The following is a 56960-nucleotide window of genomic DNA, read 5'->3' as shown; positions in this document are numbered from 1 at the left end:
CATCCGTCGCATTAGTTGTTTTATTTTAAATGAAAGCTTGAACTGAAGAGAGTCATGACTCGGCTTTCATGGCGCTCTTGTCCCTCCTGTGTTTGTTGGTCGCCATAAAAGTGACAAGCTGATTAAAAGGAAGGAGGATCTCTGCTGTCAGGAGTCACAGCTTCTCATTAAACACAGTTTGCTTCTCCAGCAGAGCATAGACGTCACATCATGGGACTTAACTTTGCATCTGAATGTGATCTGCATCATCAGATGGACGAGATAAATCAGGATCAGATCAGAGAAGATAAGACGGAAATGTTTTTTTCCTAAATCAAAGCTTACTCACCATCTACTTTATCAGATACACAAGCTTAGTCTCTTGTTAAGACAAATATCTCGTTGGCCAATCACATGGCAGGAAGTCAACACATCTGGACATATAGGGACAGATCTACTGAGATCCCACTTTAATTTGTGGTGAAATCTAGAATTGTGCATGTGGAGCTGAACCACGGTTTGCAGGTGAGTTACTAAGAGTAATTGGGTAAATGCATGCTAGGTGTAAACATGTTGGAGAGACTTTAATGAGGGTTTAGCGTGTGACATGGTCTGCAGCAGGGTAAGTTTAGGCAGAAAACATGACCTATAGCAAGGAAATCTGACTGCTACACAGATAAACGCTGTATGAGTTAATTAAGTTAATGCTGTTGGTAAAATGATTCAAACAGGGGATGAAATAAAAGACGTATAAAGACATTAGAAGGTTAATTAAAGATAAATTGGCATATAATAAAACATCAGAAAATAAAACAGGTGCGGGTGTTGGGTGTATGTACTGTCACTTTAAAAAAAGAAAACATGATTGAATATGACAAAGTCTCTCATTTCTAATACAGGCATTTTTTTTTTTTTTTTTACCAAGGATTTCATAAACTGAACACCTACAAGACAGCTGTCTAAACACTCGCCAGCTCACAATGTGGAGAACAGAAGAAAATAAAAAGAATCACAACCTGACTAGAGATATTTTGCACAGGGGCACAATCGTTTGCTCCTATGACTCAAAACAATAAAAAAAAGGCTTTTTTGGGTCTCAGTTAATGACTGCAGAGTGTGCTGAAGAAACCTGATAACCGTGACCATCCGGTGACTCATGACATTTAGGACTTGAACAGCACATTTGGGGGATCCCAGCTGTGACACAAATATCTGTCATTTGACTCCTCTCCAAATCCATCCTGTGTTCCTCCAATGGCTTCCAAAATGCTGGACAAGCCATATTATTTGATGACTGTTTCCTCTTTCATTCAAAAATATTCACACGATGGTGAAAAAAAACAAAAAAAACACGTTCTCTGCCTCTCCTTGCTTTGCTTCGATGTCTCCTTCATGTGACAATAACCGCAACCATGTGTGCACACACAGACTGTTTGCATGTCCTTTTGAAACGTGTAGGTGTAATTTCTATCAGCAACATTCTTGTCAGGTTTGATAGATCAAATTGTGGGTGTTACATTAATATATTTACAGTTTCTCCTCCCAACAAAGGCGAAAAAGGGTGTGAACTCTCCATATTGTATATTCATTGTGGCAGATGCACTAACTTGATGAAGATGGGTTATGTTCCACCCATAGACCGTATATGAAAGGTGAACGGTGCCTCTGGCGGTTAAAAGTGAAGCCTATGTGAAAGTGCATAAAACTGCAGTTCCCCCTTCATCCACTAGGGGCTGCAAAACAGAGCAAATCCCCATAGACTCCCATGTTAAAAAGACCAACTTCACAGCAGAAATAAACATGTTTACAGCCTGGTTCAAAAATCCATTTTAGGTGTAATAGGTCAGGTTTACCTTCATGACAACTGTGGGGGGAGTGAATCTTTTTCTAACTCGCCCACTTTAAAGTAGTTTAATCTTAAAATTTGGCATATTTATGGGCGTGTCCTTACCCGATCTCCTGCTTAAAGTAAGAAGAACGTAGAACAACCACGGTTTTTACCACAGTTAACAACGTGACTTAGCTTTAGCTTTACCTCCATTAGCTGGTTAGCTCCTGTTTTCTCAGGGTTAGCTCTTAGCTACAGAAAGCTCGGAGTTCACTCAATGTCAATCATCCACCGTGACGCTCACTGCTCCCCTCTCAGCTCCACCTCTTTGCCCATATTTATATTTCCTGGACGAGATGACACGCATGCCCCTGCCAAGATGGCGATGGTAGGAACCGCCCACCGAACTTCAATTCAGCTCTTTAGAAACCTATGGGTGACGTCACGGAGGCTCCGTCCATCTCTTTATATACAGCCTATGGTTCCACCTTTTGAAAGAGAAAACCCTCAGTGCGCACTGATAGTAAATCAATTTGTACTTTTTTTTTTTAGCATGTGCAGTGAGTTTCAGACATTTTAGTACACGCAAACCTTTCGTAGATCCAGGCCATAGACTAAAAGCCTAAGTGATGCAGCTGGATCAAGGTAGGATTTTTTGCTCTATGATGCTGGTTAATAAATCACCATGGTAATTTATGCTAAATGGCTAAACTGCTCTGGAGGAGGTTATGTTCTGAAGACAAGACAAACGAGTATAAACCTTCTGACCAATCAGTTCTTTTGGAAAATGGATGCCCATTCAGATAACATTGGTGCAAAACTTGAGGGGGACACTTAGAAGAGAAGGAGCTTTTAGGGAAAGATTCATCCTTTTGGTGATGAAATAAATAGACTTGTTGATGAGCAGTTTAAGAAATGTTTTTGTAATTGTTCTTGACTTGTTCCCAAATCTGCTTAGTCTGGGTTGCATCTGGAATAACGAGGTTAATTATGATGCTCACTCATGGCAGAAACGCAGCTCCATGAAGTTATGGAACACACAGCTACATTTTCTTTGTAGTTTTCCTTGTATTTTCTGCTTTGCTTTGTTTTCTGTTTGTTAGTCCACCTCGTTTCATTCAGCTCATCCATTCCACCTGTGTCTCTATGTGATCTGTGTGTGTGTTCTCTCTCTGTGTGTGTCGAAAACTATTGGTTTCAGTTCTCCTTTGCTGGTTCATTCCAGTTGTCTTTCCTGCGTTAGTTTTCCCAGTTATTTGTTGCAGCAATCCCTGTTTAGTTGTCCTTCTGTTCCAATAAATCACCATTATCTACATCCTGCCTGCCTCCTGTCCACATTGGGGTCCTCACCATCCATCTTGTGACAGCAACAAGATTGAGGAGGGTTTAGAAGGAAAAAAATTCACTGTTAACTGTAATTGAATTACTTTATTGTAACTCTGGTTTCTTGTTGGGCATGTCTACTCCAGTCTCTCAGACTTTTAGAAAACATCTTTATTTGTCTCCAAAAAGGCACAAGAACTCATTGCATCTGACTATCTGTCACACAAAACAATGGTGGAATAAGCCAAAATAAAACACAGTAGTAAAACATTAACTGAATTATCATACAGTAATATCTCAAAGTGCTACATATGATGATTAAATAATAACCCAATCATATGAAGTCCTGAAATAAAATTCTATAAAAGAACAAGGATGCTAACTGCAATAATGAAAATAAACCAAGGCTATGTGAGCTATGACTTAAGGCTACATGATGCTGACTGACTGATGCTGAGGTGTTGTATTGTGAAGACATTGATGGGGACATACTGAACCTGAACTTGGACCCAAACAAACAAACTGCAGACAGATGTTAATTGGTTGAGACGTCTCATTAGGATGCCTCTTTGGTCTGCAGGGAGAGCCCCCCCCCCCCCCCCACCCCGTGGGATCACAAAGTTAATGGAAAATCTGTATGAAACAGGCTAATATTTTGTGGAGCAATGCCTCAGGAGCATCCTGACCTACAATGAAAGATGACATGGCTCTTTTTCTAGCTTTTTTATGTATCATATAATTAATATGATATAAATCATAAACTTTCTCTGCTGTTTTGTAACAAAAATCACCATCTTAGCTGTGAGAGAATAACTTCAGACTATCACCTTACTTAGTGCTGCCTCTGAGACGGACAGGAGCAGCAGCCCGAAGATTTAAAAACAAGAAAAAAAGACATGTTGGATCCATTTCAGCAGTTTTCACATTGGCTGGCAGCTTCTCTCCAGTCCTGCTGCGAGGAGCCAAGCACGGACACCTGCTGTCATGGTCGACATGGTAGAAATACAGAGATACCTGCTCACTGAAGGAAACCACACCGTGCGCTCACTGGGACGTCCTCCTCGGTTTTTATGAGACTCTATTAACACCGACATCTAAAACCAAAACCTTTAGTGTGTGTACGTGTCATAACAACAGCGGTTTGGACCCCATTTGCTTTCAGAACTGGCAGGGATTTAGCTCCATGTTGACATGAAGCATCACACAATTTCTGCAGAGTTGTCGGATGCACATCTCCTGTTCCACCACATCGCAAACCGGCTCTGTTGCGGTGCTTCTCCAATGGTTTTTTTTAACCATGTTGTAACTGCACAATGTTGTTCAGGCAGTTTGTTCTGCTTTAGTAAAGTGCAGTGTGGCAATAAAAGCTTGATTACGCATAATATGAGACGGAAATGCGGGTGGAAAGGCAGTTTTATCCGTCTCCTGCATCGGTTTTGCTTGAAATTTGACCCTTTGGCTTAACTATCCGTCATTTGATGCAGAAAAAGGAGCAATACCACCGGAAATTGTAGGGGCACTGCTGAGCTGAATAGCTGAAACACACTCAGCGAACAGAACAAAGAGAAGAAGAAGAACGGGCAGAAGAAGACAAAAGCACCAGAAGACGTAAAAGAACATGAGAAAAGCAAAAGTTTTCTTCTTCTACTTCTTGTCATGTGTTCAGACAGTTTTAAACAAGTTTAATTTTTTTCCCCCCAATTTTTATTAAACAATGGAACAAAAAATACAGAACATAAACTAATAAGTCAGGCAGTCAAGAATTAAATAAAAAGAGGTACAAAGAGAATATGAAAGCTATGGAAAATACATGTAAAACTGAGTATCTTCACTTGTGCATACGCCCGTACATATACACATCAGACAAAGTGATCAGTAGGAGAACTATATCAGTGAAATAAGAATTTATCCAAAATGCACGTAGTTTTTAAGGCCCAGTTTTCATGATCTCTAATGATGGTGCTGGATTGAAAAAGTTCTTGTAAAAACAAAGCAAAGCTCGGCTTGCCGTCAGCCAACTTCCTTTTATGAATGTGAAACTTTCCCAAGAGCAGTTTTAAACAAGTTTATAGCGGTACACTGCCGCGACCAACCAATGTCAAAACACAGAAGTAACTCTGAACTCAGCGCTGCCCACTAGTGGATGAACCGATTGAACGACGATGGCAACGTATGAGTCACATGGAAGTATAAGGATGGAGACACATGGCCTTAAAGCTGGGGTGGGTAATCTTACTGAGACATTTTTCCTCTGGGTGAAGTGGTTCCTCGTCCTGATAGTAGTCCATACATTCTGCCATCATGAACAATAAGAGATATAGTTAGACCCCTCAGTTTACTGTAAATCTGTAAAAACTGGCCAATCCAAACGTTCGGACCGAATTTTAGTTGTTCATTTCTTATATTTCGTAAGCTTCTTCACGGCTGAGAAAATGCAGGAAGGATTTCCCGACCCGGCTCGGTTTATTTGTCTCCTCCCGCTAAACAGAAAGAGAAAGAGAAAATCTTTGGTGGAAAAGCTGCGATCTAGAAAAACACTCGGAGAGCGCTAACCTCCGCTTTTAAAAAATTCCTGGATCCAAACGGTGATCCGGATCCCCACCAAATTTAAATGGGTTCTTCCTTTTCACATTTCCAATAACTCCTGAATATTTAATTAAAATCTGTCTGTCACTTTTTGAGTTAACTTGAACACAAACAGATAAACGCCTGGACGAAACATGACCTCCTTGGTGGAGGTAAGAAAAAAGCCTTGGATCAGGCAAGGAGCAAAACCAGAGGGGGAGGAGCCAAGACAGGGCGCCATTTTCAGATCTTGCTAGCTCCCCAACATGACCTACCCCAGCTCTAAGATGGAAACAAATCAAGGGTGTAAAATTTAATGGGATTCCTCATGCAATCAAACTGACCTCCCCCAACTTTCCTGGTGTGAAGGCACCTTAAATGATGCCTAATTAGTAATAAGAGGTCCAAAGTGGGCCAAGAAAATATTCCCCACACTATTTCACCACCAGCAGCCTGAAGCATTGACGCAAGATAGGATGGAGTCATGGTTTAATGTTGCCTAAAGCAGATTCTGATCCTACCGTCTGAACATGGAGCTGAACTGGAGACTCACCAGACCAGTTTCTCCATCTTCTACTGTCCAGTTCTGGTGAGTCTGTGTGAATTGTAGCCTCAGTTTCCTGTTCTTACTGACAGGAGGGAACCCGCTGTGGTCTTCTGCTGCTGGAGACCATCTGCTTCCAGGCTGGACGTGTTGTCTGTTCAGAGATTATGTTCTGCATATGGAACCAGTGATTATTTGACTTCTTGTTGTCTTTCCAGTATCTCCAACCAGTCTACCAACAACCATGTCAATTTCAAAGTAACTGAAACTCCTCTCTTCCTCATTCTAATGCTCAACTCTTCATGAATAACTGCAGCTATTTGCTGCCATGTGATTGGATGATTACCTATTTGTGTTAAAAGCAATCAATTGGACAGACATAATGAAGTAGCTGCTAACTGCATATTTATAATAAACATCTTAATTTTGGATTAATGACCCATAACACTCGGGTCTCTGCAGGAGAGGGAGCTTTTGGAGCAGAGTAAAGCAAATGCAGTTGCCCTGTATGTTTGCAGACTGATCGATTGGATCATTATCAGCTCACGTTATTGATCTGAACAGTGCCGACTCACATCTCTGTACTATTAATGTACTTTTTGAGGGCCTTGTGTCTAGAAGCAAATGCACTTATTACGCTCTAAGTACTTGATAGTTTTTACTGATTTAAATTATTCCATTAAGATCCTTTCCTAAATGAAATCGACCAAATTTTGGTTTTTAATGAAAATATTATGTTGAATTGTACTTTTCCGTTTTAACATGGAGTAGATTGTTGTTTGAGTTTTAATGCTTACCTGAATCACACATGAAACAGGGATTATTTCTGTTCCTGAATCTTGACCCTGCCACGCTCTAAATGCCCCTTGGGATTATTTAACAACGCTGCTCTCTGCTGGTGAGAAAGCAGCCTCCTTTGTTGCACCTCCATTATCTCCTGTCCTACAACTGAAACTAGAAAACGAGTTTAAAATGAGATCAGACAAAAAGATATTCAAAATGAAATTTAAAATGGAACAAAGAGATTTTTTTAAAATCAAAGCAAAGTTATTCCACCTACATTCTTACTCTTTAAAGCTTTGCTTGCATACAAACCATGTTTTAGTGGAGTAACCCTGCAGGAGGTTTGTTTGGTTTGTTCTGATAGTGATAGAGGGTGAAAAATAGAGAAAAATGGAATTCATCATAAAAACAAATAAGACAGAAGAGTCGGTAAGAGATTTATGAAGAGCAGGCGATGCAGAAACCTGCAGGGATGAACCTACCAGTCTGCAAAACGATGCTAAAAGGTGTAATCAGTTCTGTACTGTATGGTGTTTGTGATCCCCACAAGCAATGAGGTGGTCAGTGTTGCTAATGTGGACTGAGATGAGAAACAGAAGCAGACACGAATAGGAAGCAGTGAATATGATGAACTGGATGTTGTTCTTTTGGATTTTTGCATGTCTCTCTATGATACCATTTTCTGATAAATTTGACCAAAAGTTTTGAGAACCTTTTCAATCTCCAACCATCCATTTTCTTGTCACTTATCCGAGGTTGGGCCTGAAGGGCAGCTGGCTGAGAAGGAAAGCTCAGACTTCCCTCTCTTTGACCACTTCTACCAGCTCGTCAGTGGTGATCCTGAGACAATCCAATGGCCAGCCAAAAGACATGGTTCCTCCAGTGTGTCAGGTGTCTTCTCCCAGTGGGGCACGCCTGGAATATCTCACCAAAGAGGCATCTAGGAGGCAGAGTTGCATGATGCCTCCTGGACTTCTCAGAATGTCCAGTTTATTACCAGATAACAGATATTTACACTTTCTTTTACTTTCATTACGCATTGGGATTCCTCTACCGTGAGGGTAACCAGAATAAGATAGTTTCATACTGTACATTTAACATAAATTTAACCAAATAATTTTTTATAGGTGGAAAGATGACAATGAAATCAATGAGTCTACCTCTGAGGAGAATCTAAGCAGAATCCAATTAGTCAAAACATGTTTTATTAAACAGAATGACCCAAAAGGATCCATACTTTTTCTATTACATGTGTCATGTTTTTGTATTATATATATTTAAAAAATATTAAGGTGCGATATTTCATAACACTATAAAGTGTTTTTATCTCACCCGAACAATCGGTTTTCTTGTCTTTTTCCTTGTTCTTAGATCTATGGTTTTATATTGGGCAAATAAATAATAAAAATAAATAAATAAATAAAACTGTACATGTCTAATAGCTGGGAAATCTATTAGTAAATCTTTGTTTTTTGTTTTTTTGTTTTTTTGTTTTTACCAATAGAACATACCATATCAGATGTTGTGTTGAAACTGAGACATTTTACAACTTTTATTAGAATTTAATAGAAAAACAATTGTTTGGTAACCTGTGTCTGTTTTTCTTAAAATTTTATGTTGTGTTTTTTAAGTGAAAATATTGATTAAAATTAAGAAAGAAAAAAAAAAAAAGCGTGAAGTTTTACTTTGAAATTAGTAACCGGAAGTTACTTAGTGAACGTTTAAAAGTCGACCTATCACAACATTTCCGCTTCAAGCAGCTTTATCGGTGAGAATAAGGTCATGAAGTCTGTGTTTTAGTTGGTAAACTAGAATAAATAATCAATTTGTTTTCACATGGTAACGAGGATTGTTGCAGAACTTCAATCAGACCTGCTGCTGGATCATTTCTTGTCATGAAGAGTGTCTTACTATCGGGGATTGATTGATGACTGATCAGCTTTCATTTCTATTGTAAGGTATATTAAAGCATATGAACCGCAAGGGATTACAAATTAAGTGAGGTTATATGTATCTAATTAAGACAAATAGGCGGAGTCGCTCCTGAGTGTGAAAGTGAAAGCAGTCTGCACGCGGTGAGGCGTTCTGACATTTTATCTGAATAAAACAAACAAACAAAACAATAGAAAACAACTAAAGGTGGTGTTCACATGCGGCGTTTTTGTATGAACTGATTAATTTGATTTTTATTTTTTTATTTTATTTGTAATAAAAAAGTACCAACAGAATCAGCTACAAAATGAATGACAACTATTTTATTCAGTACAGATAACTATTGGATATAAAACGCACCTCTTAAAATCAAAATTCAGCATATTTCTAAGTACATATGATCACATTTGATATGGAAATGTCTAATTATATTAACAACTAAGCCTGTCACGGTAACAAATTTTACCATGCGATTAATTATCTCAGAAATGATTGCGATAGACGATAATATTATAGCATGAAGCGATGATGTCATTTTGAGACCATTTTCAACTTAAGTAACAATAAAGCCATAAAAATGCAGGTACACCCTTTCAAAGATTAACATACTTTAGTTTCTAAAGAACATTTAGCTGGATGTGCAGACTAGATTCATCCAGTCCTCAGCCTGCTAAAACACATCAGGATTTCTCCTGCGGTTTTGGTAACATGGTTATCTGGAACATATGGTCTCGAAACACCACGTAACACAGTTCCATAGTCTATGGTCAGCTCATATAAGTGGACATGTTTGGACTTGACCAGAGGTGGAATGGTAAAATGTCATTTTTCATGTCATTGTGAAGTTGTGGAAATGCCGTTTGTAACATGTACAGTATGTTCATCCAGGCGATTCATACTGGCTGTGAAATGTTTGCAACATTTTTCAAAATGTTGCTTTTTTAACAATATTAAAGGGCAGCATCACTTTACCAACCATGCTGTCTGAGTGCACACCATGTTGCACTGTCCTGTTTGTGATTAATCTGTTGGTTAAACACCCCAGTGATCGTAGACTGTTGAGAAGATGGAGCTAGCCTGGTTGGTAAGCTCTTAAGTGTAAATGGAAGCTTGTTGTATTGCCACGTTTAGTTAAAATTGTCTCAAAAACAAATGCGACAAATGCGTCCAGCAAACTTATTGCATGCATTTTTTCTTAAAGGTGGAGTATGTAAGATTTTCAATATTTTCAAAATAAATTAACTAATAAAATAACCACAATCACAATTAGATAGTTTTTTGAACATGTAGGTTCCAGTCTGTCCATATTTGATTCGTTATTAAATTACTAGTTTAATTAATGACAAATGACAAAAAGCACTTCTTTTTTTTTTTTTACTGGTAGGCAAACATTTAAGAAGGGTCTTTGTCATTAATTAAACTTGTAATAACACATCAAATATGGACAGACTGAAACCTACATGTTTAAAAAAAACTATCTAATTATGATTGTAGTTATTTTTTTAGTTAATGTTTTTGAAAATATTGAAACTCTTACATACTCTACCTTTAATATGCGATTAATTGACTTATTGCTTATTGCGACAGGCCTATTAACAACTAAAATAAAATTCTGATTGAGAATAAGCTAGTTGTTTTGTTTTTCAAAATACGGTTTTTAGTATCCTTAAAAAAGTCCTCGTTTAAAAATAAATTGGAGTTGAAGTTCTAAAAATCTTTAGGTTTTCTTTTGTTATGGTTTGAAATTGTCATCTCTATTATATAGTGATCGCTTAAGGGGCTGCCAGAAATCTTGGGTTTCATGACACATCTTTGTAATAAATTGGATATTAGACAATAATCCATCCTAGATCTAGTTTGCCCATTAGCTTCAAACAAAGTAAAACTGTGTAGGATTTCTATTTAAAGTTCTCCAGACACCTGTCAGGCAATTTTCAGTCATGAAATTTTCAATGATTTGGTTTTGGTGAACCTCTTCTGGTGTCAGATTAAAATCACCTCCCACCGCTGTAGGTTCTCCCAGGAATTTAGTTTGAAGCTGTTTAATAATAATTGTTAATCTGTGGTATGGTCTTCTATTTTTCTATTAATTGTTGTAACCATTAGGGCTGTGACAATATGCTTTTGTTCCGCTTCGATTCTGATTTTTTGGGTGCCGATTCTATTTAAATTGCGATTCTCACATTTCTTCGATATTGCCGATTTTTTAAAAAATCTATAAACTTTTTTTTTTTTTTCCTGGTTATATTTCTTGATTTCAACTAGGAAAAAAAACGACCCAGTAGCCAGACCATCATTCTGGTGCTATAATGCCCAAGAAGACAAGTAAAGAGATCAATAAAAACAATAAAAATGACAAAAATTTTATAATGAATTGTTTTTATTTATTTAAAAAAAAAAAAAGATTTTTTTTAACCAAAATTAAAAAAAAAGAAAAAAAAGAAATCTACTTTAAAATTGTGAAGCAAAACATCACGATATTCGATTTTTCAATCGATTTTCCCATCCCTAGTAACAGAAGCAGTGCTACTTTTAAGAACACATGCTATGCAATGACTATCACATCTTGAATGCGTTTCTTGAAGAAATATGCAGTTTGACTTTTGACCTTTCAGAAATAAAATACAGCTTAACATTTTATAGACTCTTTGATACCCCTCACGTTAAAAGAAGAAAAGGAAATATTCATTTGAAGTTGAAAACAACAAATATAGAACACAAACTGTGGGAAAAAAAAGTTGTCTCCACTGCATTGCTTTAAACACGTCTCAGCCTCCAACCTACTTTTTCAGTTTTTCAGCGTTAAGCCGGCCTCTGATGCAGCAGCATAGACACCTGAAGCACGTCACCTTGCTTTGCTTCCTCGGCTGTTTGATCCGTGGCCACATCGTCTCTCTCTCCAGCCAGTCCTCCGTCCTTGTCAGATCTTCTGCAAAAGACAAAAACAAACACAAAATAAACAATGGACATTAAATATACAAAAAAGGAGAAATTAAATAAATAAATAAATAATTCACTAAATTTATATAATCCAGCTATCAACAGAAATATTAAAGAGAGTCCATATTTCCTTAAACTGGTCCAGTCTGTTCTTAGTTGTGTAGTTCCTTCTGTTTTACACACAATCGCTGACTTTGAAAATGTTTGATCTTTGAAAATGCATAAAACTGCAGTTCCCCCCTCATCCACTAGGAGCTCCAAAACACAGCAAATCCCCATAGACTCCAATGATGAAAAGACCAATATCACAGCAGAAATAAACATGTTTACAGCCTGGTTCAAAAATCCATTTTAGGTTTAATAGGTCAGGTTTACCTTCATGACAACTGTGGGGGGAGTGAATTTTTTTTCTAGCTCACCTGTTTAAAAGTAATTTAATCTAGAAATTCAGCATATTTAGGGGCGTGTCCTTTTGATTGACATGTGCGCGATCTCCCACTTCAAGTCAGAAAAACGTAGAACAACCGCGATTTTTAGCCAGTTAACAACGTGACTTAGCTTTAGCCCGCTTACCTCCGTTAACTGGTTAGCTCCTGTTATCTCCGGGTTAGCTCGGTTAGCTTTTAGCTACAGAAAGCTCGGAGTTCGCTCGATGTCAATCATCCACCATGACGCTCACAGCCCCCATCTCAGCTCCACCTCTTTGCCCAAAGTTGTATTTTCTGGACGAGACGACATGTATGTCCCTGCCAAGATGGCGATGGTAGGAACTGCCCACCGAGCTTCAATTCAGCTCTTCAGAAACCTATGGGTGACGTCACGGAGGCTCTGTCCATTTTTCCAAATACACTCTATGTTTTGGAGAAAAGATTGATGATTTGTTGACGTTCTTTGTCAGGCATCCTCCCCACTCTGTGCACCACATCTCCTGCTTCAGGCAATTTGACACAAGAGTTTAAAGCCCCAGTCTGTGAGAATTACTCCCATCTAGTGGTGCGCTAACTGAAAGCAAACAACCGAGCAGTGCTCTCTGCCGTTTCGCCTTTAAAGCATGTTATTACAACTACTGACGCCGTGGACAGTCACAATTGTAAAAATATCTTTCCCAAGTTGGAGTATCCCATCAGGTGTAACTGATGCTGATAAGTTACAAGCATGTCCTCCGTATATTTGGTACCAAGCTACTGCTAAAAACCAAAGTCATCCTGTGAAATCATGTGAATTTCCAGATGTTATTGGCTGCAATAAGAACATCCTGTGTGTATGTTTGTATCTTCTTCAGGGTTTGTGTCCACCACCATGAAGTCCTCTTGGATGTCACCATGTGTGTTGCTGCTGCTGTTGGAGGTGAGCAGTGTGTTTCTTCAGGAAAACGACAAACCCAACTTTCTTCTGATGATGGTGGATGATCTGGGAATCGGAGATCTTGGCTGTTACGACAATAAAACACTGAGGTAAAAATGCAATGCTTTTGTTCAATTCTAAAACATTTTTTGATGCATCATATTGGGATTTTCTTCAAAAAATCTTTGTTAATGTGCTTTGGAAAAACAAATTATTTGGCATCATGCGTAATTGCTTTACTGCCTGTAATTTATGCTAGATAAATGAATAGTACATGATGAGCTCCACATGACTGGACTGTGGTTTAAAAATGTAGGCCTCCACCTAAGCTCTACTGCAATCTAAAAATCTAAAATGAATTCTGGTCTGATACAGCAAGATTGAAATTTTTTGACCTTAAAAAAGATGATGATGCAGATCCAGATTTATTGAATTCTCTGATAAAGAGTAAACTGCTGCATCAATGTTTATGGTGTGGTGGAAAGTTAAATAAATAAGCAATCTTATAAAGTTTTTTACTCCTGTATTGTTCACAAACGCCTCCAAGGAAGGTGCTTGTAACACAGTTTTACCCTAAAGTTTCTGACTATCAACACACAACAAAATAACAAAATAACAAAAATAAAGAAATCTGCTGACTCATTGTTATGTTGATGTTCACTTTCAAGAAGATAATTTAGTTCAGTAAGATATAAAAACAGCCGAACTTAAGATCTTTTAACAAGTGAACACAGATAACCAGTTGTACTCTTGCCGGGAACTGGTGTCCTCAACAAATTTCATGAACATAAAGAGACTAAGGTGGAAATAAAACATGTTTTAGGGACTTGTTTTCATCACTTCATCATAACTTTGTAAACAGCTAGCATGTTCAGCACTAGCTGTGAGCATGTTTACCCCAACTGATAGTATGTTTACCGCTAACTGTTAGCATGTTCACTGCTAACTGTTAGCCTGTCACCCGCTAACTGTTAGCATGTCCACTGCTAATGGGGTCCTGAATACCTCCTATCCTCCTGACTACCAGTAGTTCAAATTTGTCCTCTGTGGAGGACCTTTGTAAACCTAAATATTTTCATCTCCCTGAATGCTACTGAACTAACACCTTTTGGTCTTTAAAGAGGACATTTAGTGCTTTTAAATGGTACCTCATTTGTGGAGGTGGAGCTTTGTGAACTTTCTTTCTCTCTTCAAGAAAAATGGCCTCCATAACAACAAGTATGTTTTATAGGAAAAGCAAAAGTGCATAATACTTTTCTTTGTGCTGACTTTTACTTGAAATTTTGTAGTTATATTTTCATTTCTTAGATAAATATAACTATATTTTACCACAGTATTTAAAAGTTTAAGCAATGTCCTCCGTAGTGGACATTTATAGTTACACATTTATTTTCCTGGTAGTCAGGAGGATATAAATCAGATTTACTGGGTTTAATGGGTCTTGCTCATCATCATCTGTCGTCATCAGTTTTGGCAAACATGTCAGTCATCTGTGCACATTGGCAGGGTCTTTTTTTATTTTTTTCTCTTTACCAAATCTGAATTTTTAATACAGCTTGACGAATAACTTTGTTGTTTATGTGTTTTAAAAAATGTATATATATCTAGTACATGTACACATGTATAGTTTTGGAACGATATCAAATACTGGTATTTGTATCAGTGATTCCCTGATGATAATAATATTATTTAAAAATAAATAATATAATACTTAAAAACTCCTTATAAAAGTAATAAAAGGTAATAAAATGTTCTTCAATATTATTATATATTATATTATCATTAACCTTATTTCTGTAAAATAAATAAAATGAAGATTTATTGCATAATTGATGTCATTAATTTTGATATCTATGTTAGATTAACTGAAGCAGAAATAATGAATTCTGGTGTTTTTTTCAGCTAAATGTCGATGCAAAATCTTTGTCCAATGAATGTGTCTCTTGGAGCGTGATGATGCTGTACCCTGAAACTCATATAAGCAATTAGATTTTTACAATTTTCGGAGCTTTCTAGAATGAAATACTGAGTTATATAATAATGTATTTCCTGCAGTCTTTAATTGAGTTATTAAATATTCAAAATGCAATACTCTCACTTGATTTCCCATCCATCTCGTTAAAGTCAGGGGATCTCACTAGTCATGTCAGCTGTAAAGGTAAAAAGTTTTTATCTGCAGAATTACTTCAGAGAACAGATTTTATTTATTTCAATTGTTTTTTAAAGTCTTATTCACCTTAAGTGTAGAATTGCATTCATAAAAAACAACTCAATTTTTTTAAAGATCATTTGAATATCTCCGAGTTATGGTATCTGCTTCTTTTTTACTGAAACATATCAAGAAATGCATAAAAATGTCTCCAACACCTGGAATTTCAGTGTAAGCCACATATACCATCAATCATAACTTTGGTAATTGAAGTGTGATACACTGATATTGTGATGTTGTGTGCCTTCATTTAATTTCTATGTAACTGCCTACGTGCAGTGGTGCACGGCTGCATCCTGTTATTCGGCTATGCACAGCTGCATTCTGTAAAACAACTGTGTTTGCTTTATGAAAGGTCATGAGAATGTTGAGAGGACTCAATAACAGCTGAGTCTTGCGCAGCCACTGTGTGTGTGTATTGTGGGGAAGTTTGGCCACTTCTCTACCTGCTCGCGCGCAGTGTTGTTTGTGCATGGGTATAAAGTGGAGAAGTCCCAGACTTCGGTGGAGTCTGCTGCGGGTCTGTCTGATCAGGACGCCCAGCTGGTTTTGGCACTCTCTACCGGGGTTGTGGGCTCCCCAACCGATCGCGTTACGGTAAGAGCTGGAAACTGCAAGTGCTTTAACCAATGATGTATTGCTTGCTCTTGTGCTGCCTGATTAATAAAACGCTGATTTAATCATTGGGGCAAAGAGTTTGCGTGTGTTCATTATTTGCCGACTTCCTACGATCCTGCAAGATAAATAAAAGTGTTTCATTACAGTAATAAATATCCACAATGAAATATTTCATGGAAATGAAATGATAATTTGATGTTTAGGACTCCAAACATTGACACGTTGGCCCAGGAGGGAGTGAAGCTGACCCAACACATTGCTGCAGCGAGCCTCTGCACCCCGAGCCGGGCGGCGTTTCTAACAGGACGATACCCAATAAGATCAGGTGAGCTCAAGGAGACTGGTGCAGGAACCTGTACAGATCTCAACCTTGTTCAGAAAGGCCTTTTTTTTATCTGACTGGATAATGGTGAAGGAAAAGCAAACTGGGGGCTGTTGCCACTAAAGGAGATCTGATAACCTCTCATTCTGCTTTTAGATCCTGTAGGAACCAAAAGTAAGCATGCAGTCTGTGGCTGTAGCTCAGGGGTGTCCAAAGTCGGTCCTCGAGGGCCGCTGTCCTGCAGGTTTCCCATGTATTCCTGTTCCAACACATCTAGCTTCCACTAAATGGATCAAACGGCCAATGACGTGCACAACTGATTAAGCTCTACTACTAATTAATTTGAATCAGGTGTGTCTGAGCAGAGATACATAGAAAACCTGCAGGATTCTGGCCCTCGAGGACAGGAGCTGGACACCTCTGCTGTAGCTGATAGTTGGAACCACCATTAAATTTATTTGTCAAGTTTGAGTTCTCAAAACAAATATGACCCCTGAACTTGAGGTATGCTTCCGAGACATAAAAAACAAGGACTCCAAAGTGCTACCGACTGCTTTGGAGAGTATGTACCAACAAATAACAATAACCCCTAGCTGCAGCCCAAAGAATGGGGCAGGGCTGGATATTGGGCGGGGTTGGACATCCAATGGGCGTGGTTGGATGTCAAATGGGCGGAGTTGGATGTCAAATGGGCGGAGTTGGATGCCAAATGGGTGTGGTTAGGGTTAGGGTTAGAGTTGGGGTTAGGGTTAATCCAATCAAAATGTTGAGGTGGCGGTGTTGGACGTCCAATTTTGTTTCAATATCCAGCACCGCCTGATTCTCCAGGCTGCAGCCAAGACCCTCTCACCTGAATAAGTGCAGTTGTACATGTTGATCTGTCTTTCCTGTCCTCTCCACCCCAACCAGTCGAGGCAGATGGCTGCCCTCCCTGAGCCGGGTTCTGCTGGAGGTTTTCTTCCTGTTAAAGGGGAGTTTTTTCCTTTCCACTGTCGCCGCGTGCAGCTCAGGATGGGGGATTGGATCGAAGTCATGACTCGATGCAGTCAGTTGGTTTCTATTATAGGATATGTATGAATTGGCTCGAAATGACGTGTATGTAAAGTGCCCTGTGACAACATTGTTGTGAAGTGGTGCTGTACGAAAAAAGTTGAACCACTTACTGCCACTCTATTGCAAGAAAAATCTCTGATCTTATTGGAGAAAGTCCTGTCAGACAAGGTGTCATAAAGTTTTTGTTTTCTCATTTTTCATTCCTCCAGGTGTAGCTGGGGATTTGAGACCTGGAGTTTTTATATTTAACGCAGCATCTGGAGGCCTTCCCAGTCATGAAGTGACCTTTGCTAAGATTGCTAAGCAGCAGGGTTACGAGACAGCTCTTATAGGTACGTTGAAGATGTTCACACCCTGTTTACAGGTGAGAGGGCTCATTTTATATTGTTTATTATGTTGTAATAATTTTCATTGCATTTTTTGTAAGTCATTTATACTCTCAAGTCATGCCACCACTTTATTACCCTTGCTCAGACTAAGTACAATACAGATTATACAGATTGGACAAGTTGTTTTCCTGTTTGACTCTGCTGATAAATTGAGACAAACTTTCAATAACTCCTTAAGGAGTAATCTTAAACTCTTCCATTTTTATTTCTTTTTCTTTTTCTGTCCAGGAAAATGGCATCTAGGTCTTAACTGTAAGAGCAGTGACGACCACTGTCACCACCCAAGCATCCATGGCTTTAACTACTTCTTTGGCATCCCTTTGACCAACTTACGAGACTGCCAGTTGGGACATGGCACCGTTTTCCAGTTCCAGAAATATTTACCGTACAGGACACTTGGAATTGTGTTGGTCTCTGCAGTTGTGCTCCACTTCAGTGGGCTCATCAGGGTCCGCAGAGGGCTGATCCTGGGTCTGCTGTCGCTGGCAGTCATAGGAACAGGAATGATGGAGGAATTCTTCAGGATCATCCCGTACTTCAACTGTGTTCTCTTCAGGGATCACAGTATTGTGGAGCAGCCCTTCACATCTGAAAACCTGACGCAGAGGATGACTCGCGAAGCCGTGGACTTCATAGAGAGGTCTGTGTCTGCTTTCCAGACTCACATGGCTCAGAATATCTCTCACAGATTGCCTTGTGTGATGCTCAGTGTTGTCATTGATTCAAAGTGATTTAAAATGCTGCAGATGGGATGTGAGAGGGAATTAAAGATGAAATGAAACCAAGAAAATAGCTTTTGCTGTAACTGGACTGTATTTGCTGTTCCTGCAGGAATTCAGCCAGACCTTTCCTGCTGTTTTTCTCTTTTCTGCAAGTGCACACGGCCATGTTTGCTTCTGCAGCGTTTAGAGGAACCAGCCGCCATGGCATCTATGGGGACGCTGTCCATGAAGTGGACTGGAGTGTAGGTGAGTCAGCAGAGCTTTCAGTTTGATGTCATCATGGGTTTCAAGGAGGGACTCAAAGAACATATTCTCATCAGAATAACTCCAAAGTTCCCCACTGTTGTACTGGAAGCCAAGGAAATACCGTTTAGCATAATTCCAGTTCAACAGTTCCTTTGGAACTCGGGTCCAAAGCCAACAATCTCAGTCTGTCTGAATTTAGTTAGAAAAAGTTTGGTCGTCAAGGCCTTTAGGTTTCTAAGATATCTTTGGAATTGCAGTTCCGCTGACGAGATTTTATGAGAATTGCGGCTCATGCAACTCAGCTACGTAGCATTACTTCGGAGCTTTCTAGTTCATGCGGAAGATTTGACACGACCTTCCGAACCCTTCTCCCTCATTTCCCTTTCTAACTGTAAAACTCAGCATTTTGCAGTTGTTTGATCCATACTATGCTTACCAGAAATGAACTGATCACATGACCCCATACGTCACATCCGGGTCCGACACGACATAGGCAGCGACGGTTCCATTAATGCACATGCTAGTGCATACTGTACATAAAAAAATGTATGTACGTATGTATGTACATACAATGTATGTACATACATACGTACATAAAAAAATACATACTGTGCCATCGAACAAGTCTGGAACGCAGAGTTTTAGGTCTGAAAGTTACGTAATATGTAATATGTCTTATAAACAAACAAAAAAACTGCAGTTACACCTGTTAAAAACGAACAAACAAACAAAAACAAAAACTAGTTACACCTGTTAAAAACAAACAAAAAAACTACAGTTATACCTGTTAAAAACAAACAAAAAAACTACAGTTACACCTGTTACAAACAAACAAAAAAAACCTAGTTGTTAAAAACATACAAAAAAACTAGTTACACCTGTTAAAAACGAACAAACAAACAAAAACAAAAACTAGTTACACCTGTTAAAAACAAACAAAAAAACTACAGTTACACCTGTTAAAAACAAACAAAAAAACTACAGTTATACCTGTTAAAACAAACAAAAAAACTACAGTTACACCTGTTAAAAACAAACAAAAAAACTACAGTTACACCTGTTAAAAACAAACAAAAAAACTACAGTTATACCTGTAAAAAACAAACAAAAAAACTACAGTTACACCTGTTAAAAACAAACAAAAAAAACCTAGTTACACCTGTTAAAAACATACAAAAAAAACTACAGTTACACCTGTTAAAAACAAACAAAAAAACTACAGTTACACCTGTTAAAAACATACAAAAAAAACTACAGTTACACCCGTTAAAAACATACCAAAAAAACTACAGTTACACCTGTTAAAAACATACAAAATAACTACAGTTACACCTGTTACAAACAAACAAAAAAAACCTAGTTGTTAAAAACATACAAAAAAACTACAGTTACACCTGTTAAAAACGAACAAACAAACAAAAACAAAAACTAGTTACACCTGTTAAAAACAAACAAAAAAACTACAGTTACACCTGTTAAAAACAAACAAAAAAACTACAGTTATACCTGTTAAAAACAAACAAAAAAACTACAGTTACACCTGTTAAAAACAAACAAAAAAACTACAGTTACACCTGTTAAAAACAAACAAAAAAACTACAGTTATACCTGTAAAAAACAAACAAAAAAACTACAGTTACACCTGTTAAAAACAAACAAAAAAAACCTAGTTACACCTGTTAAAAACATACAAAAAAAACTACAGTTACACCTGTTAAAAACAAACAAAAAAACTACAGTTACACCTGTTAAAAACATACAAAAAAAACTACAGTTACACCCGTTAAAAACATACCAAAAAAACTACAGTTACACCTGTTAAAAACATACAAAATAACTACAGTTACACCTGTTAAAAACATACAAAAAAAACTACAGTTACACCTGTTAAAAACAAACAAAAAAACTACAGTTACACCTGTTAAAAACATACAAAAAAAACTACAGTTACACCCGTTAAAAACATACCAAAAAAACTACAGTTACACCTGTTAAAAACATACAAAATAACTACAGTTACACCTGTTACAAACAAACAAAAAAAACCTAGTTGTTAAAAACATACAAAAAAACTACAGTTACACCTGTTAAAAACGAACAAACAAACAAAAACAAAAACTAGTTACACCTGTTAAAAACAAACAAAAAAACTACAGTTACACCTGTTAAAAACAAACAAAAAAACTACAGTTATACCTGTTAAAAACAAACAAAAAAACTACAGTTACACCTGTTAAAAACAAACAAAAAAACTACAGTTACACCTGTTAAAAACAAACAAAAAAAACTACAGTTATACCTGTTAAAAACAAACAAAAAAACTACAGTTACACCTGTTAAAAACAAACAAAAAAAACCTAGTTACACCTGTTAAAAACATACAAAAAAAACTACAGTTACACCTGTTAAAAACAAACAAAAAAACTACAGTTACACCTGTTAAAAACATACAAAAAAAACTAGTTACACCCGTTAAAAACATACCAAAAAAACTACAGTTACACCTGTTAAAAACATACAAAATAACTACAGTTACACCTGTTAAAAACATACAAAAAAAACTACAGTTACACCCGTTAAAAACATACAAAATAACTACAGTTACACCTGTTAAAAACATACAAAAAAACTACAGTTAACACCTGTTAAAAACATACAAAAAAAACTACAGTTACACCTGTTAAAAACAAACAAAAAAACTACAGTTAACACCTGTTAAAAACATACAAAAAAAACCACAGTTACACCTGTTAAAAACAAACAAAAAAACTACAGTTAACACCTGTTAAAAACATACAAAAAAAACTACAGTTACACCTGTTAAAAACAAACAAAAAAACTACAGTTAACACCTGTTAAAAACAAACAAAAAAACTACAGTTACACCTGTTAAAAACAAACAAAAAAACTACAGTTACACCTGTTATAAACATACAAAAAAGCTACAGTTAACACCTGTTAAAAACAAACAAACAAAAAAAAACTACAGTTACACCTGTTAAAAACAAACAAAAAAACTACAGTTACACCTGTTAAAAACATACAAAAAAACTACAGTTACACCTGTTAAAAACATACAAAAAAACTACAGTTACACCTGTTAAAAACAAACAAAAAAACTACAGTTACACCTGTTAAAAACATACAAAAAAACTACAGTTACACCTGTTAAAAACATACAAAAAAACTACAGTTACACCTGTTAAAAACATACAAAAAAACTACAGTTACACCTGTTAAAAACATACAAAAAAACTACAGTTACACCTGTTAAAAACATACAAAAAACTACAGTTAACACCTGTTAAAAACATACAAAAAAACTACAGTTAACACCTGTTAAAAACATACAAAAAAACTACAGTTACACCTGTTAAAAACATACAAAAAAAACTACAGTTACACCTGTTAAAAACATACAAAAAAAAACTAGTTACACCTGTTAAAAACAAACAAAAAAACTACAGTTAACACCTGTTAAAAACATACAAAAAAAACTACAGTTACACCTGTTAAAAACATACAAAAAAAAACTAGTTACACCTGTTAAAAACAAACAAAAAAACTACAGTTACACCTGTTAAAAACAAACAAAAAAACTACAGTTATACCTGTTAAAACAAACAAAAAAACTACAGTTACACCTGTTAAAAACAAACAAAAAAACTACAGTTACACCTGTTAAAAACAAACAAAAAAACTACAGTTATACCTGTAAAAAACAAACAAAAAAACTACAGTTACACCTGTTAAAAACAAACAAAAAAAACCTAGTTACACCTGTTAAAAACATACAAAAAAAACTACAGTTACACCTGTTAAAAACAAACAAAAAAACTACAGTTACACCTGTTAAAAACATACAAAAAAAACTACAGTTACACCCGTTAAAAACATACCAAAAAAACTACAGTTACACCTGTTAAAAACATACAAAATAACTACAGTTACACCTGTTACAAACAAACAAAAAAAACCTAGTTGTTAAAAACATACAAAAAAACTACAGTTACACCTGTTAAAAACGAACAAACAAACAAAAACAAAAACTAGTTACACCTGTTAAAAACAAACAAAAAAACTACAGTTACACCTGTTAAAAACAAACAAAAAAACTACAGTTATACCTGTTAAAAACAAACAAAAAAACTACAGTTACACCTGTTAAAAACAAACAAAAAAACTACAGTTACACCTGTTAAAAACAAACAAAAAAACTACAGTTATACCTGTAAAAAACAAACAAAAAAACTACAGTTACACCTGTTAAAAACAAACAAAAAAAACCTAGTTACACCTGTTAAAAACATACAAAAAAAACTACAGTTACACCTGTTAAAAACAAACAAAAAAACTACAGTTACACCTGTTAAAAACATACAAAAAAAACTACAGTTACACCCGTTAAAAACATACCAAAAAAACTACAGTTACACCTGTTAAAAACATACAAAATAACTAGTTACACCTGTTAAAAACATACAAAAAAAACTACAGTTACACCTGTTAAAAACAAACAAAAAAACTACAGTTACACCTGTTAAAAACATACAAAAAAAACTACAGTTACACCCGTTAAAAACATACCAAAAAAACTACAGTTACACCTGTTAAAAACATACAAAATAACTACAGTTACACCTGTTACAAACAAACAAAAAAAACCTAGTTGTTAAAAACATACAAAAAAACTACAGTTACACCTGTTAAAAACGAACAAACAAACAAAAACAAAAACTAGTTACACCTGTTAAAAACAAACAAAAAAACTACAGTTACACCTGTTAAAAACAAACAAAAAAACTACAGTTATACCTGTTAAAAACAAACAAAAAAACTACAGTTACACCTGTTAAAAACAAACAAAAAAACTACAGTTACACCTGTTAAAAACAAACAAAAAAAACTACAGTTATACCTGTTAAAAACAAACAAAAAAACTACAGTTACACCTGTTAAAAACAAACAAAAAAAACCTAGTTACACCTGTTAAAAACATACAAAAAAAACTACAGTTACACCTGTTAAAAACAAACAAAAAAACTACAGTTACACCTGTTAAAAACATACAAAAAAAACTAGTTACACCCGTTAAAAACATACCAAAAAAACTACAGTTACACCTGTTAAAAACATACAAAATAACTACAGTTACACCTGTTAAAAACATACAAAAAAAACTACAGTTACACCCGTTAAAAACATACAAAATAACTACAGTTACACCTGTTAAAAACATACAAAAAAACTACAGTTAACACCTGTTAAAAACATACAAAAAAAACTACAGTTACACCTGTTAAAAACAAACAAAAAAACTACAGTTAACACCTGTTAAAAACATACAAAAAAAACCACAGTTACACCTGTTAAAAACAAACAAAAAAACTACAGTTAACACCTGTTAAAAACATACAAAAAAAACTACAGTTACACCTGTTAAAAACAAACAAAAAAACTACAGTTAACACCTGTTAAAAACAAACAAAAAAACTACAGTTACACCTGTTAAAAACAAACAAAAAAACTACAGTTACACCTGTTATAAACATACAAAAAAGCTACAGTTAACACCTGTTAAAAACAAACAAACAAAAAAAAACTACAGTTACACCTGTTAAAAACAAACAAAAAAACTACAGTTACACCTGTTAAAAACATACAAAAAAACTACAGTTACACCTGTTAAAAACATACAAAAAAACTACAGTTACACCTGTTAAAAACAAACAAAAAAACTACAGTTACACCTGTTAAAAACATACAAAAAAACTACAGTTACACCTGTTAAAAACATACAAAAAAACTACAGTTACACCTGTTAAAAACATACAAAAAAACTACAGTTACACCTGTTAAAAACATACAAAAAAACTACAGTTACACCTGTTAAAAACATACAAAAAACTACAGTTAACACCTGTTAAAAACATACAAAAAAACTACAGTTAACACCTGTTAAAAACATACAAAAAAACTACAGTTACACCTGTTAAAAACATACAAAAAAAACTACAGTTACACCTGTTAAAAACATACAAAAAAAAACTAGTTACACCTGTTAAAAACAAACAAAAAAACTACAGTTAACACCTGTTAAAAACATACAAAAAAAACTACAGTTACACCTGTTAAAAACATACAAAAAAAAACTAGTTACACCTGTTAAAAACAAACAAAAAAACTACAGTTAACACCTGTTAAAAACAAACAAACAAAAATCTACAGTTACACCTGTTAAAAACAAACAAAAAAACTACAGTTACACCTGTTAAAAACATACAAAAAAACTACAGTTACACCTGTTAAAAACATACAAAAAAACTACAGTTACACCTGTTAAAAACATACAAAAAAAACTACAGTTACACCTGTTAAAAACATACAAAAAACTACAGTTAACACCTGTTAAAAACATACAAAAAAACTACAGTTACACCTGTTAAAAACAAACAAACAAAAAAAACTACAGTTACACCTGTTAAAAACAAACAAAAAAACTACAGTTAACACCTGTTAAAAACATACAAAAAAAACTACAGTTACACCTGTTAAAAACAAACAAAAAAACTACAGTTAACACCTGTTAAAAACATACAAAAAAAACTACAGTTACACCTGTTAAAAACAAACAAAAAAACTACAGTTAACACCTGTTAAAAACAAACAAAAAAACTACAGTTACACCTGTTAAAAACAAACAAAAAAACTACAGTTACACCTGTTAAAAACATACAAAAAAACTACAGTTACACCTGTTAAAAACATACAAAAAAACTACAGTTACACCTGTTAAAAACAAACAAAAAAACTACAGTTACACCTGTTAAAAACATACAAAAAAACTACAGTTACACCTGTTAAAAACATACAAAAAAACTACAGTTACACCTGTTAAAAACATACAAAAAAAACTACAGTTACACCTGTTAAAAACATACAAAAAAAAACTAGTTACACCTGTTAAAAACAAACAAAAAAACTACAGTTAACACCTGTTAAAAACAAACAAACAAAAATCTACAGTTACACCTGTTAAAAACAAACAAAAAAACTACAGTTACACCTGTTAAAAACATACAAAAAAACTACAGTTACACCTGTTAAAAACATACAAAAAAACTACAGTTACACCTGTTAAAAACATACAAAAAAAACTACAGTTACACCTGTTAAAAACATACAAAAAACTACAGTTAACACCTGTTAAAAACATACAAAAAAACTACAGTTACACCTGTTAAAAACAAACAAACAAAAAAAACTACAGTTACACCTGTTAAAAACAAACAAAAAAACTACAGTTACACCTGTTAAAAACATACAAAAAACTACAGTTAACACCTGTTAAAAACATACAAAAAAACTAGTTACACCTGTTAAAAACATACAAAAAAACTACAGTTACACATGAAAAAAAAAAAAAAGGAAATATCCTGAGACCAAAGCGGATAACCATAAGGAGCACCTACAGGAAGACAAATAGAGAAAAAAGAACACCACTAGCCTGTACGTCACAACATAATAGCAGGTAATGGTGATCAAACCTGCAGCTGAAGACAGCGACGGTACATGTCTGCATGCTAGTGAATAAGTGTGTGTCTGAACTGGAATCCTGAGATTTTTCAGTGCTGCAGTGGCGGAGCACTGATTGAGATGCAAATATCTGCAGTTTTTATTTCCGCATTAATCAGAAGATTGCAGCGTGAAAGTAAATATTAATGTATTTAGTTTCCTAGAGTGTTTTCTGACAGTGACTGTGTGTGCTGGTAAGAAGCTAAATCTGGACTGAATGTTGCCTTTTACTCATGTTGTGTTGATATTAACACCAAAGCATGCATCTTATCCTGCTCCTCCCAGACCCTCACATGCTTTCATTCCAGCTGTGAGAACATATTTCCAGCACTAAATCTCCTGCTGTGTGGAAAACTCTCCAACGATAATGTGTTATGTGCTCTTCCTCACCTCTGATCGCTTACCACAACCTTACGATTCCTCTACTCAAACTGAATTTTATGGTTTCCGTTTGGGCTCTTGGACAGATCATCTGATCGGTATCATGTGGTGATTTTAAGATTATCAATAGCAAACGGCAGACAGTACGAAATCTAGCTGTTTACAGACAAATCATTGTTCTCAGCAGCATAAAGGACAACAAAATGCTTCTGAACGCTAATAGATGGTTAATCTTCTCTTAGGTCAGATCCTGCAGACGCTGGATCGACTCGGTCTGAGAGAAAACACTCTGGTTTATCTGACCTCAGATCAGGGGGCTCACCTGGAGGAAATTTCTGCAGCAGGCGAAGTTCACAGAGGATGGAACGGAATATTTAAAGGTATCCTATGTTTGGTTTTAGTTATTTTCTGTTAGGTGATGAGGAAAATTGCTTCGTGCAAACAGTTTGTCATCATTTTTGTGAAACCCGCACAAGGTTAAAGCATTCTGAATGAGTTCTACTTTATCTAAACTCATCATATTTGGTGTTGCTGAGAATGTGTGCAGCTTTGTACACAATATCTGTGTTTGCTCCGTTAATCTGCTTCAACAATGTAAGCCAAGAATGGAAAAGCTCAACTTTAAAGTTTATACAAGAAAAACTCCAAAAAAAGGCAGAGAAGCTGTTTAAAATGTAAATAAAAACAGATTGCAATGATTTGCAAATCTCACAAACCCCTATTTTATTCCATATAGAACAAACATGTCAGATGTTGAAACGGGTTCAGAGAAGACAATAGTTTTCTGGATATGTTCACATACGGCTTCTTCTTGACATGACAGAGCTTTAACCTGCAATGGTGGATTTAAAGGTGACCTTCAGCCTTTCTAGCCCTATGCATACAGAGATTCCCTCATTATATGAACCCTCTGGTGATTTGACTCTATGTAGATTGTGTCCTTTCACAGTGAGGAACATTTTTGTTCCACACTTTTTAGACCTAGTTTGTCTCAGACAGGTGAAGCTGTGTTTATCTTTACATGTACGAGAATCTGTCTCTCTGAAAATCTCCTTTTATAACCGGTCATGTTAGTGACGTGTTGACAATCAACCTCCTCCAGTCGTTTTTGTGATCAAATTCAGCGTGAGCCCATATTTTTCATGAAATGATAAAATCTTTGTTTGAACATCTGATATGCTTCTTGGTTATGCAAATCATTTCATTATGTTTTATATACATTTGTTTGTAGTATGTTTGTAAAAACATGATTCATTTAATTTTTTAAACTGCAATTAACCCTTAAAGACCCATCCAAGAAAGAAAATGGTTAGAAAATTCAATTTTTTTTTATATGAGGTCTTTATTTACCCCTTTAAGATAAGGTAAAACAAAAGAGAAGTAACAATAATTTTAGGTATATTTACCATTTATTACCATGTAATAATCTTCTGGTTTCTGGTGTCCATTAAGGGGCAAAAGACAAGATTCAGATTGTGTTCTACAGGATTTTTAGCGCATGTTTTACCATAAAGTGATGCCAAATGTATCAGAAACTGAATGTCATGCTGGACTCTTATAAGTCAAGACTTCCCTGGAATCCATGTTTCCCATTATGCTAATGGGAAATAGGTACCTGCATTGAGAAAAAAAATCAGTACAGAGCTCATTTTGAGAAGGTGAAAATGGGACCTGCAGGGTGGTTTGCATACGACAGTGAGGAATAACATCTGGCATGCAGATCCACCGCTTCAGACCAGGACCTGCACTGATTTTTGGCAGGCAGTTGAAGTCCCCAGACCTCCTTACAGACCTTTGATGCCTGATGGGGACTCACATCCATTTCTTCCAAGCAGGTTCTAATACTTCAACAAAAGGTTTTGTTGCAGGTTTAAATCGAAGCAGCAAACAAATAAAAAAAGCTGAAGTACCAAGAACTAGTAGATGGATGAGAAGCTGGAGAGGACGTCGAGTCCTGAAACCTTTGATGGCTTCAGACATCAGAGGATGTGTCTGCAAACTGGAAGGAAACTGCTCTCATGATGGTACATTCTGTCATTTTTCCTTCTTCTGAGCAGCAGGGAAGTCCACAAACTGGGAAGGAGGGATCCGGGTTCCGGGAATTCTGCGCTGGCCAGCAAAGATCCCTGGCGGCAGACAGATAGATGAGCCCACCAGTAACATGGACCTGTTTCCTACTGTGGTGCAGCTGAGTGGAGCCTCAGTGCCTCAGGACAGGTGAGACGGTGCAGAACCTTTTTCACAAAACAGGGAAGACTGGGAATGATCCACTGGGATATCGAACAGTTTAACGAACCTAAGATTTTCCGACTTTTCCTGGTTTGTAGGGAAATAGACGGTCGTGATCTCATGGATTTGCTGCAGAGCAGAGCTGAAGGACCTCACCATGAGTTTCTCTTCCACTACTGCAACTCCTACCTGAACGCAGTCAGATGGAAACCTCAGAACAGTAAGTTGGTCCAACGCGTTTCATCAAGGGAGGAAATAACTTTACGTGTTGAAGGGATTGTAAGGAAGATTGTAGATGATGACAGCTGCACTTATTTTCCACTTATTTGGATGTAAGAATCAGATCAGGACTGCATAGAAAAGGAGGGAAAAGTTGTATCATTCTGTTTTTGCCTTTGAAGCCTCCACAAATTGTTGCAAACATGTTGGGATGAGGAAAATTTAGGGTGATCTGTGAGAAGAAATGACACATCGATTGATGTTTTTGATATTCTTCAGGCAGCTCCGTGTGGAAAGCTTTTTATTTCACACCAAACTTCTACCCAGAGGACCAAGCAGCCTGTTTCCACACACACGTCTGCTTCTGCACTCTGGGCTACGTGACCCATCACGATCCTCCCCTGCTCTATGACCTCTCCAAGGATCCATCAGAGACCACGCCTCTGACTCCGGACACTGAGCCGGCATTCCACTCCGTGCTCGCTGTGATGCAGGAGGCTGTTGAAGCACATCGGAGGTCGGTGAGGCCCGTGGAGAGCCAGTTAACCGTGGGGAACCTGATGTGGAAGCCCTGGCTGCAGCCTTGCTGCTCCACTCTCACACAGCTCTGTCGCTGCCAAAAACAGGAAGGAGATGATGAAAACTAAATTAATTTGGCTCGATCTTTGGATACATCTAACTAGACCAGTTGGAAAAGTTGAGTCGGACTTTCTGGATGTAATTAATTGGCTAAAGTCATGTTTAAAAGACATTGTGTCTATAGGTAACTATAAATCTGAGCAAACTAAAATAATCTATGGAGTTCCGCAAGGCTCCACTTTGGGGCCACAACAGTTTAACATCTACACTCTCCCACTTGATTAAGGTATGAAAACTAAATTAATCCCGACCGGCTCGATCTTTAGATGCAGTACTTACACCTGATCTGCCTTCATATAGACGCTATCTGGATTCTGAATCCAGTTCCATTGATCTGCACTTAAACGGTCAATTATAACATCTAACTAGACCAGTTGGAAAAGTTGAGTCGGACTTTCTGGATGTAATTAATTGGTTAAAGTCATGTTTAAAAGACATTGTGTCTATAGGTAACTATAAATCGGAGCAAACTAAAATAATCTATGGAGTTCCGCAAGGCTCCACTTTGGGGCCACAACAGTTTAACATCTACACTCTCCCACTTGATTAAGGTATGAAAAACAACGAAATAATAACCATGCTGATGGCACATATCTGCATAACCATCTCACCAGGAGACTATAGCCGCAACAAAACTGAGTAAATTAAAAATGGGAAGAAAACATTTTAGGACATTTAAATTAACACAAAACTGAAATAACAGTTTTTAGAGCAAACGAAGAAAGATTGAAAGTCAGCAACCAGCTTCAGACGGCTACGTTAAATACTAATGGCAAAGCCAGAAGTCTTGGTGTAGTCCTGGACTCAGATCTAAATTTCAGCATCACATTAGGACAGTCGTGGTTTAGATAACTAATGTCTCAGCAGGATTTTGATAAACTTGTCCATGCTTTTTTCTTTCATAGACTAGACAACTATAACACTAGCTGCGTTTCCATTCCAGTCTTTCGCAATGTAAAGCCATATTCGTAAGTTTTGACAAACATTTGTGATTTGCAGGTGTTTCCATTGAACAGTGTTTAGCACATGAGCCTCAGTTCTTGTAAAATCTTGTCAGCTGGATGAGATTTTACGAGAATAGTGGCTGATACAAGGTAGCAACGAAGCGTTATTTCAGGGTTTTGTACTTGCTGCGAAGAATTTGTATTTTGAAGCCTTTTTGGCTCATTTCCTTTTCTAATTGGTTGTAAACCTTTGAAATTCGACATTGTTTGTTCCATACTGCACCATTGTTACCAGAAATGAATTGGTCACATGACCTCAGAAGTAATGTCCGGGGACACATAAATGCGAAAAATGTGTTTCCATTACGTTTTTGCGATACTTTTCTATGTCAAAATTTCTGAAAAATCACCTCATGATACCGTAAAACTTTACCAACTTTTGAGTTTTTTGGTTTTTTTTTAAGTTAGGTATTTCCATTAGCATGTTTTTACTGCGATAAATAGGTTTTTCGCAGTTCTAGGGGTAATGAAAATGCGGCTACTGTCCTTACAGGTCTCCCTTAAAAAGTCCATCAGACATCTGCAGTTAGTCCAGAACGCTGATGCTCCAGTCCTCACAAAGACAAAGACAGAGGATCATACAACCCCAGTCCTCAGATGAGATGTGTTGGTTAAACTCGCTTTGGCTCTGAAGGACTTGTTTCCTGCCTGGTTCAGCTCCATGTGCCTTGATTGACTTCTCAGCTCAGTCAGTGTTCTACTATCCTTTCAGTACATCTTCTATAATTCAAATCCCTGATTTACTTCATAAAACCAGAATGTTCTGAACAATTGTTTTACATTAAAAAATTAAAATAACACTACATAACCACCTTGTTTAAGCTACATATCTTGTAAAATCTCGTCAACTGGACGAGATTTTTACGTGTAAGAAGTGCTAATTTTATAGACTTATTTTAGCTTTAATGGTTTTAATTTTGGAAGCCCTGATAAAAATTTCACACTTATTTACTAAATGAAGATTATATATTTTTTACAATCATATGGTGACCCCCTGATATAATTTTGCGTCCCAACCCACAGTTTAGGAACCACTGGATTAATAAACTCAAAAATGAATTATAATGGTCTTGACTGAGCCAACACTAATCTATCAATTAATCAATCAAATTTTAATTACAAAGCACATTTTGAAGAGTGCTTTACATAATAAAATGCACAAAAACAATGTTCTAAATGATAAGATATTGCTTCTGTTTTTAGAAGCACTGGATTGTCTCTGTCTGTACAGTGTTTTTCTTTTTTTTGTTTCTGCTGTCTTTCTGTTGTTTTTTTTTTTTTTTTTAAATTGCTGATGTAGACCAATTTATCTGAAATTAAATAAAATATTTGCACCAACGTTGGCCTAGCAGTTTGCCTTTAGGGCTGCTAATTGTTCATTTTTGTGCAGTTTGTGTCTGAACAGCTTTTCAGTCTTTGCATTTACACGTGTTTATGTGTTTGCACATTGATTTGGGCCCGTGGCTAAATTCCCATCTCCAGCGAGGTTAATGCTTCTGTGCATTATGTAAGAAACATAAACGGCTGTCACTGGGTAATTTAATGTTTCTGTTGTCAGCACAGCTTTGATTCATAATGGAGTTCTTCTGGTTGAGAGCAACTCAGAAGCCAACAAATGCTGGTTTTGTTTTTTTCTGCATGACATTGGAGGCTTTCGTTTTAATTTATCTTGTGTACATGAAGTTGCTCCAATGCAGCTGTTTTACACTAGATTGTGTTTAAAAAACAAAACAAAACAAGTTCGCTGTGTTATCAGATGATGGTTCCTCATGTGACCCTTTAACTAAACATCACACTCACCTCTTCATCAGGTCCACCTGTCTAGTCTAGTACTAGAATACAGCCTCTTTTAACTTCAGAGCTATTTGATTTTTTTGGATGCACAACCATCCTAAAGCTGCTTTATTGGATGGAGATCTGATGACTGTGGAGGCCAGTACAGTGGACTTCTTGTTATTGTTATCCATCAGAAGAAGCTACACTGTGCTCATACAGGGATGAACATGATCAGCAACAATGCTCAGGTAGACTGTGGTGGTACAACCATGTCATGTTGGTACAATGAGGCCTAAAGTGGGTCTGTAAAATATTCCTCACACCATTACACCAGCAGCAGCGTGAACTGTTGATACAAAGCAGGATGGATCCATGATGTTTCCAATAAATTCTCATCCCACCATCTGAATGTGGAGCTGACATGGAGACTCATCAGACCAGCAACGTTCTGGTGAGTTCAAATTTGGACGTATTGTGTGTTCAGAGATGATATTCTGCATATTTTGGGAGGAACCAGTGCTTATTTGACTTCCGGTTGTCTTTCTATCATCTCCATCCTCCTCTGACTCTTCTGGTCCAGACAATTGCTCCTCGCTAAATATTTTCTCTCCTTCAGACCATCTCTGTAAAGCCTAGAGATGGTTGTGTGGGAAAATCCCAGTAAATACTCAGACCTACAACATGTCATGTTCAAAGTCGCTTAAATCTCCTTTCTTTTTCATTCTGATGATTAGTTTGGACTTCTGCAAGGCATCTTCACCGTGACTACATGACGACATGTATTGAGTTGGTGTTTTGATGGCTCTCATGGAAACTTCATGTAAAATACTTCAGAATTAAGGCTAATGGATGTAACAGCCTTCAATACAGCAAATAAGAGTGTAACACATGAATGCAACTGATCATAAAAATATCAATCTATTGTTTATTCTGAAGACCTTTGTTTTCTAGCTGAAGCTTGTTGAGTTATATGAGTAAAAGCAGCCGTTTAACCAGCTGGTTGGATCTTCCAGCAGCAGAAATGTCATTTCAAGAACAGTAATTTGCCTCAAAATGAGTAACAATGGAGCACAACAACACAGTGTGTGACATGCATTCTTACCAGGGAGGATTATTTCAGCCCTTCCTCTGCAGACGGCTTCAGAACCAACTTACATTTGGGAGTGCAGAACAGTGACAAATGTTCTCTTCTATCTGCTGGAATTGTCTGCTGTTCTGGGACTCGGAACAGGCTTATCACAGCTGTAACACACTGCAGGTGTGTGAAGTTTCTCATTGTCTTACAACTGAATAATTACACTGACAAACAGACTGTGTTGTTGGCTCAGTCGCTCATGTTTTGTTGTTTTTGAGAGACTTTTCCAACAAAACAAGCTGAACGAGCAGAAAACACATCAACACCTCAGCTGTGAGCTGGAGTTTAATGTACACCTTTCAGCAGAACCAGCAGGTGAGTTTACGTGATAAAAAGGCTTGTGTGTGTTTTTGTGGCCTGTTAGGGATGAGTACCATCCTTCACTTTTCAATCTATTGATAAGATTCCTTTATGCCTGTAAAACTGCAGCGATCACATCACTGCCAAAAAAGAGCAATTCAACACCTCACAAAGAACCAACAGGCTGCTTTAAAAACTCCTTTTTTTCCCCCCAAGTAAAATAACTGGAAAAGTACAGCTCAGTACAGCTTAAGAAATTCTGTGTACTTCACAATTGTTTCGATGTCGTTTGGTCGAGCTGGACCACACCGCAACACTGAAACTGCTCTCATCAATGACTTAACTAGTATCCATCTGAAGGCAGAGTGAAGAAGCAGTGGTTCTGGTTGTGGTTCTAGACTTGAGTAGCATTTTGCACTCATTTTTGTGACTGAATAATTTGGTAGGACTCTCTTGCTAAGTCTTGACATGGTTTGAATATTTTGTAAAAGACAGGGACTACGGTGTGTTATTTAGTAGCTATAGATCTACTCAGACTAAGATGGCATGTTGAGTTTCCAAAGGCTCCATTTTGGGCCCCCTGTTGTTCAGTCTCCGCATGCTCCAACTTATATTTAGCTTATAATAATAATAGCAAGTATAACTAATTATATGATAATATATTCTGTGGTGGAAAATACTCTGGTCAAACTCATAATAATTTCTCCAACAATTCTAACATTAGCTAGACTCAGCGGTTGATGCTTAATGTTGACTTGGGGACATGCAATCACACAATAACTGAGTGGAAAGGTGAGGCCATGTTAAACCAGACAGCACTTAGTGGCTGAAGTAGCACAGCTGTAGAAAGTAGGTACAACTGTAAACAAATCCACATAACTGGGAACTGGAGATACTTAAAAAAGATCACATTCCCCAAGGCTGTATTCTGAGACCCCCATTGTTCAGCATTAAAATGTTCCTATTGCTTGGATCATGGAAACTAAATGCTGTCATAATTATGCTGATATTACTCATCACTGGCTTACTGTGGGACCAGTTCTCACGTTTTTCGCGCTGGCTTACTGTTCAGAAAAGATTTTATTTTTATACTGTTGTTACTGGTGTACTGAATGGTGGTACTGGTCCAAAATATATATCTGATCTGCTGAAGACACTTCACTTGAGGAAAGTCTGTGTTTTATCTCGAGAGCTAAAACATTAGTTTTCACTCCTAATATCTTTAACAAACTACCAGAAAAACCTGACTAACCTAATTTATATGGAGTCTTAAAGTTTTTTAAAAAAAAAAATAAAATAGTCTACTATATATATATATATATATATATATATATACATATATATGTGTGTGTGTGTATATAAAATAGCTGTAATTCCTGAATACTTTTGCTGCATGTATTTATTGTGTAAATGACAGTTTAAAGATGAACACAAAGCAAGTTTTTCAAGCAGTTAAAGCTAAAGCTAGTAAGAGCTAGCTTAATATTTCAGTGAAGTCTTGCGGAAAAAACTTTTTTTTGTTGTTGTTAATTTGTTTAATATGATTTGGTAAGTTTATTCAAGGCTCAAAATTTGCATAAAACATTAAAAAAAAGCCACGATCAATGGAGGACCAATACCTGGATTCACCATGGCAACTGCTAACAAAATGCATGCTAGTTATTTTACCCCTTCGGAGAAAGGTGCTCAAATGAGGGACAAAAATACTTTTAGAGAGAAGCACCATGGGAGAAAAGTGCTGCTAGTGGAATCCACTTGTCCACTTATGTACACTTCTTTAAAATTGTATCATGTAGGTTGAAAAATCAGTTGACAGAATAAAATGTGCTTTTTCAAGGTTCAGTCCCACTGGGGAAAGACATACAGTTTATTGAAAAGACATGGAGGAAGCTAACGCTGAAGAAGAGAAAAATATTTCCTACAGTGTCAAACATACAAAATATAGTGGCTATTTCAATATTTAGAAACCACAACTTCTTTATTTTAAACACATATACAGTATGTCCTCACCCAATATCCTACCTTTTACATTAATATTTAGTTCAATTTAAAGGAACTAGTTCTGAGCCAAAACTGTGCTCCTTTATGAGGACAGCTGTCATTTAGTTGGAAAAAAAGCCCCAAAACAAACAAAGAAATGCTAGCAAAAAGGAGAAATCTATGTGTAATGTTAGCTCATGTTCCCATGTGGTGCGATGTTGGATGGATACAGCTGGAGAATGTAAGTGATTGTAAAATGGAGCCATTTGATCTGGAAATGACAACACATCTCATTATGTTTCATATTGTTGTTGATTAAGGTTGTTTCACCATTTCTTTATTCTCTGCTGCTGTTAAAAACCATGTAACATTGTCAGGAAAGAGCAATTTAAATAGAGTGATGAGACCAGAACCCAGTTCTAATGACCCACTCGGGTCCTCTGCTGCCTGGGATGCTAAATGTGATGCTGAACTATCCCCAAGTAGCCAATTGAATCTGCTCAGCTGCATTAAGCAAAAAATATATTCCAGCTTCTAGTTAATGTTCTTCCTGGTTAGAACTTTAATTTGATGGAAGATCAGGGAGTCTTAAATCAAACCAGGACACAAACGCAACACATTACAGTTAAAACACTGGACTGGACTGCAGCAGAGACCAAAGCCACCCTTTCTAATACAGGACCTCAAAGTATTCAACTACTTAATTCACATAAGCTTGATTCTTTTTATTGTTTCACATTTTCAGCAAGTACGTCAGTATATGTTGTACATCCAGCACATGATGAATGAACCCAACATCTCAGGTTGTCAGATCTTTTTCAGCTCTTTGATGAGAATCCGTTCTCATTTCTTCATGCTTGCAGATACATCAAACCCAGTAGAAACATCCAGAACTTCAAAGACGATACCCCATCCTAAAGTCCCAAAGGAGCTCCTGACATGTATGATGGCAGACTTCCTATGAAACAATGAATAGATATCCATACTTTTTCCAACTGTTTCAAGCTGAAAGTCCAGATGAAGACCTATTTATCAGGTTCTTATGTCACTTAAAATAAAAAAAAAAAAAAATCAGTCAAACATTTGTGTGAATGATAACTAGCTTCGTGTCAGCTCATCAAGGCTTCTCTCTTCAGGAATCTGACGACGTCAGAGAAACCTTCCTCACATAAGGACTGCATGGTGCTTCTGGATGGAGGGAAGAGAGCCTGGTTCAGGCGTTTTATGTTCTCCACAGAAAGCTGAGGACACCAAATAAGACATTAAATTTATTACATCTTGAATATTATTTATTTATCCATGAATGGAGGAGGAAAAATATTCATAACCATTTTTAAAAAGAAAACAATAAAATAAATATATTTGTATAACTGGGTATGACAGAAATTTGGAAATAAAAGGATGAAAAAAAAACTAATAAATAAAATAATCTACAAACAACAATATCAGACAAAGGTATTTTTCCAAAGAATATATATATATTTTTTAAATTTGGTAAAGCAAATCGCCTCATGTCAGCACAGAAAACAACAGAAAGCAACATAAACCATGAGAGCTAAGCAAAGTACATTTAATTTTAAAATGTTAAATCAAAAACTACAAAAACATTTTTTTTTTTAAATTTATTGTTTATTTCCAGTTTTAGTTCAATGACCATTTTTTAAATTAAATTTAATTTAATTTCATTTTCATTTCATTCAATTTTGTACTTTGGACTGTGACAAACTATTTTAGCTTACTGTTTCCATGAAAACAATATCCTAACATAGCATAGTTGCTAACCATGCTAATAGGTCTAAAATAAATATAATTTTAGAGTATCCAAATTACTAGTATACAAATTTAAACTTTAAGATTCAAGTCATCTTAACTTTAGCAGTTTTTCCAGTTGAGCCAACAAATTTTAAACTATGTAAATATACATGTAAAATAGAGAGAATTATTATGAACTTGGTTCAAAAACACGCAGGACTCACCATTATGTTCATGTTGGCCAGTCTGAGCTGGGTGTTGTAACGCCCCCTATGCGTAGGACACACGTCCTGCAGGCCAGCGAACGGGGACACGGTGATGGTTCGTCCCACAGGCAAAATGGGAAGGCTGTCTGTGAAGCCTCCATCAATCCATTTCTAATCAAACAAAGCAGAAAGAATGAAATAATAACTCATTATTTTTAAATTTGCTCACTGAAGACATCAATCTTTACATGCTCAGCTTTGGAACGATAGTTCACATATCTCTATTTAGCTGAACCCATGTTGAGACAGTAATACAGACTTGAATGTTGTCAGCAGTGTTATACTCAGATATCAGATATTTCGAATGTTTGTATGATCAGGGGGGGATCAGAGACCTCATTATAAACCAGTTCAGAACTGATCCAGAGAGGCGCGTCAAATTTTACAGTTGTGTGTAGATATTGAACAGCAAGGGTCCCATAATGGAGTCTTGTGGAACTCCGCAAGTCATCTGCCTTCCGTAGATCTATTGTTACAAATTAACATTAAGTTGTTACTGTGTATTAAGTCAAATTAAAACCAACTGAGAACCAGACTGAAGAGTTCAGCCAAATTTTCCACTCGGTCTGATAGTGTGTTATTGTCAACTGTGACCAATAGAAATTCCCATTACCTGACCTCTGAACTCCACTGGTTTCATTCCAGCATAGACAGGCACAAAGCTGCTAGCCATCAGAGCCTGAAGAGGTCACAGAACAAACACATAGATTGATATGTCCAATTCTCACATCCTGTTAGTGCTACTAATTTAATATGAAGACATTCATTAAACAAGTATTGACTTTATTTTCATTTTAGGATCAAAACGTTAAAATCCAAAACCTCATGTAGTAGACTGGAAAAATGAGGAGATTAAAAAAAAAAAAATCATAAAACCTTTATGACTGCTTTAAAACGGAATGGATCTGAGAGGGCACTTACTTTTATGAGCTCTTCCCTGGAAGTAAACTGAGACACAATGTGGTTTTTGCCACTTTTGGAATGTGTTATGGAGACATGGAGGCGGTCTGAGGCCAGACTGTGAGCATCTGTGGGCAGGATCTCCTCTATCCCCTCCCTGCAGGGAATCCAGACATGTGTAAGAGTATTTATAATATTACCTGCTGCTACATGTGTACATGTCATTTAACTGACAACAAAACCCCATAGTTTCCAATTCATTTGGATATTTTGGGGAAGAGTAACAGTACTCATGGAGCTAACCATTTAACAAGCCTGCTCATGTAAAAGTGTTCAGTCAGATTACCGTAGTGTTAGCATAAAGTCATATCCTGGTGTGATGGCTCCAAACTTCTGTTGTCTCACACTTTCAGCAAATCTGTAGGTGAAATCTTTACAGTTCTGGGGAGAGAAAAAAAACACATTGCACACTGTCTCATCATTAAATCCATTTTCTGTACTATATACAAAGGTGGGTGGAGTAGCCAGAAACTCTACTCAAGTGTAGCTTTACCCAAAAATAACATTTATATAGTAGAAATAAAAAGTAAACATCCAAAATAAATATTCAAGTAAGAGTTAAAAAGTACTACAACTAATGGTTGCGTCTAATTTATATTTTGGAAAAAGCTTTAAACAGACAAGTTATCAAAATAATGGTTTTTCATCGTTTGTAGCTAAAGCTAATTCATTCATTCATAAAAAATTTATGCCCTGCGATGGACTGGCAAGCTGTCCAGGGTGTACCCTGCCTGTCGCCCAAAGCCGGCTGGGATAGGCTCCAGCTTCCCCGCGACCCTGAATTGGAATAAGCGGTTCGGAAAATGAATGAATGAATAAAAAATTTATAGTGGTGTGGTTGGCTCACACATCTGTGTGTAATGATATGGAGAAGAAATGACATTTAATTCAAGATACGTGTCTTGGTTCTTTGTTTCTACAGATGAATTATTATTAATTAGCTAATTTGCTAATCATTTGAAGCAAACGCTATATAATTTATTCATAAAAAATGTATAGGGGTGTGATTAGCGATCAGAGGTTGACGCCTCTGTGTAATGGTATGTAGAAGAAATAACATTTAATTCCAGATATGTGTCTTGGTTCTTTGTTTTTACTGTTCAAGTATTGTTATGTAGCTAATTTGCTAATTGTTTGTAGCAAACGCTAATTCATTTATTCATAAAAAATGTATAGCGGTTTGATTAGCTTATGGAGTGAGTTTAACACATCTGTGTGTAATGCTATGTAGAAGAAATGACATTTCCATCCAGATATGTGTTTTGGTTCTTTGTTTCTACTGTTCAAGTATTTTTATGTAGCTAATTTGCTAAAGAATAGCTAGAAGTCAAAACTAGCTAGATGTTAGTTTAGTCATGCAACACCAAATAGCGCATTTTTGTGTTTCTTTAATCATTATGTGAGTTTACTTTGAATCTCCAGGAATCTCGGCGACTTGTTACCCAGACAGATGACCCTTCTGTTAAAGTTAAGTTTTATGTAAATTAGGGATGCACCGATCCACTTTTTGGGAGTTCCGATCTGATATCTGAAATTTGAATATCTGCCGATACCGATATTTACCGAAACCAAATCTGTTTATGTGAACATTATTGTGACTATGGTTATTATTGCTGTGTAAGATTTCATTAGGTTGTAATAAATGACCCACCCTTTCTGAAGTTGCCTCATCAATACAAATATAATAACATTACAGATCTAACAATTTCAACAAGTTTTACTCTGATTTGGCACATTTTACCCAAATACAACGATACATGTGCGATTTTGAAACAAAGATCTACCTTTTTTTGTTACAAATAATGTCAATTTCAACATTCAAGGCATTTATTTCTTTTAAAACATGTCCGAAGCACGTCATCAAACATATCTGCACTAGCTTGACTAGTGTGGTATCGGTTGTGGTATCGGTACAATTTAATTAATACCAAGTATGAGTACACACACATGATACTGAGCCGATACCGACACCGATATCGGTATTGGTGCATCCCTAATCTAAATAAATACACTTGCAACTCATCAAAGCCTCTTAGCTACCTGAGAAAATAAAAACCTAAAAACACACACACACACACCTCTAGCTTGTCAGGAGCAGTGATCACCACGGCAGCCACCAGGGCCCCGGCCGAAGCCCCCGCACAGGATCTAAGAGAGCCCAGCAGCTTGTCCCCGTGCCGGAGGAAGGCCCCCACTGCACCCAAGTGGTAGATCCCCACAAAACCACATGCAGCAAAGGAAAGGTTCAGGACTGTCATCCTCACCGCCTGATATTACACAACATGGAAAAGGTTTCTATATTTGTGTGTCTGTGTGTTGTATATTTGTATAAAACACACTTTCATATTGTTTCAGTTCAATCAAAGGGTAACATTACACTCTCCCATTTCTGATGTGAAAGTAGGGAAGCAGCTGGACGACTTAATAAAGCAGAACTTTACTCCCAGTAGCGACTATTTTAACCAAAGTTGAAGTCATCATCCTCTAGGAGAACACAGCGAATGGCACCGCGCTTTCTTTTGCAATCACCAGCCAGTTTACTTCCTGTTCAGAGCTGATCATTATTCAACACACACAGGACCAACCATGCCTGGTGTAGGGCTGGGCGATATGACCAAAATCACAACTCCCAATTTAGCCCATTTTATATCCCATACCTATACACAGAACGATATAAAACTGTTTGTGTAATTTTGTGTCAGTCAGTTATGTGCCAGATGTGCTTGGCAATGGCAGCAGTGATTTCCTTCCATCTGGGGGGAACTATGGACGTATGACGTTTCACAGTCTAGAGTTTATTATGAGCTTTCGCCTCCACTTGACGCTGCTTTTGCTCATTGACTCTATTTAGTCTGTAATCTTTATCCAAAATCTTGCGCAGGTGATAAAATGAGTTAGTTGTGTCAGAGTTCGTTGTTGGGACTGTGAGCTCGTCTGTTGTCGGTTCCGCGTCGGTCTTTTTATATCCAAACCGCATCCATGCAGAGGTGTATAAAGTAGAAGTATAAAGTAGAAGTATAAAGTAGAAGTCCTGTCCGGCAGCTCTTTCCAACGAGTCACTAAACCAGTTGCATTTAATTAGCTCAGCTCTACTGAAGGTAGATGATCCTGTTAGTGAAAACACCGGTTCTGAATGCATCAGCAGATCCAAAAACATGGCAGGACTTCTACTTTTTTTTTTTCTTTTACTTCTACTTTATACACCTCTGCATCCATGCAACAGAAATTTCCCCTCTTCCTCTTAGGAACAAGCTTATGGGTTTGGGTTGGCTGGTCATCTTTTAGTGAATTATCCTGCTCTGAAACACGTCTGCTACCGTCTTCCTCCGTGTTTGTTTTTTATTGCAGCATGCTGTAAAGCGCATCTTGATGTAAGATACTGCAGTAAAGCATCTTATCGTGGCGTAAACGATAGAGCCTCATATGAAATGATCGACATTTTCTATCGTCCAAACGATATATATCGTCATATTGCCCAGCCCTATTCGGGTGTTGTTATTATGAAACTCCATTTTTGTGTTGAAACTCGTGCCTGCCTCAGAGAGGGGTTATAACAATGATCAAATTTAATCTATATGTACATTCATTGTAATTATTACAGTTTTCTTCAGTGATAAACAAGACAAAAAAGACATATAGCCATATCTTCCTGGAATATCTGTATTATATAAATCTAAAAACATATTAAATGCTTTGGTGAAAAGATTAGAATTTAATAAGTAAAGTAAAAAACGAAGAATTACTGTCGGAGGTAAAATATTGTATATTTGGAATTTTTAAAAAATGTTTTAAATTCATGCATCAGATAAAATCAGACATCAAATTATATTGTAACACCAAACAAAATTAATATGTAGAAATATATTATAAATATGCAGCACATAGTTGTAATATTTTTTAGAGAAGTCAGTACATGATTTATATGATCAAATGCTTAAATAAATAGTGATAAAATATAATAACATTGCTTTTAATTACATATTTATTTTTTCAAACATGATAAACTAAAACAGTTTACTGAGCTCATCAACTAATATTCTGTTTAACAATCATTTAAGGTTGTTTTTTTTTTTTTTTTTTTTTACTGTAATTAAGTATTTAGTGAAACTCAGATTTCTGCAGCTGTTTCCAGATATTAGGGTACGCTGTTCATTAGCAAACCGATTTTATTTCTTTTTATATTATGATTTTAAACTTTAAAATTCAATTAAAAAGTAAAGTCTTGTTTCACTAAATGATAACTTGGAAACTTTTAATTTCTTATTACTTTTGTCATTCCCCAGTTATTTGAGTGACTTTAGTGAATTTGAGTACGGACCTCTGCTTGTCAATTTGTTACCTTTTATTAAATAACAGTAAACCAAGCAGCTTGTAAAAAATAATATATTCCAATAAACATGATGTTTGTGGTGTAAAGTTCAGTCTGATTTCTTTAACAGAGAAAAGCTGGCCAACCTGTCAGAGAGGAAGACTTCGGTAAAGAGGAAGACTATGGACGTCCCAGATCCGTCAACATGCAGCATCAGGTCGGTAAAGCTTCAAATATGTGGCTCAAATAACTAAATATAAGACAACATAAGTAGAGATGGGTTTTTACAGCAGAAACTCACGTTGTACAACTGTTCTCTGCAAACCGGAAGTAAACAAAGCTACAACCGTTCCCTTTCAAAATAAACTTTCGCTTTCACAAGAAATTCAACTAATAGAATAAAATAAAAAATAAATAAAATCGTTTTCTGGAAGCATATTGAATACCTCCAAGTTAAAAGTAAAAAAAAAAAAAAAAAAAAAAAAAAAAAAAAAAATTTGGTTTCAATTTGGTTTTTCTAAATGTATGAGGCAATGTGAAAATTCAATTAATAACATTAAAAAACTTTTTTCCCCCCAGAATTTAATATACATGTACATGTGTATGCCCACACACATACATATATATGTATATACATACATATACACACACATATATATATATACACACACACATACATACATAATATATATGTATACATATATATATATATGTATACATATGTATACATATATACATATATATATATATATATATATATATATATATATATATATATATATATATATATATATATATATCAAACAAACTGTATTTTATGAGTTAATGACATCGTTATAATAAGTTGCAGATAATAAGATGCATATTTTTATGTGTTTACAAAATAAATGGACACTTTCCCCAATTTTTATGACAGAATTAAAAGAAATGTAACTGAAGATATAATTTTATTAAATAAAACAAGCAAAACAAACTCCCTTGGGTATAAAACCCAAATATATATGCATGTAATCATGACACATGCTTCCTTTTTCCCGCTTGATAAAACATTCAAACTTTTGATCCTTTGGTAAAATCTGCATTCATAAAATTTCACAGTTTTCATGACATATTATTAACAACTCTATCGTCCATCTCTCCCCTCATGTATGGGTGTCATCCTCAGCAGCACTGTTTCCTTTCCTGCATGCATCCATGCTGCATCACCCAGTCTGCTTACTTCCACCTCTGTTACATCAATCGCTTCGAGCCATCACTAATCCTCCCCAACAGCACCGCCATACTGGATTCTTGTCAAATTCCTCTTTAAACTGGTCCTCAGAGTCAGACTTCGATGTCTCATTCAGCAACCCCGGACACATGTAAATTACCTCATGAGAAAGATCAGTTTCCTCTTGATAAAACAATACAGATCCTCAGATCAGGAGCAGCAAGTGACTGAACACAATCCCCTCTTTGGACACAAAGTTCAGCTGAAGTTTCTGGAAAAAAAATAAAAATTATGACTTCTATGGATACTTTCAAACTCATTGAATAAACCAGCTTCAACGACAACCTGGAAACTTGTCACGGAGCTTGTTTTGCTGAGTTTTCCAATGTCCCATCATTTCCTAACCAAAATAATTGAGCAGTGAACACTTATTTTTATTATCCGCACTTTGTCATGTTCTCTCCCGAAGCTGTGTCCCCTGAGTGTAATACTTCCTCTGCACACCACACCAGTCAGCATTTATGTAGCTTGGACCCTCTGCTGCAGGAATTCTCTGCATTATGTCCTCCTCTCCTTTTGGTCCTTGTCAGCATTAAATTACAGAAATTTAATGAACAATAAAAATGATTTTTCAGTCCTGCCTACAATCGCAGACAGCAGTAAGTAGATTCAATGGTTTACTGGAAATTCTGAAGAGTAAAATGCTCATTTTTTGGACTAAAAATTAAAGCGTAAATTCCAATATTAGATCATTTGATGTCTTTGAATGCTAACAAGAGTGTCCAGACTGCAGCAGCTGACTGGCAGATCACCGTTACTGCTGATGTTTAAGCTACTGTATAATGTGCAAAAACAATCAGCTATTCATGCATGAAAATGACTCCTCAACCTCTGGCAAACCAACAGCACTTGATTATGTTTAGTATGATAACTGTTATTAATTCTGCACTGAGCGGGGACACAGAGGCAGCAATGTCGCTTTGAATTAACCTTTATTTCCATCCTTAAGACTCAAAAATGAGTGTTTGGAGAGTGAGTGATTAATAGCAGGTTTGGGGTAATTAAACTGCCAGTAAAGACACATTTCCCAGATGAACACTCACCACCGACTTTATTAGGCCACCTGTTCAATTACATGTTGACTCAAATATCTAATCAGCCAATCACACGGCAGAAACCCAATGCTTTTAGACGTGGTGGAGACGACTTGCTGAGGTTCAGAACGAGGATGAAAGAAGATTTAAGATTTAATTTTTTTTACACACAACTGTCTCCAGGGTTTAGAGAGATGGTCTGAATGGAGAAAATATCCAGCAAGCTGCAGATGTCTGACCAGAATGTCAAGTTGATGATAGAAAGACAGCAGGAAGCCAAGTAAGCACTGGTTCAACCAAGCTATGCAGAATATCACCTCTGAACACACATGTCTGTAGAAGGAATGTAGTCTGAGCACTGTGTGTCTGTGTGTGTGTGTGTGTGTGTGTGTGTGTGTGTGTGTGGGCGTATGCAAATGTTAGTGTGTGTTAGGGGTGGGAAGATTGAATCGAAAAATAAAAAATATCGGGATTTTTTTTGCTTCACAATTTTAAAATTGATTTTTTTTAAAAACAAAAATCAATTTTCTTTAAATAAATAAAAATAATCCATTGTAATTTTTTTGTTATTTTTATTGTTTTTATTGATCTTTTTACTTGTCTTCTTGGGAATTATAGCAGCAGAATGATGGTGTGGCTACTGAGTTGAGTTTTCCTCATTAAAATCAAGAAAAATGACGAGCAAAAAAATTAAGTTTTATACATTTATTTAGTTTTTAATTTACAAAAATGATCAATATCGAAGAATTGTGAGAATTGTAATTTAAATCGAATCGCCACACAAAAAAATCGGAATAGAATCAGGACAAAAGCATATTGTCACAACACTAGTGTGTGTGTGTGTGTGTGTGTGTGTGTGTGCGTGTGTGTGTGTGTGTGTGTGTGTGTGTGTGTGTGTGTGGGTGTATGCAAGTGTTAGTGTGTGCTAGAAGTGGGAAGATCGAATCGAAAATCGAAAAATTGAAAAATCGGGATTTTTTTGCTTCACAATTTTAAAATCGATGTTTTCTTAAAAAAGACTTTTTTTCCCCAAATGAATAAAAATAATCCATTATAAAATTTTTTGTTATTTTTATTGGTTTTATTGATCTTTGAACTTGTCTTCTTGGGCATTAAAGCAGCCGAATGATGGTGTGGCTACTGGGTTGTATTTTCCTCATTAAAATCAAGAAAAATGACGAGCAAAAAAAAATTTTTTTTTATACATTTATTTAGTTTTTAATCTACAAAAATGAGCAATATCGAAGAATTGTGAGAATCGTAATTTAAACTGAATCGCACCCAAAAAAATTGGTATCGAATCAGGACAAAAGCATATTGTCACAACCCTAGTGTGTATGTGTGTGTGTGTGTGTGTGTGTGTGTGTGGGCGTATGCAAGTGTTAGTGTGTGCTAGAAGTGGGAAGATCGAATCGAAAATCGAGAAATTGAAAAATCGGGATTTTTTTGCTTCACAATTTTAAAATTGATATTTTGTTAAAAAAAAAAAAAAAGACTTTTTTTTCAAATAAATAAAAATAATCCACTTTAAAATTTTTTGTCATTTTTATTGGTTTTCTTGATTTTTTTTTACTTGTCTTCCTGAGCATTATAGCAGCAGAATGATGGTCTGGCTACTGGGTTGTTTTTTCCTCATTAAAATCAAGAAAAATGACGAGCAAAAAAAAAAAAAAAAAAGTTTTAAAAGGTACACTTTTACTTGGGCAAATGTTTGGGAACGGCAGCTGGGTAGACCACTTTTCACTTCACTCCTTTGTATTTCGCCTTTGTGTTTTTTTTCTTCAATATTATTTATTTTCTGTCAAGTCATCACAGCACGTATAGGCCAAGCAACGCAGATGTGTGTAACATAAACCATCTTAAACGCAACTGGACCCAGCATCTCTTTAGACCGAAGGACGAAGCGCGTCACCAGTATTACAGATCCCAACACCTCTGAGCGGCTTAAGGGAAAGGAAGCCGCGACAACGTCCAGCCTGGAAGCAGATGGTCTCCAGCAGCAGAAGACCACAGCGGGTTCCCTCCTGTCAGTAAGAACAGGAAACTGAGGCTACAATTCACACAGACTCACCAGAACTGGACAATAGAAGATGGAGAAACGTTGCTGGTCTGATGAGTCTCCAGTTCAGCTCCACATTCACATGGTAGGATCAGAATCTGCTGGAAACATCATGACAACATGGATCCATCCACCCTTGTATCGATTCTTACATTTACATGGACAAATATTTGATGTATCTGATTAAAATAAATCTGTCAGGAAGTTCCAGCTAATGCGTGGAAACGAGGTAACATGATTTGATCAGTTGTATTCACATGATGGACAGAGTTAACATGACCGTAATGCTTTTGACATGTGCAGCGCTTACTTCTCTAGAAAATGTGGTTTTATTTTGAGACTTTTGACCGTCAAAATGATCAATAATCCTCAACGCCTTTAATTTCCAAGATGAATCCAGTACCTGCTTCTATGCCACCGTTTCAAGTTTTCTCTGAAAACTCATTATCAAATCAAACTTTAGGCACTTTTCATGCTTAAAAAAAACAATACAAAGTGCTTCACATAATAAAACAATTTCCATCAAATAGATAAAACACACACATATACACCCACAGTCCCCTTACACCCACCCACAACCACCCTTTTAGCCCCTTTAACAGTTAAAAGAAGACGAATGTCACATCAGGTTCAAGCAAGCGCAAAAACCTCCACCACAAACCCCCCTACATGGTGACATGACTACTTTTGCCTGCAAAGGCTTAAATCACACCTTCAGATCAGTTTCCACGACAGTTTTATTCTAATGAAAATGTTCAGTATGATTGCAAGAACTACATGTGAACAAAGCTGAGCTTTCAGACAGCTGGAGGTTTTCTTGGGTCCCCTTACTACCAACATGACATGGTTTTAACCTCCACAGCCTACCTGAGTCCTGCTGCTGACCATGTCCATCCCTTTCTGAGCACAGTGGAGCATCTTCTGATGGAAACTCCCAGCAGGATGATGCACCATGTCACAAAGCTCACATCACCATGACGATGAGTTCACTGTCCTCCAACGGCCTCCACAGTCACCAGATCTCCATCCAGCAGAGCAGCTTTGGGACGTGGAGGAACGGGAGATTCACATCACGGAGGAATGTTTTCAACACCTTGTTAAATCTCTGACACTGAAAATTAGGACAGTTCTGAAGGTAAAACGGAGGTTCAAACTGGTACCAGAAGGCAGACTAAGCCGTGGACACAGTCAGAGCTCAGACACGTCTCCACTGCAGTCATCTATCACATCCTCTTCTGCATGTGCTTCTGCTCTCTTGGTGAAGGTGGACAGGTCTTCCCAGACACAAACCAAAAGTGTGTTTATCTGTCGGCTTTGCATCTGTATCAGAGCAGCCTGACTCCTTCGTAACTGCCTGAGCGCCCGCCGAGATCAAACGCTTTAAAACTGAGCTGTAATTTAATTATCTCCCTTTGAGGCGGGTTGTTGCTGAGCCTGCAGGGAGGCGCTGCTGCTCATGTGCAGGAGATGCTGTCATCACAGTCCATGAAAGCCCTGAATAAATGAAATGAAACAGTCTCTTGTGAAATATCAGAGTTATTATAGTCAAATTATGATTAAGATGCAATGTCAGAAGAACGTAATCCGTCATTTTCAGGTCAGAAATGGGCTGAATGAGGAGGGAGGGGCTTACTTCTGACCACTCAGACCAGCTGATGAAAGCCTAAAACACTTCTCAGATAGAGGAAGAAATCCTCTTCCTCTTCCCTGACCACTGCACACACTCCGTTGGAAAGACACCACAAGGTCAAATAGATAAAATGAATCTGTTAAAAGATCAAATAGCCCCTTTAAAAAGAGAGCGAGAGAGAGAGAGAGAAATCAAAGTGAAACTGAAAGCAGAGCCGAGAGGCTGCAGCTGCGATGAGGCGTGAGAGTGGAAGATGATGATATGAGGACAAAAAAAGCAAAGAAAAAACAAGAGAGAGAGGTGACAGTGGGCCGGAAAGCCATAAGAGCAATCCCATCAACACAGTGCGAGTACCTGCACATCACATCTGCAAACAGATGGAGGGGAGGAGGATTACTCACTTCACTGCAACACCATGTTTGCCTTGTATCTGAGTCATTTCACAGCAAATACCAGCTCCTGTCTGACTAATTAAAGATTATTTACCGTCAGGAAGTACAACGTTGCAGACTGAATGTGTGAACCGAGGACAATGGAGAGATGTCAGCACGCCGATGTGGAAAAGGACACAACTGCATCGATCACAGGAACGCGCCGCGGCCCGCCGTCTCCGGGCCATTTTCTGAAATTTGCCTGCATCTCCTCTGAAAATGGAGGACAAACTATTTACGGAGGAGAAAATTGGATATCCTCTAGACAGAGGACGGAGGCTAGCAGCGATTCAACGGATGCTCAGGCAGTGGGAGGAAGAAAAGGATGAAAAAAAACCCCAACAAACTGTTCAGGATCACATTTACATCAAGTTGAAGCTCAATAGATTTCTGCAGCAGCAAAGAAAAGGACTAAAAGTTTAGGAATCTTATTAAACGACAACTTTACGTCCAGTTACTTTCCCGCAGCGTTCCCAGTTCCCATTTGTGCATTTTAAATTTTCAATAAGAAGCTAAAATCTCCACATTTCAATTAAAACCTGCAAGTAAAAAAGAACTAAGTTGTACAACCGATATATTTCTCTCGTTACCTTCGTCCTGCACTGACTATGATCCAGTTTCAGGACTTAAACTAGCTAGCTGGAGCTAGCCGAGAAACAAACGGGAGTCTCAGGTGACCAGATCTTCTCTCACTAAATGTGGGACAATGTGAGATTCCACTCTGCCATGACAAAGTTTTAAAAAAATAAACTTTCTATTCTGTTCTTTGGAAATAAAATTACTAACCAAGCATAACAAATCTGTGATTATAAAGCCTCCCTCAGAGTCGCGCGTTTTTTGTGACTCGGATTGTTTCGCGTCATATTCCCCGCCGTGTGAAAAATTACTTTGACAAACCCTCTCACAGTCTCCTCGAACAGGTTTAACCCAGGAATATATGCTTTCTTAGTCTTTGTTGGAACAACACTTTCTTTTCTTCTTCGCTGCGGTCGTCTCCCTGTCCTCCATGATCGATCGGTGGATTTATTTATTTGTCTTTGTTAGCGGGTGCACTAAGTCCCGCCTCCTAGTTTGATTGACATGAGTGTAACTCAAATCAGCAGGTGGTGTGATGTGACAGACATTTAAATAGTTTGCCACACATGATTAGTAAAAAGCCTGTTTTGTTTTGGTTTTTTTTCTTCAGAAAAGTGAAGATTGGTCGTAGCGATGCGGGACAGCGCCCCGTTTTGTGGGACGCGTGAAGAGTATTTGAAATGCGGGACTATCCCGCACAAAGCGTGACATCTGGCCACCCCTAGGGGAATCATCATGTCTTGCCAAATCTGAGACAAATACAAGCTGAGATTAACAAAATACAACAGCTGAGAGACTCAGCTTCTCTGAAGTGCTCCTAATGAGTTTCAACATCTGATGGCTTGTTTGTGTTCTTAGGAATAAACTGTGGGTTAATTTCTTGTTTTTTTGTGTTATGTGTTTTTTTTTTAGTTTTTTTTTTAGATTACACACATTGTCCGAGTTTCTTTGTGGGAATTGGGGATGAATTTGACAAAAACTAGTGTGTTAAAAGAAGAGACAGAGAAGGAACAAGGTGTTGCTAATCATATAGTAAACAAAATGGTAATTATTAAGTGTAAAAACAAGAAACAAGAGCTACATCCCAGACCCTCCAGGCTTCACTAAGCGTGTTACACGTGAGAGTTCGAGACTGAAAGAGTAGGACTTGTTTGTCAAGGATGCAGGACAAAGACTTCTCTGGAACAATTTCCATTGGACGGACCAGACTAAAGTAGAGATGTTTGGTCAGAATCCACAGCAACATGTTGGAGGAAACTAACCGCGGCATAAACAGCAGATACCAGCTGTCCAGCACGGTGGTGGAGGGGCGATGATCTGGGCTTGTTTTGAAGCTTTGCAGTCATTAAGTGGACTATGACCTCATCTGTATGGTTACGGCCATGGCCTGTCATTTAGCTGATCACCATTCAAACCATCATCACCTGGGAGATGGGATACACCTGGTTTTCTTCCTGGCTCCGCCCTCAGACTGATGTGCTGGATGCTGATTGGTCACCCACACTCCCACCTACCCTTGATTGGCCGGACCTTCTGCTGAGCACCAGAATAAAGGCTGCCAACGACCTTCGTTCAGGGCAGCTGTGTTTGGTTGAGTCTTGGTGCCACAGCTTGCCACTCAGTCACTGACAGTGAATGAGTTTGACTGTTTGTGTTTTAGTGAACATTTATGTGATTATAGCGGGGTTGGTGCCAGCTTTGGTTGACACTTTTGTTGTTGGGTTTGTTTTGGCTTCTGTCTGTAACTTGTGATGCTTTTTAAGGACAAGCAGGTCCTAAATGAAGCCTTCATTTCTTTGCATCGTCCTGGTTTCCTTGTGTTAATGTTAATGTCTTTGTACCCCTGGACAAACTCCACCGGGGGTCGTAACATGTATCATGATGCGTTCTACTGTCAAATGTGAATTTGTCTTCTGACAGTCAAAGTTTGGCAGAAAATGGGTTATATAGTGGGAAAATGATTCCAAACACGGCAGCAGATCTACAACCCATTAAATAAAAAACTAAATTCTTAAGATGTTTTGACGTTCCAGTGACAAAAGTGTTCTTATGTTCTTAAATTAAAATGTCAAACAAATCATCATGCTGAACGTAGAGATATGCTCTGGAGATAAGAAATGAATGAGGATAGAAGAACCATCTACTGACCAATCAGTTGTCTTGAAAATTGCCCTGCCAATTCTTACAATATTGGTGTGCAGATCTTGGGAGGGGTGCTGAAGATAGAAAGTTATTAGACATAGACACATCCTACGTATCTATATATCGATTGATAAATAGGTAATATGCTGCCAGTTATGGAATCTTTGGACACACGTGGAATGGCGAAGCTAGATGAAACTAAGCTGGAAAACTACGAAATAAATCAGGAAACAAGAACTAAAGACTGTTCTCCAAACCAGGGATCTCCAACCCTGGTCCTCTAGGAACATTGTCCTGCAGGTTTTCTAAGTGTCCCAGCTGCAACACACTTGATTCAAATCAGTGTGTATTTAGCAGACATGTGCTTGTCTGAGACTGTCAGGTGTGTCCAGCTGGAACACTTGGAAAACCTGCAGGACACCGTTGGTTGGGGATCCCTGCTCCAAACCAGGACATAATCCACATTTTTCCTCATTTACATGAAATCAAGCAGGTGTGTGTCCTGGAAACAATGGGGTTCCTGCTGAACGAGGGAGGCGGTTGCTACACCCAGACAGCAACCACCTGTAAAAAGAAAGTATCATTTTTCATATTCAAACATGTTTACAGTTTATTTACCTTATTATGGCAACATTCTGTGTCCTGGGAGATATAACTCATAAAATCTAAAATATCTGAGATATTAGAACAATAACAATGAGACTGTTTTACTTTGATCTGAGATAAAAGAATAATTACATTAAATTTTCTTTTTTTTTATTTATTATTTGTTCTCCACTTGTGCCTGTTTAAGGACCCAGTAAAAGCCTTTCTCCTCATACTGTGGGTTGTTCAAGCTGATTAAATATTTATACTCTGTTCCAAAAATAAAACAGAAAATCCATCTGTAATTTGGAGAAGACAGCAGGGTCTTTGTACGGCTCCCAAACACGTTCTCATCTCTCCAGAGGTCCTTACGCTGTAACGTTCCACGGCACAGGCTGCAGGCTCGCCTTACAAACCTAATCAATGAACTCAAATGAAACTCTGTTTTCTTCTTCGCCTCCGAATGTAAAGAACAACACTCACTAAACACATCCTGAACAGACTGAAGGACTGGATCCAGATCGGTTTTCCAAAAGGGAACTGCTTTAATACGCAGATAAGTCACTTTCTTACGTTACAGGTGAAGCAGTTATGCCGTAAACGTGCTTTGCAACAATATCAGGTGCAAAGTTCACAGTTTGCACACCTTTCAGGAACAAATTAAACCCAGTGGCTTTGCATTAATACAGGCGACAATGCTGAACTATGTGCTGCAATGTCAGCGTATAGTTAATAAATCTCAGTCCAGTCTTCTTTTATTGGTAGATGAGCTCAGTTTTATGATATTACCTGCAAATTTGGAGCCTCCTATCAGTCCATATGTAACAGGCTTAGTAGATATGAACTGGCTGAGCTGTATTTTAAAGCAGATCAGCCTCGTCCCACCAGAAAAAGCAGAAAAATTTAGATTAAAGTGCAAACCAATCACACTGCACCCCAAACGTGCACTTTCAACTTGAGTTTATTCACTCTCCAGCTGGCACTGCAGTGTCTGAAACATGGGAATAAATCACAGTTTGACAGATCTGTGGATATTTTCCGCCTCCTCCTGATTGGCCTGTAAAACTCTGCTGCTGTGCTCCTTTGTCTGCAAAATCACTGCAGAATCCCTTGGCAGAGAGCCTCATGGCCAGATTTGATGTTAAAATGCTGCGGGGCACACTCTTTTTGTCTCCTGTGGCCTCCTTTCTCTGTGTTTATCTGCTGTGGCTCAGCGTGGTAAAACTCTATTAAAAAACAAATAAAAAAAAACTCATAATATTCGGTGGGTCGAGCGTTGGAGGTGAAACGGCACGCAGGACTTTCAGTGGGGAGACTGAAGATGGAACCAGACCTGGAAAAGCTGGTTATCTTTCAGAAAGCTGCTTTTATAAGAAATGCATTCATCAATGAAATTACAACAAATCAATTAAATATAAACAACCGTAGGAGAGAAATGGAGTTTTAACAGCAGGCTGCTGCAGACGGGAGTCCTCCAGAAATAATCAACTAAAGCAAATCAATCCGAAAGGAGAGACTGTTCGTGCACTTGTAACACCCCCCCCCCCCCTCCCTCCCGCACCCCCCTGCACATGATGAGGAGACTCACTATCTGCTATGTCTGCTGTGACTGAGTCAGATCCTTACTTTGTACACTAACAGGGCTACACAATGTGGATGCATCACAATCAAAGACCAATTTACAAGAAAGTCGGGGGGGGGCGTTCTCTATGTAACCGAGGCATTCTGCAGAACTTCACATGCTGTTAAATCTGTTTAATCTGAGTCAGGTGAGTCATGACCAAGCGGCAACCTCCGGGCGGTTAAAAGTGAAGCCTATGTGTAAGTCCATAAAACTGCAGTTCCTCCTTCATCCACTAGGGGCTACAAAACTGAGCAAATCCCCATAGACTCCCATGTTAAAAAGACCAACTTCACAGCAGAAATAAACATGTTTACAGCCTGGTTCAAAAATCCATTTTAGATTTAATAGGTCAGGTTTACCTTCATGACAACTGTGGGGGGAGTGAATTCTTTTCTAACTCGCCCGTTTAAAAGTTATTTAATCTTGAAGTTTGGAAAATTTAGGGGCGTGTCCTTTTGATTGACAGGTACTAATCTCCCGGTTCAAGTAAGAAGAACGTAGAACAACCGCGGTTCTTTAGCCGGTTAACAACGTGACTTAGCTTTAGCCAGCTTACCTCCGTTAGCTGGTTAGCTCCTGTTGTCTCCGGGTTAGCTCGGTTAGCTCTTAGCTACAGAAAGCTTGGAGTTTGCTAGATGTCAATCATCCACCATGACGCTCACAGCCCCCCTCTCAGCTCCACCTCTTTGCCCATATTTGTATTTTCCGGGTGATGGGTGACGTCACGGAGGCTCTGTCCATCTCTTTATATATAGTCTATGGTCATGACAGGGACACAGTGAAGCCCTGCAGGACAGCGAACCTTAAGGATCGACTTTGGACGCCCCGGGAGTATAAAGACGCTTTTGTCCAAAGCAACTTACATGTGCCTGAACAGTTAATAGCTATTAATTTTTGTTATCACTCCAGTGTTTTCCTGATTTAGATCCTCCATGCTTGTGGCTCTGTCTGCTTGCCAGGGCTGTTGCCATGGTGATTACCCCTGTCTGGGTAGCTAGGGGTCCAACGCTGATGGCCTGTGGGGTGGACTTCGGCCTGCATTAATCTGCGTGCTGGGTGGCTGCTGTGGCAGCAGCAGTGGCACCACTGGATGTGATATTGTTTCCTCACATCAGTATTCAGTCAGATGTTTATTAAGTTAATATTTTATTTTGTTTATTTGTTTGTTTGTACATACATTCAGTTAAAGAGATCGTCATTGGAGACTCATGTTTGTACATGTAAAGCACTTTATTTTTCCCTCTGGCATAAAAAAAAAAAACACTTTAGAAATAAAGTTTGACTTAATTCTGAAACTCAGTTTGAACTTCAACACCTCATCTTCATCCTGTCTAAATGCACTGAGCTGCTGTCATGTGATTGGCTGATTACGTATTTGTTTGAACAAGTTATTGAACAGCAGGACCTAATGAAGTACACTGGAAGATGGAACCAAAAATGAATCAGGAGAATGTTTTATTAACACTGACTGGAACGCGGGAAGCAGGAAGCTGGTTCTCCAGTGGAACGTAAGACATCCTTCCTTGAAGATTTCCACAATAAGAGTACAGCTGATGACGGGTTAGCAGAGTGGTACATAGGATATTTGATTCCAGTATGGTAAGGAAGTCCAGGAGGTACGACAATTCTCATCTTACCAGAGATGAACAGAGTAAGTCTGAAAAACCAAAATCTAATTCAGAGAAGGATATAAGATCCAAAACGCTGGGAAGAGCCACAAAGACGGGAAATCAGGGAAGATACTGGTGCAGGCAGGGACTGGAGACCAAGAGGGAAACGGGGTCAGAATCCACTGAGCACAGGTGACTGGTTTATCAGGGCTGGAAACAAACAGAGAAACTCTGTCAATCAGCATTCCTGGGCTTGCTAGTGGACACACAGGTGGAAGGCATCAGCAAAGCATCGCTGATGCCTTCAGAGACAGCTGGGAAAAAACACGCACACACAAAAACCATGACAATGCACAGTGAATGTTTTATGATTCTGCTGCAAACATTTCACTCACTACAGAATGGAAAGAACAAGATCTTTGTCCAGTTATTGCTCAGACCTTCCTGAAATTCATATTTCTGGTAAGAATATCAACAAACGTCTTTATAAAGCAAAATATCACATTTTCAGCTGGAAACTAGTCTGACTCGACAATGTGACTTTCCTTTGGATTGTTTTTGCATTCCTGGAGTGAACAGACATGTTTGTCTTCCAAACGATCCAACTCTCAAAAAGCCATAAAAAATTTTGAACCCTGAAATCTGAGTTATTTCAGGGATGAGAAGTTTATCTCTTC

The 56960-nt window shown here is 37.3% G+C and overlaps 2 protein-coding genes across 2 annotated transcripts; one reads left to right on the top strand and one right to left on the bottom strand.

Annotated features, from left to right (window-relative positions):
* Positions 1 to 2436: 2436 nt before the first annotated feature.
* sts (steroid sulfatase (microsomal), isozyme S) lies at positions 2437 to 29848 on the top strand (the record flags this gene model as incomplete). Its single annotated transcript, XM_079264067.1, has 11 exons — positions 2437 to 2452; positions 12793 to 12864; positions 13177 to 13348; positions 16269 to 16390; positions 17650 to 17772; positions 18058 to 18469; positions 18661 to 18797; positions 26996 to 27133; positions 28811 to 28970; positions 29081 to 29202; positions 29481 to 29848. 11 exons carry the CDS (start codon positions 2437 to 2439, stop codon positions 29846 to 29848), a joined length of 1842 nt encoding a protein of 613 aa, XP_079120193.1.
* A 6311-nt stretch (positions 29849 to 36159) lies between these two features.
* pnpla4 (patatin-like phospholipase domain containing 4) lies at positions 36160 to 43607 on the bottom strand. Its single transcript, XM_079263626.1, has 8 exons — positions 43469 to 43607; positions 41092 to 41280; positions 39300 to 39394; positions 38975 to 39110; positions 38667 to 38732; positions 38012 to 38164; positions 37135 to 37276; positions 36160 to 36928 (listed from the first exon to the last, which is right to left on the bottom strand). Exons 2-7 carry the CDS (start codon positions 41269 to 41271, stop codon positions 37145 to 37147), a joined length of 762 nt encoding a protein of 253 aa, XP_079119752.1. The 5' UTR covers positions 41272 to 41280; positions 43469 to 43607; the 3' UTR covers positions 36160 to 36928; positions 37135 to 37144.
* Positions 43608 to 56960: the final 13353 nt, after the last annotated feature.

The sequence above is a fragment of the Telmatherina bonti genome (genome assembly GCF_933228915.1).
Source record: "Telmatherina bonti genome assembly, chromosome: 24".
Lineage (NCBI taxonomy): Eukaryota > Metazoa > Chordata > Actinopteri > Atheriniformes > Telmatherinidae > Telmatherina > Telmatherina bonti.
This window is presented reverse-complemented; position numbering and strand designations above follow the sequence as displayed.

Bases quoted from the DNA above. Each gene is read 5' to 3' on its own strand.
- pnpla4 (XM_079263626.1), bottom strand. From the start codon at position 41,271: ATGACAGTCCTGAACCTTTCCTTTGCTGCATGTGGTTTTGTGGGGATC. The intron at 38,165-38,666 runs GTAATGGGAATT...TTGTTTGATTAG, and splicing joins CAGTGGAGTTCAGAGGTCAG to AAATGGATTGATGGAGGCTT. The intron at 37,277-38,011 runs GTGAGTCCTGCG...TGGTGTCCTCAG, and splicing joins TGGCCAACATGAACATAATG to CTTTCTGTGGAGAACATAAA.